The sequence below is a fragment of the Sorex araneus genome, chromosome 1 (genome assembly GCF_027595985.1).
Source record: "Sorex araneus isolate mSorAra2 chromosome 1, mSorAra2.pri, whole genome shotgun sequence".
Classification (NCBI taxonomy): domain Eukaryota; kingdom Metazoa; phylum Chordata; class Mammalia; order Eulipotyphla; family Soricidae; genus Sorex; species Sorex araneus.
Genome location: NC_073302.1, coordinates 186,795,957 through 186,868,045, shown reverse-complemented (window position 1 = coordinate 186,868,045; position 72,089 = coordinate 186,795,957).

The window sequence follows — 72,089 nt, the reverse complement described above, 5'->3', positions numbered from 1 at the left end:
ACTATCAGTGTACTTAATTTCCAAAACTTGTTTCTATTTGTTAGGTCATATAAATGTAAGTTTCCTCTGGTTAGGCAAAATTTGGTAAATAGCACACTTAATGAAAGGTGAAACTAGTAAACCAGAATATATAATCTTGAGAATCCAAATAATATTAAAATTCTTTCTGATTGCAACTATGGATCTATTTTAATGATATATGTTTGCTTTGCAAGCACTGTCAGTGAAAAGTGGAGAATCAATGGAAGAAGTTAGCTACCGGCTCTCCAATTAGACGTTGTCTGTCTGAGGCATGCTGTAAGCTCTGTTCAATATCAGCAGACTGCAGTGTTGCTTATTAAGCATCCCATGATTCAGAAGGATGTGAGCTCATAGATTATTCATTACTAAGAAGAGATATCCAGCCTTATCCTACTTATCTAAGCCTTTTGTCACATAATTTCTCAGCTTATTACTTATATAGATTGGAGATAACTTGTCTTGGTGTTTATTAAGTAGAAAAGCAATTTTTGAATTCCAAGGACAGAGATAAAAGGAAAGAGAGAAAGGTAGTCAAGAGTTCCTGTGAATTGTGAGTTCAGTTATTTCACCCTTCTCAGGATGATCTGCTATTTGTACCATCAAATACAGAATGCTTCCTATAAGTATCTGGATAAAATTCTGAGAAAATCATGATGAAAGGTAGTTCAGATATTCTCAGTGTACAGAAACATCTGGCAGAGCATCAAAACAGGTTCTCTGAGGGAAAATGTACAAAAATAAATCATAATTAACTGCTGAACATTTTATCCAATTTCAGCTGTTTGGCAATTAGTTAAACTTGTACACAACTATGAACATCAGTTTCAGATAATGTGATTCTTTTACAAAACACTTGTTCTTTATAAACTTTTTAAAATGACAAATAATTCATCTGTAGACTTACTGACATATAATTTATTACTGTCATCACTGTCATCCCATTGATTATCTATTTGCTCGAGCGGGTGCCAGTAACATCTCCATTTGTCCTAGCCCTGAGATTTTAGCTGCGTCACTATACTCATTCTTCCCAGTAGTGCCACATTGGAGGCTCTTTCAGAGTCAGGAGAGTGAGACCCATCATTGTTACTGTATTTGGCATTTTTTTTCATTCTTTTATTGATTCACTATGTGGAAAGTTACAAAGCTTTCAGGTTAAAGTCTCAGTTATACAATGCTCAAACACCCATCCCTTCACCAGTGCACATATTCCACCACCAAGAATCACAGTATACCTCCCCCCTTCCCCCCACCTTCCCAGCCCCCCACCCCGCATGTGTAACTGGTAATGTATTTGGCATTTTGAATATACATTACCAGTAATGTATTTGGCATGTTGAATATAATATGGAGAGCTTGCCAGGCTCTGCAGTGTGGGCAGGATGTTAAGTTGCTTTTTGTAGATAAGACAATTTTGTTATCAAATGATCACCAGAGATCCATTAAGTCTCAAAATAAATACTCTACAGGATGATTTACATTAATATCAATAGTAAGTCAGTTATATTTTTACTAACTGATCAGAGGACATATCACATAAAGAACATTTTAAAACCCCAAACGTTCCATGTGAAGCAAATGAACATTATTTTGGAAATCATTGTGAAAGTTATACTGAAAACAAAACTGTCCTCTTAATTAAAACTTGAGATTTCAATGTAAAGGGCTTCATAAAGTTGGGTCCTAGAAAACAAACTGTATATTTTTATTGGAGGTAAAAAATACTCAATAACATAAATCAAAGATCTTAAATATTTTCTTTACTAAAATAAATTTTAATACTTTTAGCTTTATAGATTTCATTGCTCAAGTCGGCACCAGTAACAACTCCATTGTGAGACTTTTTGTAACTGATTTTGGCAATATTTTTAGGTAAATGCAATATAAACAGATACAAAAAAGTTTATTAATCAAATATTATGGAAATTATTATCAATTTTACCATGCTATTTATAGTTCAAACTCTTTATAGTTATTCTTCATATTTCTATTTTTTTGTTTTTGTTTTCTGCTTTTTTGCGTCATACCCGACGATGCACAGGGGTTACTCCTGGCTCTGCACTTAGGAATCATTCCTGAGTGATGCTCAGCATCCCATATGGTGCTCAGGGGACCATATGGGATGATGGGATTCGAACCCAGGTCGGCTGCATGCAAGGCACACACCTTACCCGCTGTGCTATCACTCCAGCCCCACATATTTCTAAATATAGTGTGTTAACTTGATGAGTAAGTTAATTTAAATTGTCAATAAGAATGTTGGGATGTGTTTGGTGTTAAAATTTTTTTTATTGCATAAGATTGATGAAAAAATTAATTCCACAACTTTCTAAATCTGCATTCATATTCTGTTGTAAAGAGCCTAAATAATATATAGTGTACATTCTTCAAAATGTCAAGTTGAAAGAATATTCAAAGTTATATTCTTATTGCCTTAATGTTTTAAATAATTTCATAGTTCAATAAACAAATTTTAGAAAAATGTGGCAATTATAATTTAATTTTTATGTTTATAAATTAATTAAAAATTCAGTAACCACCAATATGATTTTCTTTGATCAGTTTGCCATTAATGATATTGATTATTAAAATTACATGTTAATGATACTTTTATACAAAATTTTATTTCATAGACTGTTCTTGACTCCAATATTTCACCTAATAACTTAAAAGTCTTAATCTATTTTGATGGTCACACAGGGGATGTTTCTGCTCAGGGCTTACTTCTGATTCTGTGCTCAGGGATCACTCCTGGCCAGGCTTGGCGAACCAATGAGGTGCCAGGATTTGAACAATTTAAAGCTGCATTCAGGCATATGTCCTACCCACCATCACCTTATAATTTTTAAAAGAAGAGACCAGTACATTGTTACTTATTTCACTGTCACTGTCACAGTCATCCCGTTGCTCATTGATTTGCTTGGGCGGGCACCAGTAACATCTCCATTGTGAAACTTCTTGTTACTGTGTTTGTCACACACCTGGCAGTCCTCAGAACTTACCTACCAACTCTGTCTTCAAGGATAACATCCGGCAGTATTCAGGAGCAAAATCTGCTGTCAGGGCTCAAATTTGGGTGAACCATGTGCAAGGTCAGTGCCCTCATATTATGTTTATTTTTATATACCACAAATAAGTGAAATAGTTCTATATATTTCTATCTCCTTCTGACTCATTTTACTTAGCAAGATATTCTCATTGTATAAGAGAATTTCATAGTTTTTTCCCTAACAGCTGCATAATATTCAATTATGTAGGCGTACCATAATTTCCTTAACTAGTCATCTGTTCTCTGGCTTGGATTGTTTTTAGATTCTGTTGTGGATAGAGCTGTGATGGACATATAAGGACAGATGATGTTTCTGCTGTGTGTCTTCGGGCCCCCAGGGTACATTCCAATAAGTAGTATTGCTGGGTCATAAGGAAGGTCAGTTTCTAGATTTTTGAGGAATGCCCATATTGTTTTCCTAAAAGTCTGGATGGGCCAGTCAGCATCCCCAGAACAATGAAGGAGAGTCCCTTTCTCCCTGCATCCACACCAGCACTGGTAGCTCTTATTCTTTTGTATGTGTAACTGTCCTTGTCTTGTGACATGATATCTCATTGTTTTGATTTGCATCTCCCTCACAATAAGTGATCTAGAGCTTTTTTTCAGGTGTCTTTTGGCCATTTGTATTTCTTTTTTGAGGAAGTTTCTGTTCATTTATTCTGCCCATTATTTTTGGTGGAGTTGGATTATTTTTGTTTGTTTTCTTCAACCACTACCTTATCTCTCTAGCATAGTAACCCCTTATCAGATGGGTATTGGGTACATATTTTTCCCAATTTGAGTGTTGTTGTACTTTGCGATGTTAATTGTATTTTGGTCACTATTTCTTTTGAGGTGCAGAAACTTTTCAGTTTAATGTAGTTCCATTTGTTTAACCTTGCTTTCACTTGCGTGAACAGTGGTGTTTTACCCTTGAAGATGAAGTTTGCCTTTAGCATTAATGTCAGAAGGGTCCTTGACCACATTTTCCTCCATGTACCTTATTGAATACCTAAGTAGAAACAAGGGCCAGGAGGACTGATCCATGCTTAGAAGCCTGCCTCAAATGCTAGGTAAGAAGGCAGCTGGGATAGAGAAGGGACCATTGTGACAATAGTTGGAAATGATCATCTGTATAAAAAACTACTTGCTGAAAATAGGTAAATAACCTCTCAATAGCTGTATTGCAAATCATAATGTCCAAAAGGAAAATTAAAATGGAAAGAAAGTGTTAGTCTTATGCTAATTTACAGACTTCCACTCCACTCCCTAAAAACCATCATCAAGAGCACTCTGATAAGGAAACACTTCAACTTAAGCTTATTTAAGTTGTTTTCCTAAATTATTCCCGTTAATCTGTGCAAACATTAAGGTAGAAAATTGTGCTGGTCATGGTCATGCATGTGGTATGTATTATTCAGAACAGTTCTAAATTCAAAGCAATTCAAAGCAATGACTGAATAATATTAAGTGATTGTATGTCAACACAAATAATTAGTATTCAGTATAAAGTCTTAATAAATGAATGTCAGACACTTAGGCATGTCTTTGGGCATAATAAAGGCAACATTTTAAAAAAACTGTGATTTTACTTGATTTAGTTTATGCTTCATGTTTAAATATGTTATTGAATGTGGGATTTGTTCCAAACACTTTTGGGCCCCTGGTTAGATGTGTGTTTTCTATTATATCTAGAATTATCATCTTTCACTAAAGTTTTAACTTATATGTTCACAATAAAAAATGGGTATTAGGTTTTTGGAAATAGAAAACTGTAACCATACAAATTCAATTACTGTTCCATCTACAATGCTCATCATGCAAAATCAATTATTGGCTCATTTAAATCTAAAAATTAAGGAAGGGGCTCCATCTCCTCCTCGCCTGCACCTACTCACCCCCCCACCCCTTGCCGTCTTCTTTCGGACCCCGAATCCAACCTGCCTGAGCACCGCCTACCTAGACCCTGGCCACCCTCCAGGCTGGTCCTTTCCCTTATTGAGGTCACCCAGACACATTGCGTTAGTGGGCGTGGCCTCAACAAAAGTGGGCGTGGTTTCAACAAAAGTGCACGTGTCCTCCTTCTGAGCCGGTGGCCAACTATATTTTTTTTTTCGAAATAACAAGCATTTATTAGGTACTTCTCAGCGTTCATCACCTTTATCCCCAAGTATCACCTTAGCTGTCCCTAAAACAGTTCGCAAATAGGTTGCTAGCTAATTCCAACTTTCAAAACTACCAATGAATATAAGCAGCTATTCAAGCTAAAGCTAAAGGACCCCATTCTCAAAAAGCATCGCTTGAAGCCTCACATAAAGAATAGAGGAACATCAGAGAGGGATATGTTCTAAAGGTGATACAGAAGAAATTAATTACCACTGACCAAAGCCCATTCAGAATCCCTTTTTGTAACCAGAGGTGAACTTGAAGGTCCCTCTTCCATACCACCACAACAATATGAAGAAACAGCGCAAATCCCCGACACAAGGAGAGGACGAAGAAAGGAGTCCAGATGCCTCAATAGATGTTTCCTACAAACTTGAGCTCTCCGATAAAGAATTCAGAGGTGAAATCCTCAAGATATTCAATTAACTCAATGGAAGGATTGACAAGGTATTTGTTAAATTAAAGGAGGACCTGAAGAAATGATAAAACAGAGAGCCAAGACATTACAGGAAGAAATGAGAGCAGAAATAAAAATCCTACAAAAGGAAATGTCACAAATAAAGGATTTGGTAGATGAATTAAAAAAATCTCAGTGGGTGCCCTCAACAATAGAATGACTGCAACAGAAGACAGAATCAGTGAGCTTGAAGATGAGCTGCAGGCAGCCACAGGCAACAACAATCAATGGGGAGAGACCGCAAAATAACTTTAGTGAGAATTAGAGTCGTACCGGGTGATTTCAAGAGGAACATTAGAATCATCGAAGTACCAGAAGTACAAGGGAACCAACCCCAGTGAAAAACCCACAGTCAAAAAAAAAATCATTGCTGAAAAGTTCCCAGAGCTGGACAATGCAGACATCCAGATTCAAGGAGCCAGAAGGATGCCAGCTAAAAGAAACCCTAACAGAAAAACTCCAAGATGTATCATAGTTAGGATGATGGACATAACAGATAGAGACACATTACTGCAAGCTGCAAGGTCAAAGAAGGAAATCACATACAATGGAGAACCCCTTAGTTTCACAGCAGACCTATCAGAGGAAACCCTTCAAGCTCGAAGGCAGTGGTGGGATATAGTGAAAAAACTCAATGAAATGAATGCTTCACCAAGAATACTTTATCCGGCCAAACTCTCATTCAAACTCGAAGGAATGACACACTATTTTGCAGATAAACAACAACTCAGAAACTTCATAGACTCTAAACCAAACCTAAAAGAAGGTCTAAAGGGATACTATAAGACAAGAAAAACCCCTACAAGCACAACAAACACTTACAGAAAGATGGCACAAAACCCAATAACAATAATTTCTCTCAATGTCAATGCTCTTAATTCACCAATTACGAGACACAGACTGGCAAAATAGATTCAGAGACTGAACCCAACATTCTGCTGCCTGCAAGAAACACATCTGAATAGCCAGAACAAACACAGACTCAAAGTCAAAGGATGGAAAACAAACTGCAAGCAAACAACTCCCTCAAAAAAGCTGGGGTGGAAACATAGACTTCAGGTAGAAAAAGATTAGAAGGGATAGTGAAGGCCACTTTTTATTAATCACGGGATATGTACAGCAGGAAGAAATCACACTCCTAAATGTGTACACACCCAATGAGGGACCAGCTAAATACCTATAACACTGAAGATAGAAGTCAATCATGGACAGATGCATAGAACTAAATCAAACACCAGGAAATTAAATAGCTCTATGTTGAACAATGAGTGGGTCAGGAAGGAAACCAAAGAAGATATCAAAAGGTAACTGGAAACAAAAGAGAATGAAGACACGAGCTACAAGAACCTGTGGGACGTAGCTAAAGCTGTAATAAGGGGAAAATTTATAGCTCTGCAAGATTATCTAAGGAAAGAAGAAGGGCCCACATAAATAACTTGATTTCACAGCTCAAGACCTTAGAAAAGGACCAACAAAAGGAGCCCAAACCAGACAGAAGGAAAGAGATAATAAAACTTAGAGCAGAAATTAATGACATGGAAACCCAAAAGACAATCCGAAAGATCAATGAAACCAAGAGTTTGTTCTTTGAGAAAATAAACAAGATAAACAAGTACTAGCAAGACTCACAAAGAAAAAGAGAGAGAGAACCCTTATAAGCCGAATCAGAAATGAAAAAGGGGACATCACATCAGAAACCAAAGAAATTCAAAGATCATCAGAGACTACTTTGAAAATCTGTATGCCACGAAACAAGAGAACCTAGAAGAAATGGATAAATTACTGGATTCCTATCATATCCCAAGGCTGAACCAAGAAGACCTGGAGAATCTGAATTGTCCTATTAATATCAAGGAAATTGAACCAGTAATTAAAAGTCTTCCCAAAAACAAAAGCCCAGGTCCAGACAGATTAGTGAATTCTTCCAAACATTTAAAGAGGATCTATTGCCAGTTCTTTTCCAGGAAATTGAAGAAACAGACACCCTCATAAACAGTTTCTATGAGGCTCATATCTCCCTAATACCAAAAGCAAACAGACACCACAAAAAAAGAAAACTACAGGCCAATATCCCTGATGAACACAGATGCGAAGATTCTCAACAAAATATTCGCAAAAAGAATTCAAAAACTCATCAAAAAGATCATATACTACGACCAAGTGAATTTCATCCCAGGGATGCAAGGATGGTTTAACATTCGGAAATCAATCAGCATAATCCATCATATCAACAAAAGAAAAGATAAAAATCATATAATCATATCAATAGATGCAGAGAAAGCATTTGACAAGATGCAGCACCCATTTATGATGAAAACTCTCGCCAAAATGGGCATAGAAGGGACCTTCCTCAATATAGTCAAAGCAGTTTATCACAACCCTACAGCAAGCATCATCCTCAATGGGGATAAAATAAGAGCCTTCCCGCTGAGAACAGGGACTAGACAAGGATGCTCACTCTCTCCACTTCTGCTCAATATAGTACTGGAAGTACTTACAATACTGATTAGGCAAAAAAAAGGATATTAAGTGCATTTAGGTAGGAAAGGATGAAATCAAGCTCTCACTATTTGCAGATGATATGATACTATACCTAGAAAACCCAAAAACCTCTACCAAGAAACTCATAGAAACAATAGACTCATATAGTAAAGTTGCAGGCTATAAAATCAATACCCAAAAGTCCATGGCTTTCCTTTATACAAATAATGAGAGAGAAGAAAGCGACATGATGAAAGCAATCCCATTCACAATTGTACCTCAAAAAATCAAGTATCTCGGAATCAGCTTAACTAAAATGGTAAAGGACTTGTATAATGAAAACTACAAAACGCTACTTCAGGAAATAAAAGAGGACACGAGGAAATGGAAAGATATCTCCTGCTCATGGATTGGAAGAATTAATATTGTCAAAATGGCAATTCTCTCCAAAGCATTGTACAAATTCAATGAGATCCCTATAGGGATACCCTTGTCATTTTTCAAAGAAATGGAGCAAGTGATACTGAAATTCATATGGAAAAATAAGCCCCCACGAATAGCTAAAAAAAATCTTGGGAAAAAGAAAATGGGAGGAACCAATCTCCCAAAATTTAAACTCTACTACAAAGTGGTAGTCATTAAAACAGCATGGTACTGGAACAAAGGCAGAGCTACAGACCAATGGAACAGGGTTGAATACTCTGACACATACCCCTAAGTATATGATCATCTAGTCTTTGATAAGGGTGCAAAAAAGGCGAAGTGGAGCAAGGAAAGCATGTATAACAAATTGTGCTGGCAAAAAAGGACAACTACATGCAAAAAAATGGGCTTAGACCTCCACCTATCCCCATGTACAAAAGTCAGATCAAAATGGATTAAAGACCTCAACATCAGACCAGAATCCCTAAGGTACATTGAAGACAAGTTCGGCAAAACCCTCCATGACATTGAAGCCAATGGTATCTTCAAAGAGGACATGCCACTGGCCATGCAAGTGAAAACAGAGATACATAAATGGGACTATCTCAAACTAAGAAGCTTCTGCACCTCCAGAGAAACAATGACTAAATTACAAAGACAACCGACAGAATGGGAAAGGATATTTACTCAGTACCCATTGGATAAAGGGGTGATATCGAGGATATACAATGCACTGGCTGAACTCCACAGGAAGAAAACTGTCAACCTGATCAAAAAATGGGGTGATGAAATGAACAGAAACTTTCCCAAAGAAGAAATCCGAATGGCTGAGAGGCACATGAGAAAATGTTCCACATCACTAATCATCAAGAAGATGCAGACCAAAACAATGAGATATCATCTCACACCACAGAGTCTGGCCCACATCCCAAAAGTCAAAATCAACCAGTGTTGGCGTGGATGTAGGGAGAAAGGGACTCTCCTTCACTGCTGGTGGGAATGCCGACTGGTTCTGCCCTTTGGAAAACAATATAGACGATTCTTAAAAAATTAAAAATTGAGCTTCCATTTGACTCAGCAATACCACTCCTCGGAATATATCCCAGAGAGGCAAAAAGGTATAGTAGAGATGGCATCTGCATTTCTATGTTCATTGCAGCACTGTTTACAATAGCCACAATATGGTAAAAACCAGAGTGCCCAAAAACAGATGACTGGCTAAAGAAATTCTGGTACATCTACACAATGGAATACTATGTAGCTGTCAGAAAACATGAAGTCATGAATTTGCATATATGTGGATCAACATGGAAAGTATCATGCTTAGTGAAATGAATCAGAAAGAAAGAGACAGACATAGAAAGATTGCACTCATATGTGGAATACAATATAGCTGAGAAGTACAAGTTTGCAATGATGCAATTTCTTGCAGAGATTTCTCTGGACTTAGTTACTTAATTACTAAGTAAGAAATCTAAAACCATGTGGCCCCTAGTGCAGCCACTTGACCTCATATCGCTTCATTCTCAGCAAGGGAAAACAAATTATCAAATGCTTTCTTTTCAGCATGTCCGACTTTAAGGGGGAGAAACTCCAAACAATAATAGTGAGTTTTGTGTTGAAATATTGAATATAATCAAAATAAAGAGTAAGTAAGGTGAAATTTAGCAGTTACACAGGTAGGGTGGGGGTTCGGGGGGTGTGGGGGGTCAGGGTGGAGCTATACTATGATTCTTGGGGGTGGAATATGTGCACTGGTGAAGGGATGGGTGTTCGAGCATTGTATAACTGAGACTTAAACTTGAAACCTTTGTAACTTTCCACATGGTGATTCAATAAAAGAAAAATAACTAAAAATTTAAATAGTTAAAATAAAATTTAAATGATAGATGATAGTAAAATTTATGTTATAAAACAGGTACATTTCATTGACAACAGTTTTGATATAAAAATATTTACCTTCACATTATGTAACTTTAGGTCACTGACATTTAATTCATTGGGACTTATGGAATAACACAGACCATGCTTACTGCTATTTGTTATTTTTTTTGTGAATACAATTTATATTTTTGCATAGTATATACTTACACCATTTAAATTGCATAGAAAATGTTGAACTTTTCACACAGGATATTTTCTAAGGGGTTACTTTAATTGTATACAACTATCAGTGTATTTATAAAAGGGAAAACTTATGCTTACTATTTCATAAATAAGAAGATACTTTTTTCAGTGAATAAAAGTAAAAATTGAATTAACTACAATAAAATAATTATTTTATCAGATTTAAGCTTAATATATATAGTCAAGGAGACCACTTACAATTCAACTTAAGTATAAATGTGATTTGTGATAGGTGTGGGTAGCTGAACTTTTTGGAATCATTAAATTCCAAAACCAAAGACGAGATTGTAGGAAAGCTAAGTCTTTGTCATTTCTTTCCCCCATCTGACCAATTACAGTGTAGACCAAATAACAAAAATTATAATAAAAGAAATTATACTTGAATATATTGTAGGTATCCGCATTGGCAAAAGACATAGAGAAAGTTATCTAAGATACATTTTAAATGTTACCAAAATATCTTGAATTCTTTATACAATCTTTATTTTGAGGAAAACATAATTTATGGGGCTAGAGAGACAGTACAATAGGTAAGGCACGTGCGTTACATAGGTAACTGGGAAATCAATCTCCCCTAAGGTCCTCCAAGTCCCATAATCACCTTATTAGGTCCTCCAAGCCCCACCAGGATTGATCCCTAAACACAGAGCCAAGAGTAAGCTCTGAGTACACAATGGTAAGGAGAGCCCACCTTCCCCCGAAGGTCATTTTATTTAAAAATTAAGGATTATTGTCGGGACTATACACATCTATCTTTTCTTTTCTTTTCTTTTCTTTTCTTTTCTTTTCTTTTCTTTTCTTTTCTTTTCTTTTCTTTTCTTTTCTTTTCTTTTCTTTTCTTTTCTTTTTTTTCTTTTCTTTTCTTTTCTTTTCTTTTCCTTTCCTTTCCTTTCCTTTCCTTTCCTTTCTTTTCTTTTCTTTTCTTTTCCTTTCTTTTCTTTTCTTGTAATTAAAGTAGCAAGGTTTTCAGAATTATTCATGGTTGAGTCTTAGACATACAATATTGCAGCATCACCACCACCACCAGTGTCGACTTTCTCCACCAACATTCCCAGGTTCCCTCCCTTACCCCTCATTGTTCCTTACTGCACCCCCCACCCCACGCCTGACGTTTGGACCGGCACATTTCTAAGTTCAGCTGTTAATTAATACTTGGGTCTCTTGATTGAAGTGTTGTTGATTTTGTGGTTTGGGTCCTTGGCTTTATCATTCCTTAGCACCACCTTTGAATTTTCATCCCTGACTTCTCTCATTGCATCTCATCTGTCTTTTCTTTCCCTACCCTCCACTCTTTCTTTCCTTCTTCTTATACTCTGGGTCTATAGTTGATCTAGGCATCCACCCTAAAACCTTACACTCACTCATCCAGTAATTCTAAATATTATATATAAGTGACATTTTTCTGTGTTTGTTCTTCTTCTGGTTTACTTCATTTAACATGATATCCTCCAGCTCCATCCACGTTTCAGAAAATTGCATGTTCTCATCAGTCCTCACAGTGGTGTTAGATTTCACTGTGCATGGATCTTCAGGATCTGCTTATCTGCTCTCGGACATCTCGATTGATTCTTAATCTTAGCTATTGTCTGGAGTGCAGCAATGAATAGTGCTGTGCATACATTCCTTGAATGAATGTCTTTTTTTTTCTTCTTTCTTTGCACTGATTAATATTACCATCACTGGCTGGGGTGATAGCACAGTGGTTAAGGTGTTTGCCTTTCATGTGGCTGACCTAAGTTTGATACCTCTATCCCTCTTGGAGAGCCTGGCAAGCTACCAAGAATATCCTGCCCACACAGCAGAGCCTGGCAAGCTACCTGTGGCGTATTCGATGTGTCCAAAATAGTAACAACAATTCTCACAATGGAGATGTTACTGGTGCCCGCTTGAAGAAATCAATGAACAATAGGATGACTGATACAGGGCTACAGTGCTACAGTATCACTGTCACTGTCATCCTGTTCATCAATTTACTCGAGCGGCTCCAGTAATGTCTCCATTCGTCCCAGCCCTGAGATTTTAGCAGCCTCTCCTTACTCTTTTTTCCCAGTGATTGGAGGCTCTTTTCAGGGTAAGGGAAATGAGACCTGTTATTGTTACTGCATTTGGCATATCAAATATGCCACAAGGAGGTTGCCAGGCTCTGCTGTGTGGGCAGGAAACTTTCGGTAGCTTGCCGACTCTCTGAGAGGCATATGTATATATTTCCCTTTATGATGATATGTCTCGAGGTCATGACCACATGGTCCAGGAATATGTTCACTCATGCCAGAGGTTCAGCCTGAGCGTGTGGAAAGCGGCCTGGAGCATGGTGGTGGTTGGGTAGTGGAGGTTGGCTGCTGGGGCTGGGAGGGCTCTCACCCGGCCACCTCTGGGGCTGGCCTGTGTGAAAACAGCCTGGTGCAGAGTCCAGTGGCATGGCTATGGGGGCCTCGTGCTATGCTCCCTTCTGGGAGAAGCAGCCGTGAGTTCTGGAAGGTGGCCGATGAGGAGATTATCTGGCACTGGCAGGATGTGGCTTATGGGTGTGACCCCTGGGTCACTGGGGATTGGGGGAAGCAGGCAGAGGATCTCTGCTCCTGGGTCCTATTGAGCCCAGAGTCCAAGATCACAAAGTTTCGCATTCCCTGGGTTCTGTGAGACTTTGCACATGTGTGAGGCTGGCCCCGAGCTTGTGGAAAGCAGCCTGGAGTGTGGCCGAGGTTGGGTATTACCATGTGATTTTTAATCTTTTTATATACTGATATGATAAACTTGAAAAATATAGTATTAATAATTGCTTTCTCCCTCACATTCTGTGTTCTTTTAAGTGCTATACTACTTGCAAATTCTACTCTTTTTAGAGAAGTCACTTAAGTATTTGTATTTGAGGACATGTCAAATGAATTCTTTTAAGTGTTATTTGTCAGAAAATGCTATTCTTTCCACAAATTTAAGTGATATCTTGGTAGAATATTCGTGGTCTGAGCTCTTTACCATTCAGCACTCTAATAGATCATGACATTCTATTAGGTCTGCAGAGTTTCCCATGAGTACGGGGATATCTTATGTGGTTTCCCTTATAAAAAAACTATTTAGTTTACTTTTGCTGTTATTAGAATCTCTCTGTATCTCTTAGTTTTCACCATTTTAATTATAATGCCTTGGTTTGTGTCTACTTGTATAATTTGTAATTGGAAATCTAATTTTCCTGGGTCAGGGTGTCCATTTTCTAAGGTAATGGAAGTTCTATAAAATTCTTCAAATGATAATTCTGCCCCTGGTAGGAGAGATTGCTTGAGGGAGCGAAGCACATACTTTGAATGCAGGGTACCCAGGCTAGATAGTTTGCCCTATATGATCCCTCCAAGCAATGTAAAGAGTGACCTCCAAGTCACAAGCTTTATGAATTCTTAGGAATTTTCTCACTTTCATTTTTAAATTTCTTGAATTTCTGGTACAGAGATATAATATAGTGGATAGGGTGCTTGCACTTTATGAGACAAACCTTGGTCTGGCCCCTGGTATCCCATATGGTCCCTGAGCATCCTTAGGAATGATCATTGAATCTAGAGCCAGGAGTAAGTCCTGAGTACTGCTACACATGGCTCCAAATTTTAAAAAAATGTATTACTTAGTGAATTAGTAATATTTATCAAAGTTCATTAATCTAATTTTAGTGAGCCTCATTAAAACCATTGCATTTAGGTCTTCATTTTTATTTAAAAAATATTGGGGACATACCTTGCAGCGTTTAAGGTATTCCAATCTTGGTGCTTTTGTGGCTCTAGTAGTACCTTGAGTGCCTGTTAGAGGCCAAACACCAAACTCCTGCATGCAAAACTTTAACTCTGATAACTTGAAATAGTTCAGTCCCTTTTTTTATGTAGCCAGCATTGCTCAAATGTATTGGCTCTTCCCAGGTGTTTTCCTAATCTACCAGTGTATGTATGCTGGGGAACAGGCTTCTTCTGTCTCTCACATACTCGCTTTCTCATATTTGCAAATTATGAGTAAATACTCATAAAATTGGATGAACATCTCTAGCTTTCTGAACAGAAGATGAAGGTATCACAACCCTGAACAGAAGATTAAGGTATTAGATGAAGTTTTCTTACCACACACTTGACCATTTTATCATCCTCAGATAGATTTCCTTGAATTGTTTACCATATTTTGTAAATATGCTTTGTAATTGATCTTAAGGTGGGCAGAAGATTTTATATTAAGAAATGGTCAACAATAGGACTATGAAATTCCAACTAGAAAAGTTTGGATAACAGATTGCTGTATCACTGTATCACTGTCATCCCATTGCTCATCGATTTGCTCAAGCAGGCACCAGTAACATCTCCATTGTGAGACTTTTTGTTACTGTTTTGGACACATCAAATACGCCATGGGTAGCCTGCCAGTCTCTGCCATGTGGGCGAGATATTCTCGGTAGCTTGCCAGGCTCTCTGACAGGGATGGAGAATCAAAGCCGGGTCGGCTACATGCAAGGCAAACGCCCTACCTGCTGTTCTATCACTCCAGTCCAACAGATTACTATCATTAATAATTCATTTCAGTGGACAAGTTATTAAATAATAACACTAGGCGCTGTAAACTTTGGCTTTACTGTTTTATTGTTTGTAATGACAAAGGCAAATGTTCTGTCAGTACCAAAGTTACCAATCTGACAGAAATAACTAGAATGCCAGGTCAAAATTTCTATCATTAACTTTGATGGCAATTTACTTGCCATTACAGGATACAACATACACACAAACTCACATGGGTTGACACAAAGTGAAAACATAAATAAACACCATATTAAATGTCATGTGAGAGGATGTGGCTTTCATGGTAGGACAACTATTTTTTTCTGGAATCATCAAATCTGAAAATAAAATTTATTTCTAACATGTAACCTTTATCTTTTGCATGATAAAGATAATTAAGATGTTATAAGTCATAGTCATAGCTACTGAAGGTACTTAACTAATAGCTCAGTTTCTCTTACTAAGCTGTAATCTAAAATCAATAAATAACTACTCTGTCATCACACTTCTGTGGTATCTAAAGTTAAATGTTGTCTATAGTCTCTATTATCTATATATACTACCATCTCCTCTCATAAAATCAAGTTTTATCTTCTGGACACAAAATAACAGGATTGAAAGTAAAAATGTCTTCTGCCTTGAGTTCAGAAACTTACGGCCTACTGTTCCTCACGTGCTTCCTTGAGCTACAGACATTTATTTTTCTATTTAAAAAATTTATTGAGGCAACATGCTTTACAATGGTGCTAATATGTATGCTCTAGGCATACAGTGGTACTAAACCAAAACCTCAGCCAAGGATTAAATATTTATTCACCACATTTGTAGGCCTCTTTCATAATTGCCTCTTCAATGATTTAAAAACTTTACATTGTGCAAAATTCATACAAATAGACATATTTTTTCTTTTACTTTTTTCCTGAATCACCATGAGATAGAGTTGCAGAACTGTTCGTTGTTGGGTTACAATCATACAGTGATCCAACACCCATCCCTCCTCAAGTGTACATTTTCCACCATCAATAAAAATGTCCTCAATTTTCCTCCCACAACCCTCCCCCAAACCTGACTCTAAGGCAGTCACTTTCCTTCTCTCTCTCTCTCTCTCTCTCTCTCTCTCTCTCTCTCTCTCTCCCACTCACTCTCTCTCTCTTGCTCTCTCTCTTCTCTTCTCTTGGACATTATGATTTGCATTAAATATACTGAGAGGTTATCATGTTTGTTCCTTTACCTATTTGCAGCACACAGTTCTTATACAGAATGATCATTCCCACCTATCTTTGTCATAATGATCCATCTTATATCCCAAATATCTTTCACCCCAACACTTGAGACAAGCTTCCAACCATGGGCCAATCCTCCTGGTCCTGTTTCTACTGTCCTTGGGTATTTGACTCATACTATGTATTTTTATATTCTACGAAAGAGTCAAAGTATTCTGTCCGACCCTCTCCTCTGACTCATTTAACTCAGCATAATACTCTCCTTGTTCATCCATTTGTAAGTGAATTTAATAACTTAATTTTTCATAACAGCTGAATAGTATTCCATTGAGTAGATGTACCATAGTTTCTTTAACCAGTAATCTGTTCTTGGTCACTTGGGTTGTTTCCATATTCTAGCTATTGTGATTAAGTGCTGGAAAGAACATAGAAGTGCAGATAGCATTACCACTATGTGTTTTTTGGCCTCTGGGGTATATTCCAGAAGTGTTATTGCTAGATCATATGGAAACTCAATTTCTAGCTATTTGAGGCATGTCTATATGGTTTTTCAAAATGACTGAACCAGTAGGCATTCCCATCAACAGTGAAGAAGAGTCCCTTTCTTCTTGTATCCATGCCAGCACTGGTTGTTCTTAATAACCAAGGAATATTTCTGTCAGGAAGAACTCACACTCCAAAGTGTATACACTTCTAATGAGGGACAAGCAAGATACTTAAGACAACTGCTAATGTACTTGAAGAAAGACATTGATAGCAACACAATAGTAGTCGGAGTGCTCAACACTGCTTTGTTACCTCTCCATAGATCAACTAAACTAAAGTTCAGCAAGGAAATAATTTATTTGTGGGAAGAAACAAAAGAGAGGGAGTTAGATAGACATAGGCATTTTCATCCACCCAAAGCTGAACACACATTCTTCTTCAGTGTACATGGGACCTTCCCCAATATAGACCACATGCTGGGACACAAACAAACCTCCAGATAATAAAAAGGATAGAAATGATGCCAACTCACACCACGCACACTCCGCAAGCTGAAGCATCTGCACATCCTCTGCTCAGTCCATCCAGATACCGGCCCGTGCCAGGGCTCCTTCCTGGCTGTGAGTTATTCTCTCCCTTCCATATCCCACAAGAACTATAAGTTACCCTCTTAGTTGGAACTTTCACCAGGTTAGCTTAATCACCAGAATTACATTAGCCAATAACTCATTAAGCCCACCTCAATTAATATTGCATCATAAGTAGAATAGTAACAGTGAGTGTGAAGGGCTGAGCCACATAGGTCATGATGTTAAAGTAATGCAGATCCCCACCAAACTTTCTTGTTGAAGAGGCTAGCCCAGAAGACTCCAACAGCAACAAAGTGCTGTACAACCTCCCCGACAAGGAATCTAGAAGGGAACTACTGAGGATTTTTAGGGAGCTAAAGAAACAATGGAAAGCAATACCAATAAAATACAAGAGGATTTGAAGTTAGAAATGCAGAAAACGCAAACAAAATTAAAAAGAGAAATGTCTGACCTGAAAAACCTGGTAGACGAATTAGAAAACTCATTGGAAGGCCTCAGCAGCAGAGTAACAGCTGCTGAGGACAGAATCAGTGAGCTCAAAGATGAAGTCCAGAGACTCTCTAGAAAAGAACAGAAAATAGAAAAGAGACTCACAATTCAGCAACAGATGGCGAGAGAAGATCATGATGAAGCCAAGAGGAGTAATATAAGAATTATTGGAGTCCCAGAGGGACAGAAAGAAAACCCTGATGAAGAAGAAACTATCAAAGACATCATTGCTACGATGTTCCCAGAGCTGAAGAAAACATGCGACCACATTCAGGAGGCCTGAAGGGTACCAGCTAGAAGAAATCCAAATAAAAATATCCCAAGACACATCCTGATCAAAATGACCAAAACTTAGATAGAGACAAAATCCTGAAAGCAGCAAGAGCAAAGAAAGAAATTGCCTATAAAGGAGCATCCTTAAGATTCAGAGCTGACTTGTCTGAAGAAACACTCATGGACTGAAAACAGTGGTGGGATATAGTGAAAAAGATCAATTAAATAAATGCCTCACCAAAAATACTTTTACCCGGCAAGACTCTCACTCATAGCAGAAGGGACAGCACACAGTTTCACAGATAAAAAACAGCTTAGGAACTTCATAGACTCAAAACCATGGTTATAAGATCAACTGAATGGGCTACTTTAAGACAAGATAAGCCCCTCAAATACACAAAATTTCAGCAGAAAAATGGGGAAAAATCCCATAACAATAATCTCTCTCAACATCAGTGGGCTAAACACACCAATTTAAGGACACAGAGTTGCAAGATGGATTAGAAAATTGAACCCAATATTCTGCTGCCTGCAAGAAACACATCTCAATAGTCAGAGCAAACACAAGCTCAAAATCAAAGGCTGGAAAACAATCCTACAGGTGAGAAACTCCCATAAAAGCTGGAGTAGCCATCTTAGTATCAGATCACATTGATTTCAGACTGAAGAAGGTCACAAGAGACAGTGAAGCTCATTTCGTATTGATCAAGGCATCTGTACAACAGGAAGAACTAACAATACTAAATATATATGCACAAAATGAGGGACAAGAAAAGTACTTAAAACAACTACTTATAGACTTGAAGAAAGACATTGATAGCAACACAATACTAGTGGGAGACTTCAACACTGCTTTATCACCTCTCAATAGATCAACCAGACTCAAGCTTAGGAAGGACATATTTCATCTGAGGGAAGAAATGGAAGAAAGGGACCTACTAGATATATACAGGACACTTCATCCTCAAAAAGCTGAATATACATTCTTCTCAATTGTCCATGGAACATTCTCCAAGATAGACCATGTGCTGAGCCACAAAACATACTTCCATAAAATTAAGAAGATAGAGATTGTATCAACGATCTTCTCAGACCATGATGCACTGAAATTAGAAATAAATCACACACACAAACAGAAAACAAAATCAAACACCTGGAAATTAAACAGCTCACTATTGGACAATGAGTGGCTTAGAAAGAAAATCGAAGAGGAAATCAAAAGATTTCTGGAAACGAACGAAAATGAGGACACAACTTACTTAAACTTATGGGACACAGTGAAAGCTGTGTTAAGAGGAAAGTTCATAGCTCTACAAGTATTCCTCAGGAAGGAGGAGCAAGCCCACATTAAAAAAAAAAAAACTAATCTCACAGTTTAAGAGCTTAGGGAATGACCAACAAAAGGAGCACAATCTGAAAAGGAAAAAGGAAATTATAAAACTCAGAGCAGAAATTAAGGAGATGGAAACCAAAAAAAAAAAATTCCAAAAGATCAATGTAACCAAGAGCTGTTTCTTTGAGAAAATAAACAAGATCGATAAACCTCTATCAAGACTCACAAAAAAAGTGAGACAGAAAATCCTAGCACACCGAACCAGAAATGAAACGGGGTACATTACAACAGAAACTACAGAAATTCAAAGATCCTCAGAGATTACTTTGAGAATCTTTATGCCAGGAAACATGAAAACCTTGAGGAAATGGACAAATTCCTAGATTCATATAGCCTCCCAAGGTTGAACCAAGAAGACATGGAATACATGAACAGATCTATCACCATCAAGGAAATTGAAACGGTAATTAAAAAGTCTCCCCAAGAACAAAAGTCCTGGCCCAGATGGATTCACTAGTGAATTCTTCCAAACCTTTAAAGAGGACTTACTCCAAATCGTCCTTAAGCTTTTCCAGGAAATTGAAGTCTCAAAAACACTTCCAAACAGTTTCTAGGAAGCAAATGTCACCCTGATACCAAAAGCATACAAAGATAACACAAAGAAAGAGAATTACAGAACAATATCCCTGATGAACACAGACGCAAAGATCTTCAACAAAATATGAGCAAATAGAATCCAACGACTCATCAAAAAGATCATACATCTTGACCAAGTAGGATTCATCCCAGGGATGCAAGTATGGTTTAACATTTGCAAGCCGATTAACATAATTCATCATACCAATAAAAAGCCATAGAAACATACCAATAGATGCAGAGAAAGCATTTGACAAGATCCATCACCCATTTATGATGAAAACTCTCAGGAAAATGGGCATTGAAGGAACTTTCCTCAATATAGTCAAAGCCATCTACCACAAGCCCACCGCAAATATCATTCTTAATGGGGAAAAACTAAAAGCTTTCCCTCTAAGATCGGGCACAAGACAAGGCTGCCCACTTTTATGACTCCTATTCAATATAGTACTGGAAGTTCTGACCATAGCAGTTAGATAGGAAAAAGATATCAAGGGCATACAGATAGTAAAGGAAGAGGTAAAGTTATCACTATTTGCAGGGTATATGAAAATATACTTGGAAAACCCTAAAGACTCTACAGAAAAGCTCCTAGAAACAATAGGTTGATATAGTAAAGTGGCAGGCTACAAAATCAACACCCAAAAGTCCATGGTTGTCTTATATACAAATAATGAAGGAGAAGAAAGACACATTAAAAAAAAGAATCGTGTTTAAAATATTACCTCGAAAATCAGGTACCTTGGAATCAGCTTAATCAAAGAGGTAAAGGACCTATACAAGGAAAATCACAAAACACTACTCCAAGAAATAAAAGAGGACACTAGGAAATGGAGACACATCCCTGCTCATGGATAGGATGAATTAATATTATCAAAATAACAATCCTTCCCCAAGCACTATACAAATTTAATGTGGTTCTTATCAGGATACCCGTGACATTTTTCAAAGAAATAGACATAACACTCCTAAAATTTATATGGAACAATAAACCCCCACGAATAGTTAAAACAATCCTTGGGGAAAAGTATATGGATGGCATCACCTTCCCCAATTTAACACTATACTACAAAACAGTAGTAATTAAAACAGCATGGTATTGGGCTAGAAACAGACCTGCATACCAATGGAAGAGAGTTTAATATCCTGTCACAGACCCCTAAATATATGACTACTTGATATTTGACAAAGGAGCAAGAAATGTGAAGTGGAACAAGGAAAGCGTCTTCAACAAGTGGTGCTGGGAAAACTGGATACCTACCAGAAAACAAAATGAAATCTGACCTCTGTCTAATGCCAGGCGCAAAAGTGAGATCCAAGTGGATTAAAGAACTCAATATCAGACATGAATCTATAAGGTTCATATAAGAAAATGTAGGAAGAACTCTCCATGACATTGAAGCTAAAAGCATCTTTAAGGACGAAACAGCACTGACCATGCAAGTGGTAGCAAACATAAACAAATGCGACTACATCAAACTAAGAAGCTTCTGCACTTCAAAGGAAACAGTGACCAAAATACAGAAAGAGCCCACAGAACAGGAAAGAATATTTACCCAATACCCAGCAGATAAGGGATTAATAGCCAGGATATACAAGACATTAGTAAAACTGTATAAGAAAAAAACCTACAACCTCATCAAAAAATGGGGAGAAGAAATTAACAGAAATTTCCTCAAAAAAGAAGTACAAATGGCCAAAAGGCGCATGAAAAAATGCTCCACATCGCTAGTCATCAGGGAGATGCAAATCAGAACAACAATGAGTTACCATCTCACACAACAGAGACTGGCACACATTCAAAAGAACAAAAGCAACCAGTGCTGGTGTGGATGTGGGGAAAAAGGGACGCTCTTCCACTGTTGGTTGGAATGCCACTGGTCCAGCCTTTCTGGAAAACAATATGAACAATCCTTCAAAAACTAGAAATTGAGCTTCTATAAGAGCCCGCAATACCACTTCTGTGAATATATCCCAAGGATGCAAAAAAGCACGGTAGAAACGACTTCTGTACCTATATATTAATTGCAGTACAGTTCACAATAGCCAAAATCTGGAAACAACCTGACTGCCCTAAAACAGATGACTGGTTAAAGAAACTTTGGTACACCTGCACAGTGGAATACTATGCAGCTGTTAGGAGAGATGAAGTCATGAAATTTGCTTATAAATGGATAGACATGGAGAGTATCATGCTAAGAGAAATGAGTCAGACAGAGAGGGACAGACATGGAAGGATGGCACTCATTTGTGGAGCATAGAATAACATCATATGAGGCTGACACCCAAGGATGGTAGATAAAAGGGCAAGGAGTATTTTCCCCAAAGCTGGAAGATTGCTTCATGAGTGGAAGGGAGAAGGCAGATGGAATAAAAAAGGGTTCACTAAGAAAATGATGGCTGGAGGAGCCAGTTGGGATGGGAGATGCATGCCGAAAGTAGAGAATGGACCAAACTTGATGACCTCTCAGTGTCTGTGTTGTAATACCTAATGCCCCAAAGTAGAGAGAGAGTATGGGGAATATTGTCTGCCTTAGAGGCAGGGGGAGGGTTGGAAAGGGGGGGTATTCCGGGGATACTGGTGGTGGAGAATGTGCACTGGTGGAGGGATGGGTGTTTGATCATTGTGTGATTGTATCCCAAATATAAAAGCTTGTAACTATCTCATGGTAATTCAATAAAATAAAAAAAGAAATAAATGATGCCAACTAATTTTTCAAATCATGATGCAGCAAAAGTAGAAGTGAATCTGACCCAGAAATGGAGAATCAAATCAAACACTCGGAAATTAAACAGCTTACTTCTGAACAACCAGGGCCTTAGAGAGGAAATCAAAGTGGAAATTAAGGTTCCCAGATACAAATGAGAATGAGGACATGAACTAGCAGAACTTGTGGGACACAGAAAAAGCAGTGTTAAGAGGAATGTTTATAGCTCTACAAACTTATATCAGGAAATAATAAGGGGCTCACATAAATAAATTAACGTATATAAGAAAGACACAAGTCAAGCTCTATTTGCAGATGACATGAGACTTTACTTACCAAATCCTGAGGACACTTTAAAAGGTCCTAGAACAATACTTTTGTGTAGTAAAGTGGTACATCAAAGAACATACACCTTAATGTTCATTCGTTTTCCTATCACAAATAATGAAAGAGTAGAAAGAGACATTACAAAAAATAATCCTTTTCACAATTTTACCTCATAAAATCAAGCACTTTAGAATCAGCTTAACTAAAGAAGTGAAAGAAACTATTAAAAAAAAAACTATTAAACACTACTTCAAGAAAAAAAAATGTATAAGAGGAAATGGAAACACATCCCCTGTTAATGAGTTGGACAGATTAACATTGTCAAAATGTCATTAGTTCCCAAAGCAGACTCAGTACAGTCTAGATAAGGATTCTCATGCCATTTTTAAAATAAATGATTAAATACACCTAAAATTCATATGAAAATATAATTGACACTAATAGCTAAAGTAGGCCTGTGTAAAAGAACATGGGAGACATCATATTCCTGAACTTCAAACTAAACTACAAATTGGTAATAATGAAACAGTATGATATTGGAATAAGGACAGATCAACAGATCAATTAAATAAGAGTTGAATAGCCTGATACAGACCCTAAAATATATGATCACTTTTTCTTTGGTAAAGGAGCAAGAAATATGAAGTGGAACAAAGAAAGCCTCTTCAACAAGTGGTGCTGTGAAATCTGGCCAGATACAGGCAAAAAGAAAACCAAAGACCCTCACTCTGTCTATGTTATGCCAGACACTAAAGTCAGATAAAAATGAATTAAAGACATCAATATCAGACCTGAATCCATAAGATATATGAAGGAAAATGTGGGCAGAACCCTCCATGATATTGAAGCTAAAGGCATCTTCAAAGTGAAATACCAATGACCAAGCAAATGGAAGTAAAGACAAACAAATGGGACTACATTAAACTAATAAGTTTTTGCACCTCAAAATAAAATTGTGACCAAGATACAAAAACAGCCCCCAGAATGGGAAACTTATTTACCCAAGACCCATTAGATAAAGGGACAATATTCAAGATTTATAAGGCATTGGTAGTACTTTACAAGAAAAACTCATCTAGCCCCACCAAATAAACTGGAGAACAAATGAACAGAAAATTCCTCAAGGGAGAAAACAGCTGGCCAGAGGGCACATGAAAAAGAATTCCATATATTGCTAAGCATTAGGAACATGCAAAATAAAACAATTAGATATCTCACACCACAGAGACTGGCACACATCCGGAAGAACAAGATGAACCAGTGATGCCTAGAAGCAGGGAGGAAGGGTCTTTTATTTATTGTTGGCGGGAATGCTGACTGGCCAAATCTTTTTGGAAAACATTATGGACATTTCTCAAAAAACCAAAAGGTGACCATCAAGTTGACTTAGAAATTTTGCTTCTGGGAAACCCCTAAGATGAATAAACAGAGCATCAATGCCATCTGCACTTCTATGTTCATTGCAGCACTATTCACAATAGCCAGAATCTGGAAACAATCTGAGTGGCTGAGAACAGGCAACTGGTTAAAGAAACTATGGTTTATTTTCAAATAAAATACTGCACATCATCATCATCATCATCATCATCATCATCATCATCATCATCATCATCATCACGTTGATCGTCGATTTTCTCCAGCAGGCCGAGTAACATCTCCATTCATCCTAGCCCTGAGACTTTAGCAGCCTGTCTTTATTCATCCTTCCCAATGGTGCCGCATTGGAGGCTCTATCAGGGTCAGGAGAATGAGACCCATCATTGTTACTGTATTTGGCATATGAATACACCACAGGGAGCTTGTCAGGCTCCCTCATGTGGGCAGGAAACTTTTGGTAGCTTGCCAGGTTCTCCAAGGAGAACTAGGCTATAAGATGTTGCATGGCTGCTTGTGGCTGCGCGCTTCCAGGAGTTTGGTTTTTATAGTCTCTGGATGTAAATATATATATATATATATATATATATTTGTATATATATATAGTTGCAAAAAATCCATTTCCCCTTCCATACCTCTATGGAAAGAGGAGGAAGTGAAATGAACAGAGAAACTCCCGAGTTGTCTAATTCCTGGGGATTCAGATAAAGCTTAGATTTTGAAATACGTGACTCCGACTCTGGCCACCATTCTATAAAGCAGTGGGCAGGGCTGTGGTGTCGTCTTGGCCTCCTGCTGGCTTCTCCATCCCACAAAAAGGCTCCGTTCTCCTCAGGCCCACACTTTGTCCTAACTAGTGTTCTCTTTGGATCGGGGGAGGGGGCGGCTAGAGAGTCTGAGCTGGAACCACAGCCCACCTGGCTCAGCGCAGAGCCTGCAGGCCCTGGAACCACCTGCCAGGGAAGAAGGGCCCAGAAGCATCACCCTCAAGGGGCAATGGAGGAGCTGGACCCTGGCCCCAGTCCCTGCCTCAGAAACTCCTTCCCACCTCCTGACAGAGAGAATTCCTGAGCTCACACAGGCTGACAGCAGTCTTGAGTCTCCCATCTCATCCCTCAGTCCTGGGCGAGACTCACCACCCCCACACTGAGATAACACAGCCTCTGTCCTGGGGAGTACTCAGCACAGCTCCAGGAAGCAGGCACGTGTACTGCAAGTCATCTGCTCAGTGCTCCACATGCAAGCAGGGTTCCCAAGAGCACCGAGCTACACGTCATGCATTCCCCAGCCCCATCCCACTCTGCTCTTGGGAACCCTGCTTGCTGGGGAATGCATGGCGTGTAGAAACCCACGGGGCCGTGGAAGAGGGGTGAGCACGAAGCCGTGGCACAAACATCTTCCCGCTCATTCAGAAGGTTCACCAGACACTTGGGCGTTGGGCAAATGGCATGTGAGTGATCAGTACTAGACTAGGTGAAGAGCCTCGGCAGTTCCTGTAACAGGAGTGCCACCAGCCTGGCCAGCTCTTACCCTGGACACTGGTCTGACCAGGCCAGCCCAGGCGTGGGGCGGTGTTCCAAGTCTCAGCTGTCACTGCCGACTTGGTGTGACTTAGCCCAGACGATTCACATCACCAGCCGCAGGCAGTTTCTTTACCATACACTGATCTGTCTCCAAGAGGCTGAGACAAGTCCTGAAATTCACTTATAAGTGGATGGACATGGAGAGTATCATGCTGAATGGAATGAGTCAGGATAGGGACAGGCATAGAGTGATTGGACTCATTTGTGGGATATAAAAAAAAAAAAGCATGAGTCTAATACCCAAGGACAGTAGAAATAATGGCCAGGAGGTTTGACCTGTATTTGCGATCCTGTCCCAAATGCTGTGAGAGAGGAAAGTAGGGATAGAGAGGGGACTACTATGACAGTTAGAGTTGGACATGACCAATCTGAATAAGAACTTCATGCTGAAAGTAGGCAAAGGAACAAACACGATAAGCTCTCAGTACTTGTATTGCAAACAATAATGCCCAAAAGGAGATAGAAAAAAGATAAGAAGATAGAAGAGAGAAGAAATTGGAGATAGAAACTGGGAACGCTGGTGGAAGGTAATGTATACTGGGGAAGATAGGTGTTAGAGCATTGTATGACTGAAACCCAACCATGAACACCTTTGTAACTGTGTATCTCATGGTGGTTCAATAATAATAATAATAATAATAATAATAATAATAATAATAATAATAATCAGGGAGGATATGGGAGAAAACAGCTCCAGAGCTTCTTTTCAGCAGAGATACAAAGGCATTTGCTAGTGAAGTAGTACTGAATTTTTAAAAACTATTTCTGTACATCTATTGTTATATGCATTCTGTGTTTTGAACAAATAACAGCGGGCTTTGTTGTGTGCATAGCAGGTTATTGTAACTTAGGTGATGAATTTACATGAGTTCCCTCTTTTAACTTAATCTTTAAGAAACACCTGAAGAACAAATTAACCGTTAAGCAACAGCTGAACAATTTGTGAATGTAAAGATGTGTGTGGGCTGGAGCGATAGCACAGCAGGTAGGGCATTTGCCTTGCATGCGGCCAACCCAGGTTCGATTCCTCCATCCCTCTCAGAGAGCCTGGCAAGCTACTGAGAGTATCCCCCCTGCATGGCATAGCCTGGCAAGCTCCCTGTGGCGTATGTGATATGCCAAAAACAGTAACAAGAAGTCTCACAATGGAGACGTTACTGGTGCCCGCTCAAGCAAATCAATTAGCAACTGGGATAACAGTGATACAGTGATACAGTGTTTCAGACATATATAGGCTCATATGAAAGAGGTCATGGTGATTTTTTTCTATTTTATAAATAAGAACAATTTTGTTTTTATTTATAGTATTCTCTCCATCAGAGACATCATTCTTTGGAATAAGTTGGAAAAGCACTTATAAACTCAACTATATTCTTCTGTATACAAAAATGTATTTGTAAAATATTGATAACTGAGTGATGCAGAGGCAATACTATAATAAAAAGAGTTTTTAATTTTGAGACTTATTTTTATCATATTTTAATTATAGTTTTGGTAATGTGATGTCAATAATGGTAACATTCACAGTCACTACATAAAAGTTATTAAACCCCATAGTCCCAAATTTCCCCAAGTAAAATATCTTCATACTGACTTCCAAACCAGCCTGGAGTTAATTAATAGTTGAATATACATTGATTATGTTTTTCTTCTTCTTTTGTGTGTTTGTAACAAGATAGATTCTTGCTTTTGCTTTGTTTGTTTTTGTTTTAGGATCCCCTTCAGCTGTGATCCAGGCCAAATTCTGGCTCTGATCAGAGTAATCACTCCTGTGGGGCTCAGGGGCCCATGTGGGGTACCAGGAATCAAACTAATTTTGCCACATGCAATGTAAATGCCCCACTTGATGGACTATCACTCCAGTCCCCAAGCAAGATAGATTTTATTGAATGAAACTTATCTAGAATGGTGTGAGGGCAAAGAGAGGAAGTGCACACACAAGAGAGAACATGGGTTTTTCCATAGTGGAATTCAAGCAAACAAAGATTGACAGAGACATAGCAAGCAACATATACATACATACATTTATACACACACACACATATTCAAGAGAGAACTCGGGTCTGAAGAGCAAGCCTTTGATTGTTCACTGAGCTTTACATCTGCTTTGAACACATTTTTAAAAATGTGAGCAGCTCAGACAAAAACATGCAGGTAATGTTCTGACTGTTAAGTGTATTAACTTCTGTTCCCACTAATCAAAAAAATCACTCCAACTTCTGTTTGCTAAAGAAGTCTTCTAGATATATTTAGAAAATCAATGAACTCTTAAGATTATCATGTGACCTTGATTTTTTTTCCTCTCCTTTCCCACCTCAAAATTTACACAATAATACTAATTAAATATTAGGAAGTTTGGATCGTGAGAAACCATATTCCTAAGAATAATCATCTAATATAAACCACATATTTTTGATGTGAAAATACTACACTCATTTCAAAATAATATTTCTTATAAAAATATTGGCCATGTGACTAATTGAAGGTCACTTTTTTGAATTTTCTAGATTTTGATAAAAATATTTTGAATTGTGTCATTCTATAATTCAATATGGCAATATTAATGTGGTAATACAGCTTGTCTATAATCTTAAGTTTTTACTTAACAATAATTTATTGAAAAACTATCTTTCATGGGTTTGCATATGTATCGTTTTAATCTGGAACTATGCTTCTGTGCCCATTCTGATCTGGCCTATAAGCGTATAAACTTGTCCATATTTGGTTTGAGTCCATATTGTACTACCTCTGTGTCCATATTTGGTTTTCCTTTGGTTTGTTTGGGGGCCACACCCTGTAATGCTCAGGGGTTACTCCTGGCTCTGCAGTCAGGTGTCACTCCTGACGGTGCTCACGGGACAATGTAGGCTGCCAGGGATCAAATCCTAGTCACCCATGTGCAAGGCGAAAGTCCTACCTGCTGGACTATCACTCCAGCCCAAGGTCCATCTTTGTTATCTCACTTTGTTCCCCTTCACACTACTTTTTCCTCCTTTTTTGAGGGACATAACCACTGGTGCCCAGCTGTACTGGGGGAATGAAATGCCAGGAATGGAAACTGGGACTCCCACTTGCGAAGAATGTTCCAGCCCTTCCAGCTGTATCTACGACCCTCTTCCATACTATTCTGTAACAAAAATATGTTTTTGAGGTTGGAGAGATAGAACAGAAGGTAAAGCGCTTCTCCTGCATGAAGCCTACTCAGTTCACTCCTTGGTACCTCCTATGATCCCCTGAGCCTCACCAGGAGTTCTCTCTGAGTAGGGAACTAATAGGACTTGGAACCAAGAGCACTGAATACCACTGGGTGTGGTCCAAAACCTAAACCAAAACAAAACAAGTTGTTGGTGGTTTATTTTTTATTTTTTATTTTTCTAGGGCTGGAGCTATAGCACAGCCGGTAGTGCGTTTGCCTTGCATGCAGACAACCTGGGTTTAATTCTTCCGTCCCTCTCCGAGAGCCAGGCAAGCTACCTATAGTATCCCGCCTGCATGGCAGAGTCTGGCAAGCTACCTGTGGCATATTTGATATGCCAAAGGCAGTAACAAGTCTCACAATGGAGATGTTACTGGTGCCCGTTCCAGCAAATTGATGAACAACGGATGACAGTGCTACAGTGCTATTTTGTCTTTGGTGAGAACCACCAAACCAACCTGCCTCATGCCTGGCTGTCTTTACTGGAGCCCCTCGGAGGGGGGCAGGTTGAGTTTCCCTCCCCGGAGAGCCCCAGCAGCCGAAGACCTCTGGGACCCAACCACAGCCATGCTCAAGACCCCTCTCCACATGGGAAGAAATAAAAGAGACTCACACATGAAGGAACCAGCAGAGGAACCCAGGTGTGCCTGACCCAGGGCTGAGATGTCCAAGCCTACTCGGATCGGGTCTGGGCCTCCTCCACTGAGATTCCCCCATTTTCCAGTAGCTTGGCAGTCACACCCACAAATTGTCCCCCAGTGCCGTGTAATCCCATCAATGGCCAACATCTAGAGACTATAAAACCAAGCTCCCAGATCTCTTATAGCCTAGTTCTCCCTCTTGGAGAAACTGGCAAGCTACCGAGAGTTTCCTGCCCGCAGAGCAGAGCCTGGCAAGTTCCCTGTGTTGTATTCAATATGCCAAATATAGTAACAATTATGGGTCTCATTCCCCCTGACCCTGTAAAAGCCTCCAATGCTGCACCTTTGGAAAGGACGAATAAAGAGAGACTGCTAAAATCTCAGGGCAAGGACGAATGGAGACATTACTGGTGCCCACTCGAGCAAATCGATATACAATGGGATGTATGTGATAGAATGATACAACGATGCTTCATCAAGAGTTCCTCTGACTACTAATATGACTGCGATTGACTTTCAAATAGTTTTATTGTTCATGAAGTTGAAAATCATTATTTCATAATCACAGCATTATTCCACACTATTTCACCTTGTTATAACAAGTAAAACTTCTTTGGACTAGACACCTGGATTTCCAAGTCCATCCAAACCCATTCTGACTGGAATGATAGCACAGCAGGTAGAGTGTTTGCCTAGCACGTGGCCGACCCAAGTTCAATTTCTCTGTCCCTCTCGGAGAACCCGGCAAACTACCTAGAGTATCTCGCCCGCACATCAGAGCCTGGCAAGCTACCCGCGTTGGATTTGATATACCAAAAACAGTAACAAGTCTCACAATGGAGACGTTACTGGTGCCCACTCAAGCAAATCCATGAGCAATGGGATGACAATGCTACAGTGCTATAGTGCCCTAGAGAGATCTTTGTTGGTCCTCAGGGGACCACATGTCGTGCAGAAGATCCAACCAGATATCTATAAAGCACTTACCTTCCTCCCTGTATTATCTCTCTAGCCCCAGATGTCTAAATGTAATTTTATATGGTGTAATTCACAAAGAAATATCAAATAAATATCTCTAATTGCTCCAGAGTAACAACAATAACAATAGCATTAGGTTTCATTAAAAACTATTTTTAAAGTCTACATGCAACAAACCATGCTAAGTAATATGTTACATACATACATTACTAGTTTAATGTTCATGAGGATGTTTCTATTTATATTTTATATTCAGAGGAATAATGCTAATTAGATACTATAGAAGTTATATCATTTTCCTTAGTTTAAATATGAGAGATTGTGAAGAACAAATCTTGTAATACTACTCAGCATAAAAATATTGCCACTTGCAATAGCATGAGTAAATATTAGGGGGTTTTGCTACATAAATATTTACTTGGTAAAAACTTAAAAATACCTATTTATAAATAACTTATTTTTAAGAGTGCCAAATGCCCTATGCTTTGGCTCCTGTGAGATATAAAGAAACAAAGCTAGCAAACAAAAAAAGACAAAAGGTAAACAAACTCTTAAACTGTGACAACAGAATGATTTTTACCATAAGATAGAAGAGATGAGAGTAGGTAAAGGTTTTTATTAGTTCATTTGTTTGGGGGTAGTTGGAAACTTACATTTTAATGTAGATTATAATATTGTATATACAAATATCAAGTTACATTTCTAGACATATATCATCTATAATTACATGTAAACAAATGTTATTTAAAACAATCAATCTTGTCTTGCTCCAAATAGGCTTAAAATGTATAACCACAACTAAGTATGTGTTAGAATCACTGGAGTTTTAAGAGTATTTTCCTATAAATTTGTTGTTGTTTGTTTCTTTGTTTTCTGAATACAATATGCAGTGTCCAGTGCTTACCCCTAGCTCTGACTCAGGCATCACTCTCTCTAAAGGAGAGCCGGGTGCAGTAGATCAGTCCACATGGTGCAAGGTAAGCACCTTAACTATTATAATAGCTCTCCAGAATCGAGTCTGGGTGACTTAAACCAAAAAAAGAGAAAGTCCTCAGATATATCAAAGAATATACACAGAATCAAAAAGGGAGCAAGACGTTGAGTAAAGCTACTATTGAATGGCTCTGTGAAGCTTGGAATCTGATAAGCGAGTGATATAAAATAAAATCCTACAGGATATAACTCATTCAAATATTTTAACATCTTTTCAAAATATAAATTTAAAGAATGTAACTGTTGCATTTGCTTCATGTGTCAATTTGCTGGCCATGAAATATTTTGGGTTAAAGAGATAGTAAGGGTCTAGATGCTTGTGTGGTCCCTGAGCACCACCAGAAATAATCCCTAAGCACAGTGATATGTGATTCAAACAACTACCATGTCAAAAAGGAGAGATTTTTGCCAGTCACAACAAGACTATACGTGTGAAATTTTGGAAATTTCTAATGGAATGATAAGGTAGCTGTTTGGGGCATTGGATAGATAAGTCATCATGTTCTTAATTATTAATTTTATAATAATAGATAATTTTATATTAATAGATAATAAATTATAGATAATTTATAAACTATGATTTTGTATGTTATAAAATTATTATATGAAAGAATATATTCTTAGTTGTGTAATTTCTTTTTTTAAATTTTATTTATTTAGTTATTTTCAATTTTATTGAATCACTGTGAGATACTTACAAACTTTCATGTTTGGCTTACAATCTCACAATGATCAAACACCCATTCCTCCACCAGTGCACATTCCCCAGCACCAATATAAAGGGCATACCCCCCTTTTCCCACCCTCCCCCTGCCTCTAAGGCAGACAATATTCCCCATACTCTCTCTCTACTTTGGGGCATTAGGTATTACAACACAGACACTGAGAGGTCATCAAGTTTGGTCCATTCTCTACTTTCGGCATGCATCTCCCATCCCAACTGGCTCCTCCAGCCATCATTTTCTTAGTGAACCCTTTTTTATTCCATCTGCCTTCTCCCTTCCACTCATGAAGCAATCTTCTAGCTTTGGGGAAAATACTCCTTGCCCTTTTATCTACCATCTTTGGGTGTCAGCCTCATATGATGTTATTCTATGCTCCACAAATGAGTGCCATCCTTCCATGTCTGTCCCTCTCTGTCTGACTCATTTCTCTTAGCATGATACTCTCCATGTCTATCCATTTATAAGCAAATTTCATGACTTCATCTCTCCTAACAGCTGCATAGTATTCCACTGTGCAGGTGTACCAAAGTTTCTTTAACCAGTCATCTGTTTTAGGGCAGTCAGGTTGTTTCCAGATTTTGGCTATTGTGAACTGTACTGCAATTAATATATAGGTACAGAAGTCATTTCTACAGTGCTTTTTTGCATCCTCGGGATATATTCACAGAAGTGGTATTGCGGGCTCTTATAGAAGCTCAATTTCTGGTTTTTGAAGGATTGTTCATAATGTTTTCCAGGAAGGCTGGACCAGTGGGCATTCCAACCAACAGTGGAAGAGGGTCCCTTTTTCCCCACATCCACACCAGCACTGGTTGCTTTTGTTCTTTTGAATGTGTGCCAGTCTCTGTGGTGTGAGATGGTAACTCATTGTTGTTCTGATTTGCATCTCCCTGATGACTAGCGATGTGAAGCATTTTTTCATGCGCCTTTTGGCCATTTGTACTTCTTTTTTGAGGAAATTTCTGTTAATTTCTTCTCCCCATTTTTTGATGAGGTTGTAGGGTTTTTCTTATACAGTTTTACTAATGTCTTGTATATCCTGGATATTAATCCCTTATCTGCTGGGTATTGGGTAAATATTCTTTCCTGTTCTGTGGGCTCTTTCTGTATTTTGGTCACTGTTTCCTTTGAAGTGCAGAAGCTTCTTAGTTTGATGTAGTCGCATTTGTTTATGTTTGCTACCACTTGCATGGTCAGTGCTGTTTTGTCCTTGAAGATGCTTTTAGCTTCAATGTCATGGAGAGTTCTTCCTACATTTTCTTATATGAACCTTATAGATTCATGTCTGATATTGAGTTCTTTAATCCACTTGGATCTCACTCTTGTGCCTGGCATTAGACAGAGGTCAGATTACATTTTGTTTTCTGGTAGGTATCCAGTTTTCCCAGCACCACTTGTTGAAGACGCTTTCCTTGGTTCTGTAATTTCTAATGTAATTATTATCAGACATTTAGAGTTATGTATGTATAATCTAAATTTTATTTATTGCCCAGTTTACTCCCTTTATTATTATTATTTTCTTATTAGTTTTGTTTCCTTCTCTAACAAGATTTCTGGATCAGTTAAACTTTGACTAATCTGTATTTTCATGCATTTTTCTTTGGTTGTGAGAGACAGTCTAAAAATTTTAAATCTGATAAATTAATACTTTGGCTGATAGTGTATTACTAGTTTGCAGTCCAGTTAGAGTTATTTTGCTAATTTATTCCTGGTATTATTTCTTTCAAAGTTTCCAATGTTGCAGATGAGAAATCTGATATTCCACTGTTTCTTTTTATTTATACATTGCATTTCTTTTGGCTTGAGAATTTGTGAAATTTCCTTCATGCAATTGATTTTTATGTTATAGCAGTTTTTTAAATGGACACCACAGTAATACAAGTATTCAGAATTTAGCTGTCTAAAGATGAAAAAAAATCTTTTAAAGGAATAAAGAAATTATTTTCAGGTGACAGTTATTGCAGTTCAACATTATTTAAACATGTACCTTAAATACCAAATTTAATAGAAGCTCTTATATCTCTCATTTCAAGAGTATTTTCATCTCTAAAATTCTCTTGCTACAGTTTTTTTAAATTTTATTATTTTTTTAGGAGTACTTGGGCCACAAATTGCCATGCTCAGAGCTTACTCCTGCCTCTGGGCTCAATGTTGACTCCTGGAGTTGCTCGGGGGATCATATGTGGTGATGAAAGTGGAACCCAGGGCTACTGTGTGCGAGGCAAATAACCCTCCTGCTATATATCCTTACCATCCTTATCACTGCTTAGAGAAAATAAAAAGCTATACACCAGTGTTTCTACTTCTTGACATCTAACCACATAACCTGAGACATTAATTACAAAAGTAACTGCGTATCTATGTTCTATGCATTGTTAAATACAATAGCCAGGAAATGGAAGCAATTAAAATGCCCAATGATAAAAAAATAAAGAAGTTGTGGTACGTATACAATATTGTCTATTGTACATCTTCAAGAAGAGATGAAACCGTTTCTTTTGCTGAAACTTGTAAGGAACCATAGAGTATCATATTAAGTGAAATAAGTTCGCGGGAGGACAGATGCCAGACAAGCTCGCTTGTCTATAGTGAAACACGAGAATAAAGTGAATGAGGAAAAAACCTGGGCTTTGATTAAGTAACTGAGTATACTGGGACTGGAGTGAAAGCACAGCAGGTAGGGCGTTTGCCTTGCATGCAGCCGACCTGGGTTCAGTTCCCAGCATCCCATATGGTCCCCTAAGCACTAATTTCTGAGTGCATGAGCCAGGAGTAACCCCTGTGCATCGTCAGGTATGACCCAAAGTAAGCAGCAAAAAAAAAAAAAGAAAGAAACTGAGTATACCCTGCAGTAGTAGGAGTAAGAGGAAGGGAAGGAAGCACTGGACTAAAAAGAGGAGGTCTTGGTAATGGTCAATGTGCTATAACTTTTTCATCAAAAACATAACCATTTAAAACTATGTTAACAATCTTCCCTAAAGTATAATAAAAATGTTTAAATATTTCAATATGGGAGGTGCACTGAAGTATTGGATAATAACCTTTTTCTTAGATGTCATTTGCTAAACATTTTCTACCATGGACCGAAAATTTTAAAAATATCAACAATCACATTGAATTCACATATGTCAAGCAAATATTCCCTTTCATATAACCCTTATGTACAGTGTAATGATAGGGTTAGCAAATGTCTAGAGACAATGTGAGGTTTTCACGTTTGTTGTTGTTGTTGTTATAGTTTTATGTTTGCTCTTAAAAAAAATAATAAGTTAGGAGAAATCACAAATTTAAGAAAAAAATTGGCATCAGGAAATATCATGGTTAGCAGTGATAAAACCCAGGTCTGTTGTTTGTATTGGGACTAGGGCTAGGTTTGTGAAGTGTGTAGGATTGAAGCGTAATTATTGCTGTTTCAAGTTAAATGGCAAGTGCTGTATTGGGAAATTGTTAAATTTGGTCTAGTTGGTATGTTTATACCTAAGGTGAGTCAGAGTTAATACAGTGACAAGATTCATATTAGGGTTTATTCTAGGAATGGGTTAGATTATGGAGGTTTTTGGAGTTTTTCTTTTTTCTGTGTTCAAACTCAAAATTGAATGTTTAGTACAAAAAATTAGTTGTTTTTAACTTCAGTAATGGTCAGATTTAGCACAAGTTAGGATTAGGATAAGGATTTGTGTATGGGTTAGATTTGGAATTGTTTAGGGTTGAGTTTATATTTAAAGGAAAAATGGTAAGTTCAGTATTGGATGATTGTTAAATATAGGTTAATTTATAGCTTTCTGCCAGTACTTGTCTAATGATAGGTTCAATGGCAGGATTAGCCAAAGGTAACATATAATGTTAAGTTTTAGTGTTTTATTTATTGATCCTCTTCTATGTTTACATTTAAGAATGAAAACATTAAATATGCAGTTCTATATTTATTTAAAAAATTTAGTTTTTTAACATCAGGAAGGTGCTGGAGCGATAGCGGGTAGGGCGTTCACCTTGCATTTGGTTGACCAAGTTTCGATTCCTCCAACCCTCTCAGAGAGCCCGGCAAGCTACTGAGAGTATCTCACCTGCTCGGCAGAGCCTGGCATTACCTGTGTTGTATTCAATATGCCAAAAACAGTAACAACAATTCTCACAATGGAAAATGTTACTGGTGCCCGCTCGAGCAAATCAATGAGCAATGGGATGATAGTGATACAATGATACAGTGATACATCAGGAAACAAAAGACAGCATGGCTTAAGGATAATTTTAGGGTTAGGCTAGTGTTAGCATTAGGAATTGTATAGGGTTGAAGTTTTATATATTTCTGCAGTCAAAGTTAAAATGACAAGTGCACCATTGGGGAATTGTTAAGTTTGGACCAATGGGTAGGTTTATGTCCCAAATGAGTCACAGTGAGTATTTTGGTTATATAACAGTAGGATTGTATTTCAGGCTAGGGTTACAATTGGGTTTGTATAGGTGTTAGGATTTAGCTTTTCCTCGGTTCATGTTTGAACATTAAGTTCAGTATGTAGGGATCTTGAAATTTAGAAAAAATGTGAATTTTTTAAAATTAAAGAACTGTGATTTACAAAGTTATTGATAGTTGAGTTTTACTCAAATATTTCAACATCAATCCCATCACCAGTGTCACTTTTCCTCTGCCAGTGTTCCAGAATTCTTTCCCCACTGCAATCCTCACCCCATCTCCCCTGTCACCTTGATAGGCACTTTACACAATTTTAGCAGTTGCATCTTACATCTCATGTTTTCAGTTGTGTTGAGTTTGTGATTTGAGTACATGGCTATCTATCTCCCTCACGGCCTTGGTATAACTCAAGCCCTTCTGCTTGTTCAGTTATTATTTTCCATTCTCCCCCTCCACACATACCCAATTTATTTCCTGTCCTTTTCAAACACTAAGTAAAGTATAATCTAGGTATCCTCCTTCTACTATAATCCATTTTCTCATTCAGTATCCTGTAAACCACAGATAATTGAGATCATCCTGTGTTTTGCTTTTTTTCTGTCTTATTTCATTCAATGTGATAACTTCCAATTTTAACCATGTTGCATACAGTAAATTGCATGACTTGATCATTCCTCGCAACTGCATAGTATTCCATTGTGTATGTATATTACACCTTTATAATCCATTCATATGTCTTTGGACACTTTGGTTGATTCCACATTTTACCTGTGCTGAATGCAACAATAAATACTGGTATGCATATGTCCTTTAGACCCGCTGTACTATTGCTCCAGCCCCTAAATTTTTACTTTTGAAAGCCTAAATTAGCATTTTAATACATGTTTAATTGTATTGTTGAGCATTAATTCACAAAGCTGAGTTAATGTCTCCTTTTTTTAAGCATTGATTTCTTTCTCTGCTAAATTGTTACTTTGGCCATAGCTTAGTTGAAATTTCTTCTGACTGTTTAATACATTAGTTATGTACAATATTAACTGGACATATAAAGTCTCACATTACTATCAATGACATTGAAGATCACTTGTATCACTTGTCATCCTGTTGCTCATAGATTTGCTAATGAGGGCGCAAGTAACGTCTCCATTCTTCCTTGTTGCGTGCTAGTGTAGTCCAATGGTATCTGCTCACTCCAGGAACATGAAGAGCCTCAAACCGTTCATTCAGGGTTTTGACGTAGAAGTCTGACCATCTCATAGGTGGGCGGCCAGGCGGTCTTTTGACATCCCGTGGAATCCAGTTGGTAACAGCTCTCTAGTCCAGCGGTCGTTTCTAAATCGCATTACATGCCCGGCTCATCTGATTTTTGAGGCTTTGGCGAAGGAGAAGAAGGAACTCTGGATTCCTTCTCTCATTTGAGTGAAACATGATACTCCAAGCATAGCTCTTTCAGTTCCTCTGTGGGATATCTGAATAGTGTTCTCATCCTCTTTGCATAGGGCCTAGGTCTCTGAGGCCTATGTTAGTGCAGGGCATTCAAGATATTAGGGACAATTACAGATATTTTGACACTTGTTTTTGTAAAGGTGTGTAAAATGATATATGGTTATATGTTCTATCATAAAATATTATGTTGTTTAATTGCATTTGTAGTAAAATTCTGATTTTTTTTTTTTTGCTATTTGGGTCACACCTGGCGATGCACAGAGGTTACTCCTGGCTCATGCACTCAGGAATCACTCCTGGCGGTGCTCAGGGGACTATATGGGATTCTGGGAATCGAACCCAGGTCGACCGTGTGCAAGGCAAACTCCCTACCCACTGTGCTATCGCTCCAGCCCCCTAAAATTCTGATTTTTGAGGAAACTAACTCAAGCTTATTCAAAAGGACTTACACATTGGAGAATATAAGAAGTAAAGAAATGAATTTAAATAAAACATATAAGCACAAATATTATGTGTGCATGTATTTGAGTAGAATATTTTCATTTGTTAAAATGAAATCATTAAAAAATTGGTGGTTAATAATAATACCGATTATTAATTAAAATTAACTTATAAAACTACATTAATTTTCCCTGAAATTAGTTAAAGGTAAAAATTAATTAAAAAATCTGAAGATAGGGGCTGGAGCGATAGCACAGTGGGTAGGGTGTTTGCCTTGCACACGGCCGACCCGGGTTCGATTCCCAGCATCCCATATGGTACCCTGAGCCCCTCAAGGAGTGGTTCTTGAGTGCAGAGCCAGGAGTAACTCCTGTGCATCACCAGGTGTGACCCAAAAAGCAAAAAAAAAAAAATCTGAAGATAAATGAGCAATAAAATCAGTAAAATGCATGTGTGTAGTTAAAATGTGTCTTGTTAAGTGAAAGAAACTTAAAGATAGTACATTCAGTTTCATTCTAACTCTGTAATATTTCTTAGTAAAAAAAGTAGTAAAAGAAATATAGTAACATGAGGGAAGGAAGACAGCAGGGATGAGAAAGGGGAGCAGAGGAGACCTAACTTTCTCTCATATTCTCTCTCTCTCTTTCTCTCTCTCTCTCTCTCTCTCTCTGGTTTTTGGGTCACAATTAGCAGTGCTCAGGATTTGCTCCAGACTCTGTGCTCAGGGATCATTCCTGCTGGGACCTAGCAGACCACATATGGTGCCATGGATCTGACATGGGCAGGTCATGTACCTACTCAGATTAGGTGAAAGGCAAGCATCCTACCTGCTGTATTATCTCTCTAGACAGATACAGTTTTTTAAAGTGAAGTTTTGATTCTACATAAAAGCATAATGATGTTCTTATAGATTGAATTGGTCTCTGTAAAATTGATGTGCTGATGTCCTAATATTTAGTACCTGAGAATTGACTTCATTTGCAGAAAGAGGGTTTATGGAAAAGTTATCAAGTAAAAATAAGGTCATCATTGTGTGTTCTAAACCAACATGACTGTCATCCCCTTTAAAAGGAAATTGGGACACAGAGACGCACAAAGGGAAGAAGATATAAAGTAAAAAATAGAATAAGTTTTTCTACAAATCAAGGGGTAAGTCCTGGAAATAAAATCTTCTCTGCTCGGCTTCTGAAGAAACAAATTCAACATATTATAAATTTGGACTTTCACAGTATAAAAAAAGTAAAGAAAGCATTATTATATGCATTATACTTTCTGATAGATACATAATGTTAACCTTTGTAAAAATATAAAATATACTATCTGGATTTCTACAAATATGTTATCACAAATATATAACTCAAAAGCACTTTCTTAATTGGGGATTTAACTTAATAATTTATTACCATGGATCACTAATTCTAAGAAATTAATCACATGAATCTAAGATGAGATGCATTGGGAACTCTGTTGTTTTGTCAGTTTTGCTAATATTTTTCTTCTTTAAACCTAAATTTAAAAAGTTTTAGTCACAAAAACAAGGGAATAATTCCTAAATATATTTATCAACTTTAAGTAATATTTACACAGAACAAGACTATGAGTTGGCTATCATTTTAATGGATTTGCAAAAGTCATTAGCTGGCAACAGAGGAAAAAAGAGATTTTTTTTCTTGCTCATAAATCCTGAATAGAAAAAGATACATCAGATATGTCAATAAAAATAGACCAAAATAAACTCGCTGCATTCACTTACTCAGGAAGAGTGATTGCATTGCAATAAATCAAAGAATTTTGTTAACCATTCATTGTTTATACTAAAGAAGTAACACAAGGGTAGGAAAACACCTAAGGGAATAAAAAGCTAAATTTCCAGTTAAAAGAAAACAGAGCACTTAGAATTTTAATCAAGGCAATTTAAGGTCACGGAATGCTTACATAGGCCATGGAAGAGGTGAGAAAGGATACAAAGAATGTTGAAACAAGCAGATCTATGCATTTACAAAATATTGCTTATAAAACTTCAGCCTCTCCCCAAAGAAATTCAGCCCACGCTGGATGAAAACAAGAAATGTTATGTCGTATGCTGAGATAGTTCTCTGCAGGCTTTTCATGAAGAGGGGCCTGATCTGACACGCTCACCACCACGTAGTCCCTGAGCATCTCCAGGGACAACTCTTAAGCACTGGGCCGGGAGTATATTCTGCACACTGAAAGGTAGGAACTGCTTTTTTGTTTGTTTGTTTCTGTTTGTTTGTTTGTGTTTTTCTGTTTTAATGAAAGGAAAGGAAGAAGTTTGCAAACTTTTTGACCATCTGTTGGAGGAAATCATAGACGGGACATAACTCCTGCTTGTCCTTTGTGCTAGCAGGAAGTCTTCGCTCTCTTAGCCATGCCTCTTCCTGGAATGTCGATTTGCCTTGCACTTTATAAGCTAGCAGTCATTTCAACAACATTGCAAGAGAAAGTTGTCTTGTCAAGTCTAGACATGTAAATGGGTCCTATAAAATCTCTATGGAGACTTTTAAGATTCTGTTGCCAAAAGCTAAGGACTTGTTTGTGCTTACACTTTTATGTCAGTTTTAGATCTCACTGTTAATTGTTTATTTTTATGATTGTGTGAGAAATGGGGTTACTAACAGTTACTTAGCTATTTCCTGTGAATAGAAACACTATGAGGGGAACCAATAGCACAGTAAAGATTTGCCTGGAGGAAGTAATCCCCTCTGTGCTGCATCCAGGACACTCTCATGAATATAGCTGTTACCTAGGACACATGCATGGGTGGAAAACTTTTGCATTACAGTGCCATGTTCATAAGAAATGTCATAACTTAGTAGTTGATTTATTAAATTATTATGTGAATTCTCAATCCTAGTAATAGACCAGCTCATTAAAAAAGGTGAGGGTAAATTAGAGACAAATCTATGCAGAAAGAAAAAAATATTAAACTGAGAGGAAATTAAAATCCCCATCAGGAATTCTGAGAATTTCCAGTTGAAAATTATTTCTATGTATCAGTAAGTGCATCTTCAGATGTCAGGTTTTTCTGGGTTGCAATGTCCTCTGAGATTTAGAAAATCAGGACAAGTTTTGTCAAAGTATAGTCACAATGGTTATATTTTTTGTCAAAAAGTCAAAACCCAGGCTTTCATTTTCAGAGAAAGCAACACACTCAGTTTGCAGCCATTATATATCACCAAAACTGGAAACATTAATTCAGAACATCATAGTTAGCTATTAGAACTTTTTAGGGCTATTCTACTTTATAAGTTAAAAAGCAAAACCTTCAAAAATGACAGAGGTTTCAAGTCTGAGTCTCACAAAAATGTATATTTTGTCATCCTTACCTCTATTTTATCAAAAAAATATGGTGAAAAATTAAGTTTGGCTCCAATTAATTTGCCCAGCCCAGTTACTTTGTATAGCATTGTTAGAAAGAATTATAATTATTTATTTTTGAACTCATGGCAATGAAACTGCTAAAAAAGGTAGCTTTTTCCCAGAGAGAGGCTGCCACACTTTCTAATCTACAGGCTCATGCCAATCTGTTTTAATTTTAAGTACAAACAGTCCTGAGTTTGGAGTGAAGGAGCATAATTTCTCGCCTTTTTGTCAAAGACAGTTTCATAAGACAACACACTTAACTAGCTACATTTAGATGACCTTTTTGGTTTGTTCTTTGCTTGTTTTCATTTTCTGTCTATGGGCTTTGAGGGTCACACCCAGCTGTGACGCAGGGATCACTTCTATCACTTATTGGGCAACTATAGGTTATCTTTTAGGTCCTATTCATTCCTCATGTGTTGAAGCTGAATAATATGGTGATCTGCTTTGTGCCCATTAAAGCTTGTTGTAGGACTCACATGTAGGTCTCAAGGGATAATGCAAACTTAGGGAAACTGAGGTTGGGCTTGTATGACAAAGATCCGGAGTTTTATTTAAAGATATTTATCATTTGAAATTAGAAATTATAATTTCTGTCAATAGAAATTATATTAAATCCCAAGTGTTTTCATTTCAAAAGTATTTATTGTTTATGAAATTCCAGTAAAAAAATCACAATAATATAGCCAGAACTGTAAAATTTTGAAATTATTTGTATTTCAGCCTGGACTTATATAAGCATACTTCATTGAAAAATCAGAATACTTAATGATATCAGGAATGAAAACTAAAAGAAATGTATGTATTTGTTTTATTTATGATAAAATGCAATCTACCACATTGCTGTAAATCAAAGCTTAAAGAAGAAAATATTTTAAATTAATTGATAATACAATATTAATATTATATGAGAAATATTTCATGTCTATCTTTATGTGATAAAGCTTCCCATGAGTTTAACCTGTCAAATTAACAACATATATGTTTCTTATTTCACAAGGGCAGAGAACATTAATTTGGGGTTACCTAGGAGCCCTTCTAAATCTTCCCATATATTTTTTACCATTTTTATTTCCAGGAAGTTTTAGATTATTAAATTGACAAAAAAGCAATACAAAAATCTTTTGTGATTGCATTGAAATACAACCCCCCTTACTCCCCCAGGTTGATTAATCTAGAAGATGGTGAACTGAGTGATGTCAGTCGGACCAGAACAGAGAATGACTCTCTAATTTGTGGAATATAAAAGACTAAGCAATTAACAAAGGCAACAGAATCTGAGAACTGGTCTACAGAACTGAGCTTATCCAGCGTGGCTGGCAGGAAATGGAAGACAGGAGACACTGAGAAAATGGACAGTGGTGGAGTGAAACAGGCATTCTGCTGGAAGCTGGGTGTTGGAACACTGCAGGTATGATCCTTTCATTTGCAGCACTGGAAATAATGGTGCATTAACTAAAAAAATTAATTTTATAATTGTAAATAAGATAAAACTATGTTGGCTAAACTTCACAAAGTTATTCTGATACACATCTTTAATTTTTAGGAAAATTTCTTAAATTGATCATAAGTTGTTTAACAATACTTTGTCAAATGAGGAGATAATACATGGTTTAGAAGTTTGCCTCATGGAGCCAGAGCATTGTACAGCTTGCCTTGTACAAGCTGACCTAGATCAATCCTTGGCATCCCATATAGTCCCCAAGCATTGCCAGGAGTAATTCCTGAGTGCAGAGTCAGCAGTAACCACTGAGCACTGCTGGGTGTAGCCCCAAACAAACACAAAGTTGAAGCTTGCCTTATATGTGGTTGACTTGGTTTGATTTCAGGTTCCATACTCACCTGAATGAAGCTCATACTCACCCTTAATGAAGCTAGGAATGGTTCCTGAATACACAGCCAAGAGTTAGCCAGAAATAAATTAGGAGTAACATGGGCATGACCGAAACAGTTTACCCACCTTAGAATCTTGTAGCAGTAGTACAAGATTGTGCCACAAGTAGAGGCAGTAACTAGTAGGACGAATCTTCTCTCAAAAAACCTTAGATATAGTTTTTAGTTGTTATGCTGTATTCAGTTATACATACATGCAGTTGAGATAGTAAACAAACATTTTCATTTCCATGTTCTTGTTTTTCAGTAAATATCTATTTCATTCTCTTGGCACTCAAGAGTTTGATTTTTTTTTAATTCAATTACCTAAGATTATAACTGTAGCACTGCACTGTCATCCCGTTGCTCATCGATTTGCTCGAGCGGGCACCAGTAATGTCTCCATTGTGAGACTAGTTGTTACAGTTTTTGGCATATCAAATATGCCACGGGTAGCTTGCCAGGCTCTGCCATGCGGACAGAGATACATACTCTCTGTAGCTTGCCAGGCTCCCAGAGAGGGGCAGAGGAATCGAACCCGGGTAGGGCACATGCAAGGCAAATGCCCTACATGCTGTGCTATCGCTCCAGTACCAAAGATTAAAAATAATTAATTGAATCACCATAAAATTCAAAATTACAAAACTACTTGTGATAGAACTTTACACACAGAAGTTTCAAAGCAGCCCGCCAGCACGCCTCTGGTGTGAGAGATTGCAACAGGCAGCAGAATGACAGTGCCTGTAACACCCTCAGCTGGAGGCAGATATAGGAAGTTGGAAAAGATCCAAATTTACCAACAGATTTCTTTTCCTTTTTTGGTGGGGGTGGCAGGAGTTGGGCCACATCTGAAGGTATTCAGGACTTCCTAGTGGCTCTGCAGTTAGATACATTTTCTGATGGGCTTTGGGAGACAGATGGGGTGCCAGGATTTATTTATTTATTTTTAATGGTTTTATTTATTTATTTATTTATTTATTTATTTTATTGACTCATCATGTGAAAGGTTATAAAGTTCTCAGGCTTATGTCTCAGTTATACAATACTCAAACACCTGTCCTTTCACCAGTGCCCATATTCCACCACCAAAAACCCCAGTATATCTCCCACGCCCCCCCCCGCGTAACTGATAAATTCCACTTCATTTTCTCTTTACCTTGATTACATTCCATATTTCAACACAACTCACTATTGTTGTTGGAGTTTCCCCCCCAAAAAAGAGAGCCCTACTGCCAACGAAGCATTTGATAATTATTTTTCCATTCCTGAGAATAAAGAGATACTAAGTCCCGCTGTTCCAAGTGCATAACTTTTTTTTTCCGCCTCCTTCCCGTGCCACCAAGTTCGTGCCTGCTTAATAATCGTCATAATATGACTGACGCCTTGCCACCCGACAAAGGAAAAAAAAAAACTGAGAAAGAGAAATGTTTCCCGTCCTCAGCCGGCGTGGGGCTATGGCTTAGTTGACAGTCTAGCAACATGTCTGCAAGCAGTTCCTGGGACCAAAAGTAGTCTAGTTGGTTTCTGGATTCTGGTAGATCAGCAGCTAAGTGGCCACACAAAAGTGTGGCTACCCAGGTGGAATTTCGGTGTAGCGTGCGCTGGTATCGGCCACGGTTCGATACTGCCCAAGTGTCCCGCTGTTCCGAGTACATATTTTTTTTTCCTTTTTTCCCATTCCTGTGCCACCAAGTTCGTGCCTGCTTAATATACATCATAATATGACTGACGCCACGCAGCGTTTCTCCCTAAAAAAGGAAGAGAACCGAGAAAGAAGGATATTTCCTCTCCCTAGACAGCGTGGGGCTATGGCTTAGTTCACAGTGTAGAGAAATGGTTGTTACTTTGATTACCTTCAATATTTCAACAAAAAACTCACTATTATTGTTTGGAGTTCCCCCCCAAAGTCTGACTTGCTAAAAAGGAACCATTTCACATTGTTGACAATTAGGAGATATTAGGTGTTGGATTTCTGTATAAAGTACAGGGAAAATTCTGCCAGAAATTGCATCACTGCAAGGTTTTACTTCCCTTTTGTGGTGCTCATAAGATGAAAAAGCCTGGAGAGAGAAACCCTACCCCGCTGTCGCCACATGGGTTAGAGACTCAGTTCACAGTCTGGAGGCATTTCTGCGGGCTGCTGGTGTCCAAAGTAGTTCATTTGGCCTCCACGATCATGCTCGTGCAGCAGCAGCAGCAGAAAGGTCGGTCGCGCATGTGTGTCCATTAGGCTTAAGTATCGAGGGGTGCCAGGATTTAATATGTGATCTATGTCAGCCCTATACAAGGTGAGTACCCTCCCCACTGTGTCTCCCAGCCCTCCCCCACAAAAGTAGATTTACTTCCTCCTCATATTTCAATTTTATAGAGAGGGGTGGTGAGTTTTCTCCCTCTTCACCACTAAATGAAGCCCTTCAGAGAAATGTTTTTTATTTTTTTTCTTTCAATAACATATGCCCTGGCTATATGATATTTTATTACTTTTACAAGATCTTTGACAAAACAATTCTAAGACAGTACAATGATTTAGGAGCCAATGACTTAGTGGCATCTCACCTCAGATTCTAGCATGTACCTAGGTCAAATGATGTAAAGATGGAAATACATTCTCATTACTCAGTGTTCCAGCCTGCAAGGGAATCGCTCAGAGGGCTTTAGTAGGTATTGAAGCCCAATTCCCTAGAGAGAAGCAAAACAAAAATAGGATAAATTCCAAGCACAAGTGCTAAGAAAATGAAACAAAATGCTAAGCACAAGTACAAATTGAACCCAAACTAAATCCAAAAATACAAGCACACATGTAACTTCTTTAAATATAAATCCCCAAGGGGGAGAGAAAATGAGATCTTACCCAGAGGTAGGTCAAGTTGCCCACAGATGCCTTCAATGAAATGAGAGTTGCAATGGGCAGAACACCCCAGATGGCAAGAATATCTCATAAACTGCCTGTAGACTCTTTAACTAACCAATGGGCTCAAACAGAAGGTCCCAAAAACCAAGAAGCCTTAAACGACAAAGGCAACTTGTCATATGCCTGTTGATATCTTCAAGCAATTAAGGATCCCACTTGGAAAAATTCACAAATACTGAAAACAAGCACTGAGGTCTTTCATAGTTTTTGAGACTGTCAACAAATTACAAATAATTTTCCCCCCCCTCTATTAGCAGTGGGTAGAGCAACTTCTGGCCAGATTGGAAATGGTAGGGAAAGTGCCTGAGATTAAGCTGAGGGGTTCAGCTCTCTGTGATCAGTTGACACATACTTGCGGGAATGGGAGTTCAGCTTCCCCCAAACTTGATCCAGGAAGCCCAGGTAGGCTGCTGCAGGCGCTTGCTCTCATGTCCAGGAGACAAGGAGCAGCTCGAAGTATCCTGAATGCCATGACTGGCTACTGGCTGATTCATAAATAGTGTTACCAAACCCGAGTTTGGCACTTCCAACTTGAATGTCATTCAAGAGATGAGTTTTTGTAGAGAAAAGATTTTATTCATAAACTAGAATCCCGAGTCAACTGACTCAGTCAAAAGACATCTACCCACAAAAACCTCTTCCAATCAGGTTTTGGGCAGGGATTGATGTAGTGCTGGCTGGAAAAATAAGGGCAACAAAGGGAAGAAGGTGTTGGTGCAGTAGGTCAGGGACTGTGGGCTGAGGCTCTTCGGTTGGTGCCAGGGATGAATGAACTCTCGAAGGATAAGAACATGTTCCTTGTTACAGGATCAGACAATCATCCTTTCATAGGGTCTTCACAATAATCGAAGATTCCTAAAGGAACTGTTGTTGACTTTTTTAGGATAGAAGATTCCTTGGGCATGATACATTGCTAGAGTGTTCTCGGAGGGCCCACTGTTTCTCTCTCTGCCTCCTCCTTCCATCCATAACTGGACTGGTTCAACATTAATCACACAGAGATTGGGAACATCTCTTGGGGTGAAGGGACAGGGCAAAGACCAGGGTGGGGAAACAGATTATAAGAATTGAATATGTGAGACATAAGATGGGGTCTCTTATGCTTGCTCATTTGCATATGTAGTTCTGGGAAAATAGTGTAGACCTTTTGTTTGCCTATGTATCCTGACAGGGACAACTAAATGCACTGCAGAGCATATTTTAGTCAAACACACTAAATTTTAAAATTTGGAGAAAGGGACTAGTGTCTAAGAACCAATTCTTCCAATCCATGAGCAGGGGATGTCTTTCCATTTCCTCGTGTACTCTTTTATTTCCTGAAGTAGTGTTTTGTAGTTTGTAACTGTACCTCACAGTGATTCACTAATAAAAGTTAAAAAAAAAGATAATCTAAAAAAAAAACCTGGAAGATCTCAAAATATGTAAGAAAAGACAATGAAATTGGAGCAAATTGATATTACAGTAGGTACTTTGCATTCTTACCCTGCTTGTGGCCAACCAGGGTTCAATCCCTAACATCCCACAGTGGTCCCTCAAACCCATCAGTATGGCTCTCCGAACGTAAAGCCAAAAGTAAAAAGCCAAAAGTTTTTTTTTTAATTCTTTTATTGATTCACCATGTGGAAAGTTACAAAGCTTTCAGGTTAAAGTCTCAGTTATACAATGCTCAAACACCCATCCCTTCACCAGTGCACATATTCCACCACCAAGAATCATGATATACCTCCCCCCTTCCCCCCACCTCCCCAGCCCCCACCCCACATGTGTAACTGGTAAATTTCACTTTACTTTCACTTTACTTTGATTACATTCAATATATAAACAAAAAAATTCACTATTATTGATTTGGAGTTTCTCCCCCCTAAAGTCAATCTGCTGAAAAGAAAGCATTTGGTAATTTGTTTTCCATTGCTGAGAATGAAGAGATATGAGGTCAGGAGGCTGCACTAGCAGCAGCAGAGTTTTGGATTTCTGTATCCAAAAGTAAGTCTTGAGCATGTTGGCTGGCTGTGGCCCAGAAAACATACAAACAAACCAAAAGACAGACAAAAGCACCTGCAAAAATAATATGAATGACTAATTAAAATCATCATGCTTGTTTAGTTAGTTGCTACTACTACTCAGATCAATTATTACTCCTTATCTTATATTCACGCATGAGCAAAGTTCTATTGAACCCAGGTAATGTGGAACTTTGTGATCTTGGACTCTAGGCTCAAGTGGACCCAGGAGCAGAGATCCTCTGCCTGCTTCCCCCAGTCTCCAGCGACCTGGGGATCACACCCATAAGCCACCTCTTGTGGGCACCAGATAATCTCCTCATCAGCCACCCTCGAGGACTCATAGCTGCTTCTCCCAGAAGGGAGCATAAAATGAGGCCCCATAACCATGCCTCCGGACTCTGTGCCAGGCTCTTTTCACTCGTCGTGCCTCAGAGGGGAGCGGGTGAGATTCCTCCCCACCTCCAAGGGATCCAGCCCCAGAAGCTGACCTCCACTACCAAATGCTGCCATGCTCCAGGCCGTTTCCCACACTCTTGGCCAAGCATCACACATCAGTGAACATATCCCTGGACACATCATCATAGAGGGAAATAAATATATATGTCTCTTGGAGAGCCTGGCAAGCTACTGAGAGTATCCCACCCACGTGGCAGAGCCTGGCAAACTCCCCATGGCGTATTCAATATGCCAAAATACAGTAACAATAACAGGTCTCAGTCCCCTGATTCTAAAAGAAGCCTCCAATTGTTGGGAAATATGAGTAAGGAGAGGCTGCTAAAATCTCAGGGCTGGGACAAATGGAGATGTTACTGGCACCTGCTCGAGTAAATTGATGAACAATAGGATGAAAGTGATACAGTGATCTTATTTTCATAAAAGTAATTGTCATGAGACATTTATATTATGTCTCATTCCCTGCTATGTTTTCCTTCTTACGTAACAGAACATAGCAATCAGTGATGAGTATAATGAAAATAAAATTTGATCTGGTTTTGGCTGAATTACATGACATTGGATACTGATAAGGAGATGGAATCATTAGAAAAATTATTACAGACACTTTACAATCGACCATATTCATGTGTTAAATATTAAATCAATGTCATGGTTTGGTAATGAGTGACTTGACTTGTCTGAACTATATCCCCATCCACTTATTATACGCTGCCACTTGGGTGAACACAAGGGGCATCCATGTTAGATTGAAGGCAGATGGAGCAGTAACTATTGCATGGAGCACAGAGCACACAAACACATGTGCTCTGTATTTGCTGATTCTGCTGAAGCAATTGTTCTTGCCTCTTTTTTCTTTCAGTCTTTTCCATTACTGTGGCCTATGGGTAGTCAGTTTTCTGGTGAAGGGCTTTAGGGAAAGACATTGTTCTCTGCTTTTGGCTAAAATCAGTGTATGGAAAGACACTGATTTCTTCAGGATTGTCTGTCCCTGAGGTCAAAGGCAATAATAATGGACTCAGTATCCGCCCACTCCTTCTGAGTTTAGCTTCCGCCTGTTGTTTCCAGCCTGTACAGTGTCCTTCCTTTCCTGATTGCCCGGCCAGGTATTTTAAGCTTCAGTATGTGATGATGAGAGAGAAGTTTTACAAAGAGCACTTAACTAACCCCCCGACTGTGTAAATGAATTCTCTGAACAAAAATCTGCTTTCCCTCCCTGGGTGAACCCTGACTGATACAATCACGGTGCACAAGAAGCAATTTTAAGCAATTATTACCTTTCCAGAAATTTTCACAACGAAATGCGACTGTATGTTTGATATGTTATTTACTGGGACATGCATCCTTACTTTACTAATACACATAAAGCTTTATGATGAGTTAATTTCAATATATCAAGTATTGGAAAGCTATAAAATGAGCACTTAAGAAGTTAGATGTATAGTATAAATTTAAGTTAGAAAACATTCAATAATTTTATTACTCATATATGCAATAAGTTCATTTAGAGATGCAAACTAAATTTAATGAAAAGAATAACGTAGTACTTGACTGTAACATATTGTTTATTTTGCTTTAAAAAATGAGCCATTGAAATATTGTAAAGTTGCCAACTCACTATAAATCACTTTGACAGTTAAACCAAAAAATACTAATATCAGAAAGCTTACAGGTAGGACTTCAAAGGAAGATCTGCTAAGTTACAAAGAATGAATGATTCTCCTTTGCTTCTTTTTACCATTATGGGTCTTATAAAATTATGATAATAATTAATTTTATCTGTTATTATCTGTTTGATAATAACAGATAGTATTTAGGTTGAAAATGGAGAATATGAAACTGGAATCTTGTTTACGATGACAAATGCTAAAAACCTTATTTCACATAGTGTGGGAGACTGACTTTTTTTTTAGACAAATTTTACATGACATTTTGACTGAGCTTCAAATAACTAATAAGAGATCATATGTAGTCAAGTATTAACTTTATTTGTACCTTCACATAAATGTACTCTGCTTCATTGTTTGATTAGAATATTCATGTTTTGTTCCTCGTCAGTACTTATATTTGACTGCAAAAAAACAACAGCCAATGTTTCGAGCTTCCCAGACTAATTGACACATGATTTATTCAATCCTTACTAAACAATTCAGACAACAGAACACAGTATATAAAAAAATCTAAAAATGATTATGCATCAGAAATTTTATTTTATTTTTTAAATTTTATTCTAACCAGTGATAGCTACCTTAAACTCTATTTAAAAAAAATCCGTAGTGGTCACTCATTTAAAATAAACTCAAGCCTAATAACTTACCTTTTTTCATTAGAGTCGCTCCCAGCCATGCACTCTGGATCTGACGGTTTGGTGGTTAGATTAATGTAGCAAAGCTGCCTGTACTGGCGAAAGAAAAAGGATAGTTTCCAACTCTATCACACCATTGTTGACAGCACTCTACAATTATCACTTTTATCTTTATTAAAATCATTTTTCAATAATATGGATTTAAAATGATCTGTGTGGCAATAAAATAAAAATAATGAAGGATTGAAAAGATTGTCCAGCGGGCAGGGCTCTTGCCTTTCATGGTGTAGATTCAGGTTTAATCCCCACCACCCTCCGTGGTCTCTGGAGCCCCATCAGGAGTGATCCCTGAGTGCTGAGCCAGAAGGAATGCCAAGTACTGCCGGATTTGGGCCTCACATTAAAATAAATAAAATAATATGAATGACCAAATAAATAAGGTTAGTCTCTTCTTGAATTAATAAGAAATAACTACCTCCCCTACTTAATCTCTATTAGCTGTTTTGATTTATGTCTGTCTGTCTGTCTATTTCTTACTTAATTTTACCTGTCCTTTGTCGTTGCTGTTGTTGTAGTGAGTGGGCGTCAGACCCACAGCTGTAGTGCTCACACAATCACCGTGTGTACTGGATGTCGCACACTGTTAGTTGTAGTGCCTGCTCCGACTTGGATGTGAGCTGAAGATTGCCGGTGCTGTTGTGGCATCTGGGTTCCACAAAGTAGAATCCTATTAATTGGAGTCCCCTGCCGTAAGCAGTGTGGGTCTCAGACTTGCAGTTTCATGTTTGCATGGTGGCATTCGTGGGCCCTGAGACACCCCCAGGGACACAAACCGGTTTCTGTTGTTGTTGCATGTCGGTCATGAATTCAGGGTTAGGCACATGCAAGCGTTGAGCCACCTACCCCAATATTGAGCTTTTTTTTTTTAAGGGCAAGTTTGGAACTTCCATTAAACTATTTTTCAAGGTAGGTATCATAGGAAAAAATATGCATTTATATGTAGCATTTTGAGGATTCTCTCCAAGAATAATCTTTTAAATATCCTTGTGAAAATGTTGTTCTGGTTGTTCACTTCGTTGTTTGGTTTCATTATCCCTGCATTCTGACACGTTGCTGTCCTAATCTGTGTTGCTTTTCTCATTAATATATCGAGACTACCCAGTAAATAAAACAGATAAAAGCTTCTTCCAGAGAACTTACTTTTGTTTGTTTGTTTGTTTTTTGGGTCACACCCGGCAGAGGGGTTACTCCTGGCTCTGCACTCAGGAACTACTCTTGGCAGTGCTTGGGGGACCATATGGGATGCTGGGAATCGAACCCAGGTTAGCAGTGTGCAAGACAAATATCCTACCCGCTGTGCTATCGCTCCAGCCCCGAGAACTTACATTCTAATAAAAAATATTAGACAAACGTGCTCTAATTGCACAAAACTATTTGTTAAGTGAATTACAAAAATTCTATAAATTCAAAAAAAACTATAAATAAGAATCTTTGCTGTACAAAATTTTTCTAGTCAAATATTATAATAAACTGAAAGTCACATACTAAATATAAAAAATAATTTGTAGGTAAACCCTTGGTAAATCTTATTGTTGTTAATTAAAATTTCAAAAAGCTGGAGAAATATTTAATTTTCATAGACTGCCTTAGAAGTGTTCCATTTTCAGTTGTAGCTTCTGATTCAATGGGTCAGAGGTAGGCCTTCTGCGGTTCAAAAAATCTGATAGTAAAGACAATGCTAAAATTTTGCTTTTATTGAGGCACTGTGGTTTGTAATAATGTTAATGACACAGTTTAACACATATAGCACAGCTGCCAAGGACGGCCCTGCCACCTAACCTCCTTCCAACCTTCCAAACTTGTTTTTGTAGACTATTATCTTTGGTTACTTGTTATTTCCTTACTACATTTGTTTATATACCACATACAGAAAGATAATTCTTTATTTTTTCCCATTCTTCTAACTCCACTCAGTTAATTTTTGACTACCCTTTTAATATACAGTTCTAATTATACTGATTTTCTTTTAAAGAAAGAACTCAAAGAAAATGACAAAACCTTATTTTTAATCTATTAATAATTTTACATTTTATATAGATTGAATATTCATTATGCATATACTATAAAGAATACATATTAGCTAGATAAATATATATACAAACTGACATCACATATCTTGGCATAATCTACTTACAGGAATCTTAGGAATCTTACAATAGATATATTACATATGGTGTATCTTCTACTAAATAATTAAGATTTCTACTAAATAATTAAGATAACTTTAGTGTTAATAGGAAGAATATGTGCAGCCTATCATTTAAGTGAATGCTATTTTTATGTTTTTTGTGATATATTTTCCAATTTAATATCTTATAGTATAAAATTTAAAAATATATTTTACATTAATCTCTAGTAACATATCTTTATGAAAACAGGAAAACTATATTAGACATTCTCTTTTAAAATCACCTGAGAATAGCAGAGATGTTACTATAAAAATATGAGTAAACTGCAGTTCTGTAGTCTACCTATTTTTCAGTCTTTCACTCATTTTGCTGATTTTTCTCTATTGTATGCAGCCCCAGAATTTCAAATAGTAAAAGTAATTACTGCTTCAGTCAGAAACCAGAGCTCCATCTAGGGGTAGAGTTTCCTGTGCATAATTAGAGAGGAAGTTTTGCAGTTTAGGCAACACAATTAATGCAATTTATAGAAAGCAATTGATTTAGGAACATGAGATTATAGATAATGCCTTTCTATTTCCTCTCCTCTCCTTTGAAAATAAAACTATATGCTGTAAAACAACGAATAAGCTTATTTCTATACAAAATTTTCAAGAAGCAAAGTACCCTTCAATTTATTAAAATAATCCACCAGCAGCATAGCTAGTTACAATTTCACATTACCAGCAATTAGACATTTGTGAAATACTAGCAGCACAGAATGACTTGATTTTATTCAGAAGCCACTGAATATTACAAAACACCTGAAATTTAAATTTGGAACTGGGAGATTTACTTAATCTCAGGTGATATTACATAAGATTTATGACTTTCCTGGTCTTCCAGAGAAAACAGGTTGTCTAAGCCTTCTTAATTTCTGGACTTTTCTGTAGAATTATTTAATTACTTTCAATTAATGACTATATCCTTTTGATAGAACTATACTGTTTTACATACAGATTTTTATCTAAACCAAATATGTGGAGAACAAAGGGTGTTTGATTCTGTTAGGTGAGTGTAAGAAACAAAACTGCCACTAGCGGAATTAGCTTACAGAAAATCTTAGTAAATGCCTCAGATTTATTGGAATTCTGGCACCCTGAATCTTTCTCCTGGAAAATTATAGTATGTTGTAGTGTCTATGACATTTGGAATCAGGAAGTTTCTTAAACCTTGTTTTTTGGTTTCTTGGATTTGGAGTCACACCTGGCAGTACTCAGGGATCCTTGGGCTACACCAGTGATAGGGGTTATTCAGTGCTTATTCTTTGCTCTGTACTCACGAGCTAGTCCTGAAGATACTCACAGGACCATATCAGATGCTGGGCATTAAACTCGCGATGGTCACGTGCAAAGCAAGGGCTCTACCTGCTTTAATATCTCTCTCCACTCAGGAATCTTTCTTAGCAGAACTTTGGGGACCATACGAGGCACTGGGAATCATATTGGGATTGGCTTTGTATAAGTAAGCGTCCCGACCATTGTAGTATTTCTCCAGTTCCCAGCCTCAAAAATAATTTTAAAACAAATATTTTATAAAATTAGCTCCCAAAGAATTATGTAAGCTATAAAGACTATTGTCACTCAAGAAAATCTGTATACAATTTTAAAATTGTAGTTAGCTTTTTCAGGTTGGTGGAGTGAACGGGCGCCATCCCATCTGCACCTGCACCTCCCCCTCCCCCCTCCCCGCCACGCCATCTTCCTCGGACCCTGGCTCCACCCTTTCTGAGCAACGCCCACCTAGACCCTCATCACCTTCCAGCGCCGGCCCACTGGTCCGCTCCCTTTTTCAGGTTACTGGAGTGAACGGGCGCCATCCCATCTGTGCTTGCACCTCCCCACCCCCTGAGGTCACCCAGCCACATTGTGTTAGAGGGCGTGGCCTCAACGAAGTGGGTGTGGCCTCAACAAAAGTGGGCATGGCTTCTACAAAGTGGGCGTGGCCTCCTCCGGTGTGGCCGCCGCTAATGCGGCTGCAGTTATTTTTTTCAAATACTGAGCAATTTTTTGGTACTTCTCAATATTTATCACCTATATCCCTGATTATCATCTTAGAGGACCTTAAAATACTGCCTAAATAAGTTCCTAGCTAATTTCAAATTTCGAAAACTACCAATGAATAGAAGCAGCTATTCAAGCCAAAGCTAACGGATCTCACTCTCAAAAAGTATTGCTTGAAGTTTCACATAAATAATAGAGGAACATCAGAGAGGGACATCTTCTAGAGGGAGTACAGAACAAATTGATCATCACTGACCAAGCCCATTCAGAATCCTTTTTCACAATCAGAGGTGAACTTCAAGGCCCCTTTGCCATACTACCACAGCAATATGAAGAAACAGCACAAATCCCCGCCACAAGGGGAGGACGAAAAAAAGAGTCTTGATGCATCAGTAGACCTTACCTACAAACTGGAGCTCTCCGATAAAGAATTCAGAGGTGAAATCCTCAAAATGTTCAATCAACTCAATCGAAAGTTTGACAAGGTATTCGTTACATTAAAGGAGGAACTCACAGAAATGATACAACAGACAGCTGAGAAATTACGGGAAGAAATTAGAACAGAAAGAAAAAACCTAGAGAAGGAAATGTCACAAATAAAGGATTCGGTAGATGAATTAAAAAACTCAGTGGGTGCCCTCAACAATAAAATGACTGCAGCAGAGGACAAAATCAGTGAGCTTGAAGATCAGCTCCAGGCAGCCTATAGGCAACAACAATCAATGACATCAAAATAGCTCTAAGGGGAATTAGAGTCCTAGGGGATGAATTCAAGAGGAACAACTTTAGAATCACTGGACTACCGGAAGGACAAGGAACCAACCCCAATGAAAAAGCCACAGTCAAACAAAATCATTGCTGAAATGTTCCCAGAGCTGGACAATGCAGACATCTAGAATCAAGGAGCCAGAAGGGTACCAGCTAAAAAAGACCCTAACAGAAAAACTCCAAGACATATCATAGTTAGGATGATGGACGTAACAGATAGAGACACATTACTGCAAGCCGCAAGATCGAAGAAGGAAATCACATACAATGGAGCACCCCTTAGGTTCACAGCAGACCTATCAGAGGAAACCCTTCAAGCTCGAAGGCAGTGGTGGGATATAGTGAAAAAACTCAATGAAATGAATGCTTCACCAAGAATACTTTATCCGGCCAAACTCTCATTCAAACTCGAAGGAATTATACACTATTTTGGGGATAAACAACAATTCAGGAACTTCATAGACACTAAACCAAACCTAAAAGAAGGTCTAAAGGGGCTACTATAAGACAAGAAAAAACCCTACAAGCACAATAAACATTTACAGAAAGATGGCACAAAACCCTATGACAATAATCGCTCTCAATGTCAATGGTCTAAATTCACCAATTAAGAGACACAGACTGGCAAAATGGATTCAGAGACTCAACCCAACATTCTGCTGCCTGCAAGAAACACATCTGAATAGCCAGAACAAACACAGACTCAAAGTCAAAGGATGGAAAACAATTCTGCAAGCAAACATCTCCCTCAAAAAAGCTGGGGTGGCTTTACTAGTATCAGACAACATAGACTTCAGGTTGAAAAAGATTAGAAGGGATAGTGAAGGCCACATTTTATTAATCAAGGGATATGTACAGCAGGAAGAAATCACACTCCTAAACGTGTATGCACCCAATGAGGGGCTAGCTAAATACCTACAACAGCTGCTAACAGACCTTAAGAAGGACATTGTGGGCAACAGAATAGTAGTTGGAGACTTCAATACCGCCCTATCACCTCTGGACAGATCAAGAAGATTAAAACTCACAAAGGAAATAATGGCTTTGAAGGAAGAAATAGAAGAGAGAGGGCTAATAGATCTATACAGGGCTCTATATCAAAAAAAAAAAAGGGAATGCACATTCTTTTCCAGTGCACATGGAATATTTTCCAGAATAGACCATGCTCTGGGCCACCCAACATATGTCAACATAATCAACAAAATAGACATTGTACCAGCTATTTTTTCAGACCATGATGCACTGAAAATAGAAGATAATCATGGACAGATGCAGAAAAATAAATCAAACACCTGTAAATTAAATAGCTCGATGTTGAACAATGAGTGGGTCAGGAAGGAAATCAAGGAGGAAATCAAAAGGTACCTGGAAACAAATGAGAATGAAGACACGAGCTTCCAGAACCTGTGGGACTCAGCTAAAGCCGTTTTAAGGGGAAAGTTTATAGCTCTGCGAGTTTAACTCAGGAAAGAAGAAAGGGCCTGCATAAATAACTTGACTTCACAGCTCAAGACCTTAGAAAAGGACCAACAAAAGGAGCCCAAACCAGGCAGAAGGAAAGAGATAATAAAACTTAGAGCAGGAATTAACAACATGGAAACCCAAAAGACAATACGAAAGATCAATGAAACCAAGAGCCAGTTCTTCGACAAAATTAATAAGATTGATAAACCACTAGCAAGACTCACAAAGAAAGAGAGAGAGAGAACACTTATAAGTTGAATCAGAAATGAAAAGGGGGACATAGCAACAGAAACCAATGAAATTCAAAAGATCATCAGAGACTACTTTGAAAATCTGTATGCCACGAAACAAGAGAACCTAGAAGAAATGGATAAATTCCTGGATTCCTATAATCTCCCAAGGCTGAACCAAGAAGACCTGGAGTTCCTGACTAGTCCTATTAACATCAAGGAAATGGAAACGGCAATCAAAAGTCTTCCCAAAAACAAAAGCCCAGGCCCAGACAGATTCACTAGCGAATATTCCAAACATTTAAAGAGGACCTATTGCCAGTTCTTCTCAAGCTTTTCCAGAAAATTGAAGAAACAGAAACCCTCCCAAACAGTTTCTATGAGGCTCACATCTCCCTAATACCAAAAGCAAACAAGGACACCACAAAAAAAAAAAAAAAAAACAAAAAACCTACAGGCCAATATCCCTGATGAACACAGACGCGAAGATTCTCAACAAAATATTAGCAAACAGAATTCAACAACTCATCAAAAAGATCGTACACCACGACCAAGTGGGATTCATCCCAGGGATGCAAGAATGGTTTAACATTCGGAAATCAATCAACATAATCCATAATATCAACAAAAGAAAAGATAAAAATCATAAAATCATATCAATAGATGCAGTGAAAGCATTTGACAAGATCCAGCAACCGTTTATGATGAAAACTCTCGCCAAAATGGGTATAGAAGGGACCTTCCTCAATATAGTCAAAACCATCTACCACAAGCCTACGGCAAGCATCATCCTCAATGGGGAAAAATTAAGACCCTTCCCTCTGAGAACAGGGACAAGACAAGGATGCCCACTCTCTCCTCTTCTGTTCAATATAGTACTGGAAGTACTTGCAATAGTCATTAGGCAAGAAAAAGATATTAAGGGCATTCAGGTAGGAAAGGAATAAATCAAGCTCTCACTTTTCACTGATGATATGATATTATACTTAGAAAACCCTAAAACCTTTACCAAGAAACTCCTAGATAAAATAGACTCGTATAGTAAAGTTGCAGGCTATAAAATCAAAACCCAAAAGTCCATGGCTTTCTTATATGCAAATAGTGAGAGAGAAGAAAGCGACATGATAAAAGCTATCCCGTTCACAATTGTGCCTCAAAAAATCAAATACCTCGGAATCAGCTTAATTAAGGAGGTAAAGGACTTGTATAATGAAAACTACAAAACGCTACTTCAGGAAATAAAAGAAGACACGAGGAAATGGAAAAATATCCCCTGCTCATGGATTGGAAGAATTAATATTGTCAAAATGGCAATTCTCCCCAAAGCATTGTATAAATTCAATGCGATCCCATAGGGATACCCTTGTCATTCTTCAAAGAAATGGAGCAAGCGCTCCTGAAATTCATATGGAACAATAAGCCCCCACGAATAGCTAAAGCAATTCTTGGGAAAAAGAAAATGGGAGGAATAAACCTCCCCAACTTCCAACACTACTACAAAGTGGTAGTCATTAAAACAGCTTGTTACTGGAACAAAGGCAGAGCGGCAGACCAATGGAACAGGGTTGGATACTCTGACACATCCCCCCAAATATATGATCATCTAATCTTTGATAAGGGAGCAAAACAGGCGAAGTGGAGCAAGGAAAGCATGTATAACAAATTGTGCTGGCAAAACTGGACAACTACATGCAAAAAAATGGGCTTAGACCTCCACCTATCCCCATGTACAAAAGTCAGATCAAAATGGATTAAAGACCTCAACATCAGACCAGAATCCCTAAGGTACATTGAAGACAAGGTCGGCAAAACCCTCCACGACATTGAAGCCAAAGGTATCTTCAAATCTGACACGCCACTGGCCAAGCAAATGAAAACAGAGATAAATAAATGGGACTATCTCAAACTAAGAAGCTTCTGCACCTCAAGAGAAACAGTGACCAAAGTACAAAGACAATCTACAGAATGGGAAAGGATATTTACACAATACCCATCCGATAAAGGGTTGATAACAAGGATATACAATGCACTGGTTGAACTCCACAAGAAGAAAACTGCCAACCCGATCAAAAAATGGGGTGATGAAATGAACAGAAACTTTCCTAAAGAAGAAATCTGAATGGCTCAGAGGCACATGAGAAAATGTTCCACATCACTAATCATCAGGGAAATGAAGATCAAAATAACCATGAGATATCATCTCACACCACAGAGACTGGCCCACATCCCAAAAAACAAAAACAACCGGTGTTGGCGTGGAAGTGGGGAGAAAGGGACTCTTCTTCACTACTGGTGGGAATGCCGACTGGTTCAGCCCTTTTGGAAAACAATATGGACGATTCTCAAAAAATTAGAAATTGAGCTTCCATTTGACCCAGCAATACCACTACTGGGAATGTATCCCGGAGAGGCAAAAGGGTATAGTAGAGATGGCATATGTATTTCTATGTTCATTGCAGCACTGTTTACAATAGCCAGAATCTGGAAAAAACCAGAGTGCCCCAAAACAGATGACTGGTTAAAGAAACTCTGGTACATCTACACAATGGAATACTATGTAGCTGTCAGAAAACATGAAGTCATGAAATTTGCATATAAATGGATCAACATGGAAAGTATCATGTTGAGTGAAATGAGTCAGAAAGGAAGAGACAGACATAGAAAGATTGCACTCATATGTGGAATATAATGTGACTGAGAAGTACAAGTTGGCAATGATGCAACTTCTGGTAGATATCTCTCTGGACTTAGTTACTAAAATACTAAAATATAGAAACCCCAAACTGAGAGGCCGCTCGAAGATGGAATTGTAAGGTGGGAGAAGAGTGTGAGATTAGTCACCTTCAAGTGTCCAGCTTTCCTCCTGTTTCTCTCAGTGCTCTGTTTACATCCCGAGCAGTAAACTGAGTTACCATAATTGCTCTAATCCTGAGACGAATTATCAGGGAACTTCATGAATCACAGTCCTTACTTCAAAACTCAATCAGTCCCATTTGCTTATTTATCTTATTTTTAAAAATTTCATTTTGTCACCTACAGCTGCCAATTTTATCCTATTACCTCATCTTTTAGATCTTTGTATCCTCCATCTTCAACATATACAGAATATATAGACTTTTCATTTTACACATGTCATATATTTTATAATTATTTTTTTCTTATGTCACTTTTTCCCATTTACTTTGGGGAAAGAGTGGCAAAGTTTTATTGTTATTTTAATGTACAAATAAATGGCCTCAAATATTCAAATGATTTCAAGACCATAAAATCATTGAAAGATTCTTCTTTAAACTATGTTTAGTATGAGCAGGTAAAGAGATATTTGTGTTAATAGTTACAGACTACATTATTTAATTGTGTAATCCCTAAATTCAATGAAATTGGAAGAAACTATGGAAAATAAAACATTAACAGTAATACTAGAATTTTTGAAAATATAATTTTATTTATATGGCTAGATATAAGAGAGTTGCTGTATTTTGGCAAGGAAAACTAATAAAGCGATGAAAAGAACTTGAGAGTTGGGTCTGGAGACCATTACACTGTATTTTTATTATACCTCTTAACAGCTCTATGGTTCATTGATAGTATCTACTCTCCAGGAACATGTAGTTTGTTCAACTATAGAAAATAGATAATGCTTTTGGCTACCCTCATTCATTAAATGTATTATTAATATATCCCATAAACTGACTTTAAAATAACATGCAACAATGCTTTAGTGAAATATTAAAATTTACAATAATGTAGTTAAAATCTAGACTAGTTAGTAGATAAAAGTAAATTTGTAATCACAGAGCAGAAAAATAATTGGGTCCAGTTCAACTTATCATTCATACAGTACATTTTACTTTGACAGATGGTTGAGAGACTTAGCACAAGCTATTTAATTATGGTCAAGATGTGTTTAATACTTGGCGTTGTGTCCTCTAGCACAGACTATTCGTTAGGCCTAGTAACAGTATCCTATGTTTTAGAATTCTAAGAAATCTTTATTTTTATTTTTCTGATGACCTGAGACAGTGAGCCAAATTCTTTATTTTCCAGCCTTACAAAACTTGATCCAACAAAGTTCCTCCCTGTTTTTTAAACAAATATAAAGACAGTAATCCTGTTGACCAATTAGTCAAGCATCATAGAATCATGCAATCATTTTTACCTCATTCAATCTCTTTTTACCTTTTAAGTGTTGTTCTGCAACAAGGCTAGTTACAGGAGGTTTTCTTTGATTCCAAGATTAATGTCCTAAATCTTTTCAGACAGTAAAGCAATATCAGGAACTTTGTTCAAAAACTCAAATCATAAATCAGTGTCCCAGTGCTCTTTTTGTATGCCTCAGAGTTTCTCAAGGTCTGTTTGACCTAGAAGCAGAGTATGTGGGCAGTTTCCATGCCTACTCATGGGTTCCTGGTCAGTCAGCATGCAATACTGAAAAGCAACAACCTTATGGAACATTAAATTCTAAGTATATATCGCCACCTTACTTTTCAAAATACTAATTGGTTATGACAACCACATTGATAATCAGATTTTGACAATATGTATTTCTCACATTCCTTTAAACTGTGCCTACTTCAGAGATCGGTTTGCACTCTTCACACATACATGTATTGAATAAAGGAGATTTAAATTTATTATTTATTTATAAACCTACACATTGTCTTCCCATTTGTAAATGAAGATAAACTATAATTTTTCATGACTATAAAAATTCCAAGTTACTGCAAAATTATTATTCTCAGACTTTACATTAGCGTTAGTGTAAATATTTTTTAAGCATCATCAAACCATAATGATGATAACGAAGTAAATTTTTCTAAAAAGCAGGTGGCATACACAAACCACTTGAGGATCCCTGAGAGACCCCACCCGTGGTTTTGCAACAACCTCAATGGCTGTGATTCAGTGCCAGACTCCAGTATGCGATGCTGCTCAGGCATGTGTGGCACTTGGGGCTACCCAGGCCACTATGTGATGCCGGGAATGAATGCACCCAAACCGCTGGACTCTCTCCTGGCCCTGTATTAGGAATTTCTATGTTAGTAACTGGAATGTTGTGAATCACTTATGACTAAAGCCTTTTGATTAAAAGAGTTTGACCATACTATTCAATTTACAAGATTTCTCTGCTTTGTGTCAATGTTTGTTTTTTATCTGTTAATCATGGTGCAATAACCCATTGACTTATTCATTTACTTTTCTTCATATACATAAAAATAAGGAAAACATATTTGAAAAGTGAATCCATTGTAATCTAAATGCATAAACTATGTAGCATTGCTTGACATATTGGTGAAAGTGGAAATGAAAAAAATATTACTTTTTAATCAACAGAAAATAGCAGAATTTATAAACCAGGTAAAACAACTATATTTATAATATCCAGTGGATTCCTAAAATTATGCTCTTTCACTCAAAAGTATAAAGAACCCCATATCAACACTTCGACTCTCTTAAGCTTTTACAGATGCCTAAAGTTGTAAAATTCTAACAGAATAATGAGTCTAAGATCTAAGAATTAAGTAAGGCCGACCAACCATACCATGTACTCTAATGTAATATGCCTAACTATGTAAGCACTGTAGAAAAGCAATGCCAACTGACCTCAGGCTCTCTCAGAAAAGTACCAGATACTGAACAAAAGTTTAATTACAAGGGTTAAGTTTCTTCTCTTGCATTCGCCTGGCCAGGTTTGGTCTCTGGAAACTCACTAAGCACAGCCAGGAAGCACCAGCAGCTCAGAGGAACCCCTGGGCACAGCCCATGTTGCCCACATCTTCACCCCCATTTAAAAAAAAGCGACAAACATCACCTTTCTTGTTTAAAACTGAGAATACATGACACCGCGTGGGAAAACGGCAGTGTGAGAAGTGCTATGACCAGCCCCCATCCAACCTCCCATCCATAGTTTCCTCTGCTGCCTCCGGAGTAAATAGATGAGGAGAATCAGGGAATATAAATACAGCAGGAAAAAATCATATAATTTCAGCAATTTGTTAAGTAATTTTAAAACCTTCCCTTGCAGGTTCCATTTATCTAATACTTTACAATAATTATCATTTAAAAATATTTTAGTTGTACGTAACCTTGGTGCTGGTCTAATGGAAACACATTAATGTATTTGCATATTATGCAATTTTTGAAAGCTGTCAGATTTGGCTGGAAGCAGAGCCTAATAGAGCTAGAGTAACAACCTTAGCTGCTTTTATATGATGTTAGATAATTACCACCTTTGCTTTCTGGGTCTTGCTTATGAAAGCAGTTAAACAATAAGATTCATGGTAAAATTATGCAAACCTATTAAAATTGTTGTGAAACTGCCCATGAAAAAATATTTTGAAGTCCTAAAAACGCCATCCAAAATTGAAATGTAAGTATTATTTTCCTTCATTTGTAGGAAAAGTCAGAATTAAATCACCAGGATGTCAAGAATAAATTCAGTTGTCTAAAGCTTACACACATTGCTTTTTCAGATTTAGAAGAGATAATGTCCTAGAGGAGCGAAGGACATTATGAAAAGGAAATGATGAAAGCAACATTGCCTGCACAGACATTCACAAAGAGAGAGCAGGTTAAATAATAACATATCCTGCCCAATTATAGAAGCTGTTTGAGAGTTGGAGAATAGATTATTCAGGATGAAAGAAAACTGAAACATATTTACAAAAAACAATGGAATTGGAAGATGCAGTACAAAATGTTCTAACTGCTGGGAATAAATAACCAGTACTGTGTTCACCGTTGAACAGTAAGATGAGAAGAGAGGATTTTTTCAGATATAGTGTCCTTGGAAAGAATGTCTTTATATATGAAAAATCCTTTGTATAAAATGTTTACTTCCTTTGTGGAATATAACCCCTCAAATTGGATGTTCTTGTAGTAATAAGTAGTTTCATTGCATACCTAAAGAGACATTTTGCGATTTAGCTAGAGCATATAAGTCATAATACAACCTTCGCCTGGGTAAGCATGGTTGTTCAATAATAGCTGGGAATGATCACACTGGCCAAGATCTGAGGGTTAAAAGTAGGTAAACGATATTCTTGATAACCTTTCAGTATCAGTATTGCAAACCACAATGCCTACAAGGAAAGAGAGAGACAGAGACAGAGACAGAGACAGGCAGAGACCGACAGAGACAGAGAGAAAAGAGAAGCACCCACCATAGAGGCAGGCAATAGGGTTTGCGATGAGGTGGTGGTGGGAGGGAACCTGGGGACACTGGTGCTGGGAAATATATACTAGTGGAGAGATGGGTGTTGGAATACCATATGACTGAAATCCAATCATGAACGGCTTTATAAGGCTCTATCCCACAGTGATTCAATAAAAAAGTTTAAGAAAAAAATATTACATCTACTGTCACTGTCACTGTCGTCCCATTGCTCATCGATTTGTTTGAGTGGGCACCAGTAACATCTCCCGGTACCTTGCCAGGTTCTCTGAGAGGGAGAACTAGGCTATTAGAGGTCAAGGCTGTGCGCTTCCAGAAGCTTTGTATGACATTGTAAATCAAAAATATCAATATAGTTTACTTTGCATTAACTATATGCAACAATAAACAATATAGTTTATTTATATGTATTACATACTGCAATATGAATATGACTCTAGTGTAAAATAAAAACTCTATAATGTCAAAATGTTGACACATTTTTGTGGTGAAAACGTTTACCATCTTTATCTTTATAAATTACAGATATGTAAAATTTTAACCATAATAACTGTGCTGTTTGTATCATTGAACCACTGTCTTTACATTTCTCCCATCACCTATCTAGCTCATTGGTCATCACTTTCTATTTTATTTCTTTTATGGTTTTTATTTCTTGGGCCACACCTGATTGTACACAGAGCTTCTCCTGGCTATGTGCTCAAGGATCACTCCTGCCTATGCCCAGGGTTTCATACATGGTGCCGAAGAGTAAATCCTGCTAGGTGACTGTGCAAAGCAAATAGTATCTCTGTACTATCTCTGCAGTCCTTATTTTATTTCTCTGAGTCCAGCTTTAAGAATCTACTTATTAGTAACATTAAGCACTATTGATCATTCTAGGAATGTCTTTTCTGATTTTTATAATGCTTTCAAATTCCAATCAAGGATAACATAATTGTCATTTTTCTTAGGGTTCAATATCAGTACATAGTGCATCTACACCATATATTTTTCATTCATCTCTCTACAGCAGGCAGGTTTCTGGGTAGATGTTTTGCATGTGGGAGTCCTGGATTGAGGCTCTGGTTTAACATGATTCTCTGAGCACTGTCAGGAGAGATGAAAAAACACAGAGCTAGGAGCACTTCTGGGTATGATCCCCAACAAAACATAAAATAAAATAAAATAAAATAAGGAAAATAAAGCAAAACTAGATTGTTATGATTGCTATCATTAATTTGTATGAGTTTTTTTAAAACATGTTTTGATATTAACACTCTATGGTAGAGCCTGGCAAGCTACCCGTGACGTACTCAATATGCCAAAGACAGTAACAATGACGGCCCTCATTTCCCTGATCCTGAAAGAGCCCCCAATACGCCATAGAGCTACACTAGCACACGACAAGGGATGAATGGAGATGTTACTGGTGTCCACTCGAGCAAATTGATGAACAAGGGGATGACAGTGATACAGTGACAGTGATTAACATTCTGTCAGATGAAACGTCTGCAAAAATATTCTTCTATTTTATCAAATGTCATTTTATCTCTTGCTTTACCAAATATTTTATATTTCATATCATTTCATTTTGTGATATTGCTTTGCTTTATTTCCTTGTGATTTTAGAGTTGTATCAATAGAACAATTACTCCAACAACAGTATTAAGGGGAAATTTTTCTTATGTTTCTTTCAGGAGTTTCACAATTTCTATAATTAAGTCCTAAATATTTACAAGTTAATTATTGTGAACTAGGGTAAGACAGGAACCTGATCTCATTTCTCTACATAAGCTTATTCAATATTCCCAATTTATTTTACTAAGAAAATGTACTTTACCCATTGTGCAATTTTGACTTCCATGTCAAATAATAGTTGTTCATATATAGAGAATTTTAATGTATATTCTATTCCTTTTTGTGTCAATATTACAATATTTTAGTCAATATATTTTTAATTCATGGTTTGAAATTATATTTTTATTCTGCATTTTCAGTGTTACTTTGGCTGTTTTGTGGTTCATATCAATTTCAGACATTTTTTCTAAAGCTGTGTATTGGAGACTTTTAAACAGGTATGAACTTGGTGGCGCGGAAAAAAAATGTGCTTTGAACTTGAAACAGCGGGACACCTGGGCAGTCTTGGGCCGGGGCTGGTGCCGGCTCGAGCTCTGCCGAGATTTGACCCGGGTGTCCATGCCTTTGCACAGCCACTTTGCTGCTGAACGAGCAGGATCTAGAGCCAGCTATATGACTTGGGGTTCCAGCCAGTGCTTGCAGCCATGTCTCCAGACTGTGAACTAAGCTTTTGCTCCATGCTGCACCAGGAAGGGAAATGATTCAATTTCCAACTTAAATCTCCCTGGACTTAATTACTAAAATACAGAAATCCTATAAAGTAAGCGGCCGCGCCACTTTATATCTCTTCATTCTCATCAGTGGAAAACTAATTATCAAATATTTCCCTGTCAATAGGGCTGTATTCTTGGGGGATAAATTCCAACAATAATAGTGAGTTCTGTGTTGAAACTCCAACAACAATAGTGAGTTTTGTGTTGAAATGTGGAATGTAATCAAGGTAAAGAGAAAAGGAAGTGAGAAATTTATCAGTTATGCACGGGGGATGGTTGGAGGGTGGGGGTTGGGATATATACCGTGTTTTTTTTTTGGTTTTGGTGGTGGAATATGGGCACTGGTGAAAGGATGGGTGTTTGAGCATTGTATAACTGAGACATAAGCCTGAAAACGTTGTAACTTTACACATGGTGATTCAATAAAATAAATTAAAAAAAATAAAACTGTGTAATTGAATAGAAAAAGGAAAGGTAAAGGTGAACTTAATGGGGATTTTCTGTTTTTTTCCTCTGTCATTTGCATAGCTACTGATGGCTAATTCCAATAAAAAGGGTACAATATGTGTGACTTATATTATCAATGTCTTATGACTTTGGAGTGATAAAAATTCTATGTAATCACTCTAAAGTATAGATGCTAGTTACTGCCATTGGTGTTTCATGCTGATACATCAAACTACTTCCCCTGAGTACAACAAAATAAGTCACAATATAGAATGGTCAAACAAACAAACAAACCAAAAGATCTCTGACAAGTTAGTAATTTGAACTTTTGTGTTGTCACAAGTTGCTGCTCTGAAATTTTCAGACTCATAAATCATGATTTAGTCATGTACTTTTGGCAAGAACAGGTATAAGGCAAAGGAAAAATACAGTAACTTCATTGGATAATTCAAGTATGAAGAGGTAAGGATTTTGAGATGTTATAAGAAATAATCTGTCTATTTCAAGTAAAATTTCAAGAAAAAGTTATTTAAGCGTGAAAAACTCAATAACTTAGGTACATATGGTAAACTTAAAAATAATAAGTTAATTCTATCTTATTTACTATATATATGTATATACATATGCTTTCAATGTAGCAAAATATTTTTGTTTACCATTGGAATTCAGAATTTTCTTTCATCTATGTCTTTCTTTTTCTCTCTCTCACTCTCTCTCTTTCTCTCTCTCTCTCTGTTTTTGGTGTGAGGGGGCGATATTTGGCTGTGCTCAAGACTCACTACTGGTTCTGTGGTAACTGATCACTCCAGATGGTCGGATGGTGCTTAAGAGAATGACAATAGTGCCGGGAATTGAACCCAGTTCAGCTGCATGCACAGTAAGCACTTTTATCATTGTACTGTCTCTCTAGTCCTGAAAATTCTGAATTTTCTGTAAATTTGGTCATCATTTTATAATTCACTCTAATATTTCAATTTTAGCACATATTTTTTTCTTATAAAAGATTATTTCAAAATATTTTTCTTTTCTTTTTTCTTTTGGATGATCCTAAGTTTTTCATCTACAAACTTTTTAATTTTTATAATTTTATATAAGTGGCCTACTATTTGTTTTATTAATTTCATGTTTTATTTTGGTTTGGGATCCACATCTGGGAGCATGCGGGGCTTATTCTTGCTTCATATTCAGGGATCATATGTGGTGCCAAAGATTGCACCTAGGTCAACCATATGCAAGGCAAATGCTCAATCCTCTGTGCTCTCTGTCTCTGTCTCTGTCACTCTCTCCCCCTGTCATGATAATTTAGACTAATAGATTAAGTCAAAGAGCCTGGCAAGCTATCGAGAGTATCCCGCCCATATGGCAGAGTCTGGCAAGCTACCCATGGCATATTCAATATGCCAAAAACAGTAACAACAAGTCTCACAATGGAGACGTTACTGGTGCCTCCTCGAGCAAATCAATGAGCAACAGGATGACAGCGACAGTGACAGATTAAGTGCAAAGTTGAAAATTATATTTTTCCTCATGGGATATTTCCTCATGGGATAGTTTCTTGCTTTGAAAATACTGGTATATGTTGGAATTAGGGCATAGAATGTGTGAATTTCTTTGCTGTATCCAAACATGTTTTTGTCATTTTTATAGATTTACATTATACTGTTATATTTTATGATCAATAAACCAGATTAACTTCTGGTTCCTCAAGAAAAAAAATGAAAAATAATCTTTACTCTTTCTGACACAACTCAGGCAGGCATTTCTGAAAGAAAGTGAGAGAGAAGTTCAAGACCAGGTTATCTGAAAAGGGAAGTATCTGGCTAAGCTTCCATGGCATCACCCCAAGGAGACCATTAAAAGCCAAACTGAACGCACATTCTTCGTGGGGTCTCTCTGAGCAAACCCACCGGACAACCCGATCACCACCTCTGGGAGATTCCTAAATGCAAACCACAGAACTGTGACTCAGTTCAGAGAAACTTGTTGGGAGGAAGAAAGCAGAAACTTAATGCTAGAAACTTCACACTAAGGCAAGGGGGGAAGAAGCAGAAATTTGGCACTGAACGTAGATGTCTACTTTAAAACCAGGGATTCTGAGAAAACAGCTTGTACAGAAGTCCAACTCTGTGTGTGCGTGTACTGAGAGGGTTAGAAGGAGATTTATGCTGGAATCCTCCAATAACCGCCAAAATATGCTCCCTGAACTTTGACTGGGTTCCCCTCACTACACACCACTTGCTGTTCACAATGCAAACTCCTATAAGTCAGCAACTTGGAGTCCTGGGATAGAGCCCAGGCTATGGAAGCATTGGCCAACTCTAGCAACAAATTTGGATCTGTGAGTGCAGGGTGCGGGGTGTCGGGATAGAGGAGGGACCACTATGTCAATGGTGGGGGGGAGGGACCGCTCTGGATGGAAGCAACAAGCCAAGAGTGGGAAAAGGACAAAACATGATGGCCTCTCAGTATCTGTATTGCAAACCATAATGCCACTTTACATATATGATCAGGAAAAGGGACTGGAGCAATAGAGGTAGGGTTTGCTTTGCACCCGGGTGACCCAGGTTCGATTTCTCCGTCCCTCTCTAAGAGCCTGGCAAGCTACCAAGAGTATCCTGCCCGCTTGGCAGAACCTGGCAAGCTACCTGTGGCATATTTAATATGCCAAAACAGTAACAAGTCTCACAACGAAGACATTACTGGTGCCTGCTCTAACAACTTGATGAGCAAAGGGATGACAGTGATGACAGTGACAGTGAATGCCCAAAAGTAGGGTAGGGAAGGGGGATAGGAGAGAGAGAAAGAAGAGTGCTTGCCATAGAGGCAGGCTGGTGTGGAGAGTGACGTGAGGGTTACTGTGGCCTTTGCGGGTGGGAAATGTACACTGGTGGAGGGATGGGCTTTGGGACACTGTGTGACTGACACTCAACCATGAACAGATTTGTAATGTTGTATCTCACCGTGAATTCCAGGAGTGTGTGTGTGGGGGGAGGGGATCTGCAACCACAAATCCCCAGCTTCCTTCTAGGTTCTCATTTGACAAAACAAATAAACTCTGAGCCACAGGCACTTGATCCCATAAATGCGAGCACCTGATCATTGCTCAGGTCAGCTTGTACTCAGATCTCTAGCACTAGCACTCATGCAATATGAGGCTGGATGGAAAATGGAGGATTCCAATGACTTTGATGGGGTGGGACAAAAGTCCAAAGAGAATTCCAAATACAGCAGATTCCTCTAACCTGGCTAAGACTTCCATCAATAATTCCATTGATATTCTATATAATCAGGAAATCAGTGGAAGACACCACTGATTCACTTGAAGACAGTTTGTAAGAAAGTTTTTAAAAGGTAATACAAACATAAAGGAGGGGAATGAAGGTATAGTAACTGAGCTAAAATACGTACTAAGAAGTTTCGTCAGGCGAGAAGAGGAAA